A 50,816-nucleotide genomic window follows, 5' to 3' on the forward strand; every position below is an offset into this window, starting at 1 on the left:
ATATTTTGTACTCTGATTGTTAAGAGTATATCTCAATATGACCTCAGTGAGAATCATTAAATAGTTATGCTCAAGTACTTGTAAAGGATTATGGACTTTTTTTATCATTTCTGGAGGAGTAAATGACTCAAAACTGAAAGAGCACACATACTTGGACTTTTAATAAGATCTTGATAATAGTAAATCAATATAGGGTATGTGCTTATTTTGAGTAAGACATAAATAGTATTGAAAATGTTCATATAAGAAATTCTAGTTGACTTGAGATCGAAACTGAATATATAAATATGAGATATCGGGATGATTTGATTTTAATTCAGGTGAGAGATTGTTAGTAATATGTCGTTAAACCAATCACCTAATTGAGTGATATATCACAATTATATCATAACATTTGATTTTATTTATTTTTATTTTAGTGATAGATATTTGAATTTTCTAAAATGAATTATAATTGTGATATGGACATTAATCAATGATTAAGATTAGTCATAAATCTTTAAAATATTTGTAATTATAGAATTACCACTTAGGCACTTATAGACTTTGAGTTAATAAAAATAATGACTCAAATTAATATTTTTTTTAGAGATTGACTTAACTGGTACATAATAATGAACATATATAGTTACAAACATAATAAAATTATTTGAAAAATAGTTTCATAGTAAAATAATCTTTTCATATGATTAAATTAATTAATCACATGATAATTAGTCATAATCTTTTTAATTATTTCTTTTGTTAATTATATATTATATTTTTATGTTATTTGGTTCACATTCTACTCAATTTATAACGAATTCATAATCTTAATTCCTATATTTCATTTTAAAATATATAATTGTAATGATTGAATTTTTAGTACTTTACTTTTAAAATTATATAATAGAGTAAATTTAATTTCCTACTTAAAAAAATGAATTATCCCCCAAAACAATTTGAGATTAGTATTATTTTTTTAAATATAAAAAATTAATTAAGTAACGATCGTATGACTAAATTTGTAAATATACGTTTACATTGGAAAATAAAATATAGCTGGAAGTTGCAGCGAAAATTACAAAGAATCACCGTCGTTACAGTTCTAACCCTAATTTCCTCCACCCTTGTCTTCTTGTTTCCATTTTCTGCCTTCCCTTCTCTCTGTTTCAATCAGCAGACGATCACCCTCCTCCCATTTTCATCTTACAACTTCTTCACTAACTCCAGTTGCCGACTTATTATCCGACCTTATCTTCGTCGGCCCGGTAGCCACTCAGTCGCTCTCCGTCAACCCGCAGCTTGCAACAATCTGCTCGGATCTTGTCTTTTTAGCGAGCAGGTGGGGCAGCTACAGCCCTTCTCCTTATCCTCTCTTTCTATTTGTGTGCTTCGGTTTTCTAAGAAGTTGGCTTCTTTGTTTTTTCCCTAAGGGTTGTTGAGTGATGGTGTAATAGATTCCTTTGCGTTCTTCAATCTTGGGTGAAAGTGTGATTTGATGGGTTATGCTGTAGATATGTTGATTGCTATTTTTTTTCATTCGGCGTTCGAATTCTGAGGAATAGTATACCTTATTTTTTATAAGTAGATTGCTTTTCATTTTCCTCCATTTTAGCCTTTCCTTTGCGCCTATTTGTATGTTTTAGTCCCCGTTCTAGATTTTTGTTGGTTGTCCTCAATGCAATGATCTTCCTGATCTTGAATTTCGGTTTTGAATCCTCAGGTTTTGCGACTTAAAATACGAATTATATCTTTTTTTAAAAAAACCAGAATATTACTGGGAAAAGCTTCGGCTAAAGGGTTAGAAGGGAGTTGGGCAGTCATTTTGGGTAAATATGATGTGATCTAGGATGCAGTTTATATTGGTTTGTTTAACAAATCTATAATGTAATTAGCCTATATTGGATTGCAATTCATTTCGGCTTTTGGTTCATAATGATGACATGTTTCTCATTTTGTATATTTTAATATGTTGAAGAAAGGAAGTATTATGAACAAGGGACCAAGGAGTGCCACTCATGTAGAAAAGGCAAGCTACACATAGTTGGAAGACAAAATAACGTGTGGTTTCCAATATTCTCTTCATCTAGGAGAATATAACCTTTGAACAAATAGATATTTTAAGGACTGGAACTAATAATCTCTAATGTTATCTAAAAGAGAGCAAATTCTTTAAAAGAACTCTTCTGTTCCTTTCGTTGCAAATAAAACATATTGTAGCCAATAAAACGAAGGAAAGTAGATTCTTCTTGGATTTTTTGATAAGGAGGTCCTCCAAGCCCAAATCTAATTTGAAACTATACCACTAATGATCTAAAACAAGGTGAGGAGGTTCAAGACAAACTCCCATAACTTTCTAACATTCAGATACTTGAGGAGGAAATGGTTGGGAGATTCATACTCTTGGAGACATATGACAGCTATTGACCCAAATTTAGTTTCTTCCTAATTGGATCATAAAAGGAGAGGAAAGATTCTGGTCAACTGGTGTTGTTTATGGAAGAGGGCAGAGGAGAACTACAATCATATTCTTCCTTGGTGCCTAGTTGCATATAGCTTATGGCTGTGGCTTATGGAATGATTAGTTTTAAGTGGGTGATGGTAGGTACTATTAGGGATGAATTATGGATATGTAAAGCAGTGGCTGCACGAAAAAGCAGTTGGAGTTAATCCTCTTGGAATATTTTAGATTACTGGAAAGGAAAAGAATAGGAGTCTTTGAGGGGTTAGAAGAGAGTATAGATAGAATCAGAGAGAGATGGTTTCAGACCCTTGGTATTTTGGTTATGGGTCAATTAGTGCTTTGAATGGAAACTTTAGGAGAACTAATTGATGTACTTATGGAATTGTGAATAATTTTGTACATAGGCAGCATCCTTTTGGTGCCTATACTTAATGATACTTTTTATGTTCGTTAATTTTTTAAAAAAGGCCATATAAGGGTCTATCACCACAGCAACAATCTTCCCAGAAGCTCGAGGAGGTAGGGTACCAATCTTTTTTCTGAAAGAAAAAATATCATCTATTCACAAGCATCAAAATATTACAATCTGTATACAAAAGTTAGATGTTAAGGAAAATACCATTAAGGTCCTCCAGATCCTAACAAGAATAAAAAGGAGGACCCTTAATAAAAAAACTTAGGGTTTAGAGCTAAATGCCTTTGAATTTATCAAAATTAGAGACAGCCCCCTCAAAAGCTCTCCTATTTTCTTCTTTCTAGATAACCAAAAACGTAGCCAAGGGAATAAGACTGAAGACCTCTTATCCTTAAAGGCTCCTTGCCATGCCCTGCTCTCATCTCTTACTGAACCATCACCCAATTGATGCCCAACGGACCATAGGCTAAGATCCACAAACAATAGGCAAATGGAAACCACAACATGATATGATTACATGAATTCTGCATCTCCCTTGCACAGGTAGCATCCACTTACCAATATTCTTCTCCTCCTAATCAATTCATCCAAAGTTAAGATACACTCTTTAGTAGCCTTCCAAGCAAAAAAGCTTCCAGATCAGCTTTGCAGGCAACTCCATAGTAGTTTCCTTCCTCTTAGGCAGATGCAAGTAGAAGGCCTTAACTGTAAAGTGCTCCCTTAGAGTTAAGCCTCCAAATAGGATAGTGTTCGTCTCCATTAGGAGTACATTGGTAGAACCATCATAAGAGATTTGTATAGATTGTTCATTGAAACCTCCACAATTCACAAGGCATCTCTCCCAAACCCTAGAAGGACTCCTGGACCTTGGTCTCCATATGTTGAGTTATAGCAAAAGTTTGCTGAAATTTGGTTTTGACTGCCTCACCATCTAACCTTTCATTATGCCAAAATTTCACTCTCTTATTAGACCCAATCCTTCACTTAATGCCTTTCAAGAACTCCTCTCTCCTTGATGATTTAGGCTTCATTGACTGCCTTGTTAACTTAGGCTTCATTTTTGATATACTAACTGATTTGTAAATCTTTTGTATATCGGTGGTTCCCCCTTGGCACCGTTAATCAATACAAATCTTAAACTTTTATTTCAAAAAAAAAGAACTCCTCTCTCCTTGTACAAATCTTCTTCTACAACCCAATACCATGTGACCAAGAAAGAATCTTTGTATACCAATCCATGTCCTCTATGCCCAATTTAGCACTTACTATGCTCTTCCAAAAACTATCACACTCTAGCATAAACCTCCACAACTGTATTCCTTGAAGCGCCTTATTAACCTCAACCAAATATCTCAAACCCAATCTACCATGTTGAATCGGTTGTTTCATTGCATCCATGCCACAAAATTGTATATCCTCTTCTCCTCAGAATCACCCAATAAGAACCTGATTGGATGGATTCCAGCTTTTTGGCAACACTAGTAGACATTGTCAACAAAGACATTTAGTAAACAAGGATATTGGCCATAGTGCTTTTGATGATATTAAGCTTTTCGTGCTTTGGTAGAAGATTTCTCTTTAGATAGGCGGGACTGAAACCTCACTATCACAGAGTCCCACATTGAAACATCCTTGCACTTTGGCGCAAATAATGTTGCTTTGTCCAATTGAGAATTTGGGGAGGAAAGACGCAGATATCACACCTAAGGTTTCTTAGACATCATTTAATAATCCGTAAGCATCATATTGTATCTCACAACCAAAAAATTGTGAAACTCTCAAAATATTATTGAATACTTGAATGCTCGAATAAATAAAATTATAAGCTATTTATCATAATATCGAAGCAACTTTTTACAAATAAAATTAAAATAAGAAATAGTAAATTAGTAGAATTCAGAATACTAATCATAATAAGAATAAGAAACTAATACTAATAACTTTTTTCTGAAATAACAAAAAGGTTAATACTAATGATTTTAGGAATAATAATCCTATTAAAAATAGGAAAATACTAATAAGAATAAAAATCATAAGTTACTAAAATTATAATAATGCTCCTCAGTAATATAGACTCCTAGAAAAGTATAGTAGTTTTACATTTAATATAATTACAATTTCTAACCTATTTAGGCAATCTAATGCTTGCCCATTCTGCATCAGGTATCCCCAACTATTTAATGAAAGTTCAGCATACTTGTATCCCAAAATTCTAGCTGAAATTTTAGTTTCACTAACATCTCCAAAATTCACCAGTTCAGCTTGGCTAGATTAATATTATGCCCAGAAACTGCCTAAAGTTTAGAAGAAAACACCTAATATTGAGAATAGACCTGACACATGGCTCACAAAATAACAGTGTGTCATCAGCAAAAAAATATATGTGTCATCTCTTCTGCTCCCACTCTGTCTCCCACCTTTAACTCCTAAAGATTTGAAGATCTCTAGCCATTGAGACCACCACCAACCTTAAAGTGAACAAAATCAGCCACTAGGCTCAAACAAGGAAGAGCTAGAAACCCTTTTTGTTCCTGTCCTCCAATCTCTCCTAGATAGCTTATATTTGGCACTAATAACCTTACTCAAGAGCCACTCATTGCGGTGCATGAATTTTCACAACCATTTGGCTTATCAGCATTGGTTCAAATCTTTAAGTGCTAGTCCCTCTTTGAAAGGGGCCTCTTGATTAGTCTTACTATGAACACATGCTATATATGACATATGCTGCAACTTTTAGGGGTTGTGTTACGATATATAATATATCTCCCATATAATCTTTTTCTATTATAGAACTTGATTTAGTTAATTTCCTTTTGGTAGTTCTTTTACCTTACTGTGAACACTTGCTACATATAACATATGCTGCAACTTTTAGGGGTTGTATTACGATATATAATATATCTCCCATATAATCTTTTTCTAGTGTAGAACTTCTTTATATAGTTCATTTCCTATTCATAGTTCTTTTACCTTGGCTTCCCTTCTCGGATCACCATTTTGCGCTGTCGTTTTTATCTCAAAAAAAACAGTTCTTTCACCTTGGCACCAGGATTCCCATAGATACCTATTTGTGCTTTCTTTCTAATATATAATAAAGATAAACTATTTTCTGCAACATTTTTGATTGAATGTAGCATCTGTTGGCTATTAAATGTTAGATATTGCGTCTGCTTGAGGCATACTTTCAAGTAATAACAACAAACTTCTTGGTTTTTTTTTTTCAGGAAAAAAAAAGCTTTGTTTGTTTTGGGGCATTCCATGTAATTTTGTTGTCCTATAGCCTTTGGGAATTTCTTGTTTGTTGAGATGGACGATAACAACTCAGCACCTGGGTCTCCAAAAGAAAATCCAGACCAGAGGTCTGAGATAAACCCACCTCCAAATGATGATAATTCACTTGAAATGATAGTTCGAAGGTTCCAGGACTCAATTTCCACAGGTAAGAAACACAAGTTTTGGGAAACCCAACCTGTAGGGCAGTTCAAGGATATTGGGGACACAAGCTTGCCTGAGGGTCCAATTGAGCCACCATTACCATTATCTGAGGTAAAACAAGAGCCCTATAACTTGCCAAGTCCTTATGAATGGACTACCTGTGATATGGATTCAGAAGAGACCTGCAATGAGGTTTATAACCTCCTGAAAAATAACTATGTTGAGGATGATGAGAACATGTTTAGGTTCAATTATTCTAAGGAGTTCCTTGGGTGGGCTTTGCGCCCTCCAGGTTATTATCGAAGTTGGCACATTGGTGTTCGTGTTAAATCTTCAAAGAAGCTTGTTGCTTTCATTACTGGTGTTCCTGCAAGAATTAGGGTGCGTGATGAAATTGTCAAAATGGCGGAGATCAATTTCTTGTGTGTTCATAAGAAGCTTAGATCAAAGAGACTTGCACCAGTCATGATTAAGGAAGTTACTAGGAGGGTTCACTTGGAGAATATTTGGCAAGCAGCTTACACAGCAGGAGTGGTTCTTCCGACACCGATTACTACTTGCCAGTACTGGCATAGGTCTTTGAATCCAAAGAAGCTTATTGATGTTGGGTTTTCAAGACTTGGTGCAAGGATGACTATGAGTAGAACTATTAAACTGTACAAGCTACCAGATACACCAGCCACACCTGGATTCAGAAAAATGGAGCTTCGGGATGTCCCTGCTGTAACTCGCTTGCTCAAAAATTATTTGGGCCAGTTTGTTGTTGCACCAGATTTTGATGAGGATGATGTGGAGCACTGGCTTCTTCCAAAAGAGAACGTGGTGGATAGTTTCTTGGTTGAGAGCCCAGAGACTCATGAGATAACTGATTTCTGCAGCTTCTACACTCTGCCTTCTTCAATACTTGGCAACCCGAACTATTCAATTCTGAAAGCTGCTTATTCATATTATAATATTGCCACTAAGACTCCATTGCTTCAGCTGATGAACGATACACTTATTGTTGCTAAACAAAGGGATTTTGATGTTTTCAATGCTCTTGATGTTATGCATAACGAGACGTTCCTGAAAGAACTGAAATTTGGACCAGGTGATGGGCAGCTTCACTATTATCTCTATAATTATCGGATACAGCGTGCCCTAAGACCGTCACAACTTGGACTTGTGCTCTTGTAATATGTGTTCTGGTGTCGGGTCTATCGTTTCATCTGCTATGCTGGTGATTGACTAGACAGACATGTTTTATTTTTCTTGCATCAGAAGCAGTCGAGGCTCAGATTTCATGTGTTTTGAAACTAAATATCCTCTGGATAAAAGGTCCGTCAATGGATGTTTTGTTGGTCTGAATTTCTATTAATGCTGTGAATTGATTGTTTTCTTGCATATTTATTGCTTGAATTTTATGTCTGAAGTGGCTCGGATGTAAACATTTGCTAATGATGTTGCATACTTTATCAGGAATTTGGTCTTGTTCATTCAACTGAATTGTTCATCTTTGCTTGTGTCTAAAGAAAAAGCATTCTGGCCTTCTTTGGGTTTCAGCTGATCTTTATTTGCTTTATCTGCCCTCTCTAATTTAATATATTTCTTTCACTTGAAGAAGAAATTGGAATATGTAAATTCCATATTTTATTATCAAGAGGCTCATATTATTATGGATGAAAAGGAGATATTTCAGGGTGGATTTTATTAAATTCGGTCTCAGATCTGGCTCTGAGAAGCAGATTGAAAGTTCAGTGTTCTAAATTGGCTTGAGTTTTTATTTTTTCAAACTATATCGAGTTTGTTATAAATCCACCTTAGTTGTACATCAACTATTATTTTTACTTCTTATATATATATGTTTATATATATAAACCTCATTATTATGTATGTACATATTATATCTAGTAATTCAGAAGACACCTGAAGCCACATGCTAATTCCACGAGACATCTAATATTTGAGACAATAAAACTAAAATTTTTAAACTCTTCTTCTTCTGCTATCAATTAAACTGTCATAATATCAAAGACCATTACGTTTCTTTTTATTATTTTATCATTATTATTATCTTGTTACAAATCAATCAATAATTATGTTAATAAGTAATAAGAGACATCTCACAATCTTTTTTCCCATTATTATTTTATCCTGTTTGATTTTAGCATGTAATGATTCTTCTTGGAATAAAATTTAGAATTACTATTTCTTTATCTTAATAGTACCAAAAATATACAAGATCATCTTAGAATTTTTAATCTAACGTCAATTATTTCAGTTGACTTCTGATTTTACTTTATTTTTATTAATTTATGTTTACGCGTGACTTTTAAGTTACGTAAGACGTTTTAGATTTATTTTTATTTTGATAAATTTAATTTTAAGAAAACAAAAACCTAATTTATGTAGTTGAGTATTACTTGTTTTAATTGATTGATAACATTAGCTATTACTTAATTTGATGTCCAGGAAGCCAGGAACAATATGAATTTGGGAGAATTAAGTTGAGAGTGCTCGAATTCATATAAATTTCACACCAAAAGTGCATTTGACGTGGTACCAAAGTTACTTTTATTATATACAAATATGAGCTTAAGAGAACTAAAGTGAGAGTGTTAGAATTTATATAAATTCCACACGAAAGTCGAATTTAACATAAAATTAAAGTTGTTTTTACTACATAATAAACCAACATGATAGAGAGTCCCGTGTGGCTGTGTAATCCCAACATACAATCAACACCTATATAAATTACAACTCGGCGAAATGGTTAGTAGATAAATCTGATATCAATAATGAGTTTAGGAGAAATTACACTACAAAAGCTAACTCTTAGTACAAGAGAGTTCAAACTGATATAAACCTTACGACAAAGTCTGTGTACTTTCAATGTAGGATTAAAGTTACTTTTATCACATAACAAAGAACTAGTGGCATATAACATTAATACTACATGAAAATTGAGTTAATTGAGTGCTAATTGGTACTAATATTCTCGTAACCATTTGATGTTCTATAAAATAAAATTGGGTAAGCAAGTGACATTAAATATTATCTAGTATGTAGTAGCCTAATAAATTATATATTAATCTAGTGTTCAGATAGCTAAAAATATTTAATGTCTACTAACTACTTAATATAGTGATATATATCGTCTAATAGATAATAGTTAGATAACATTATGTATGATATGACTTGAGACACTCATACAACATTATGTGCTATTTGAGTTCTTAGATAATCGAGCGTTAGAAAGTGCTTCAATAATATATTAGTGTTTGGACACTAAAGTTCAAAATGATAATCTCCTACATAGTTAGTGGCAACCTAAGCACGATAAAATAATGAATTTCATTATATTAAATTATAATTTATTTACCCACTTACTTAAGATTAGGAAAACATATTTTAAAAAAAACATATATATATATATATGACCGTTTGTTTGAATAAAAATTAACGTGAATATATTTTACAATTGTTTTTCAAAGAACTTATATTATAATTTTTTGAAAATCAACAGTATGGTATATTTTTATTTAAAATTCTTCAATTTAATTACATAATAATTTTTTTACTTGCATTGTCACTTAAAAAAAAATGCAAAACTAAAACTTACCACCAGTTGAATTATTGGAAAAATATAAAATATAACAAAGATTAAATTGGAACATAATAAATTATTTTGGATTGTTTATATTAAATTATTATTTAAAAAAAAAAAAAAAAAAAACCCTTGGATTGTTGGAGGCACGGAAAGAGTGCAGTTTGATTGAAAGGGCAATTTCGGAAGACGAGAGAGGAATAGATTCCGCAGTTCCTGGACCTGCTCGTAGTTTTTGCCTCTCCCTCTCTCTGTACATAGGGCAAAGCTGTCAACAGGGAGCAGTGACAGAGCTTAAACAGGGTTTTAAACACCTAAGTAGAAGTCACTAAAATGGGAGTAGAGCCACCTTTGCGCCACAACACAGATGCTCCAATCGTACTCGGCCTACAACCGGCTGCTCTTATCGACAATGTGGCTCCCGTTGATTGCGCCTTGCTCGATCAAATCCCCGGCGAGAGAGGTGGCTCTATTCCGGTACTAGTCTGTCTTACTTCACTATGTTATTCAATATATGTTTGGCTTTTGTCTACCTTTGACAGATAATTGAAATAAGATTTGATGTTATGGATATGAGCGCGTGTTTCTAGGCTCTTGGTTCTTTTGTCAGCGATTTCTGGTTTCCTGAAAAAGCCACGGGGGTTGAAGTGGATTGCACTCGAATCCCAATGTTTTAAACTCTTTCTCTATTTATTATTCCTTTTTCACGGAGCACCAGATGTCAAATTCAAATTTAGAAAATTTCCTCCATTGGTATTGGAGTCGAGTCAAGTTACCACAGAAATCAAATCTCAACCGTTCAATTAATTTAATGAATTAACAATTCAGGTTTTGTTTTGAACCAGAGTACGGTAGAGTTTTTTGTTTTTGTTTTTTTACTTTGTTTTCTCTCAGGATGTCTTGGTGTGGCAACTGAAGGTGTTTTTGGCTGAGACTAAAATAAACATTTACATGAACCACTGATTCTTTTGCTATGAGGATTCTAGTCTTTCTGGGTTCACTCCTATCTTTTACTTGTATGTAGATTTGTACCCAGAAAAAAGGATTTCTAGGTCTTAAAGTATTTATAATGCTGCAGGTTCAAATGGATGAGCTAGAGTATATTCTGAACGAGATTAAAATCCATAACCTCAAAACTCCTGGTGATCCATATCCCATGAAGACAATGGCCGGAGGAAGTGTTGCCAATACTATTCGAGGACTTAGTACTGGATTTGGGGTGTCTTCTGGGATAATTGGAGCCTATGGTGATGATGAGCAAGGTCACCTATTTGTAAAGAACATGAGCTTCAGTGGAGTCGACCTCTCAAGACTGAGAATGAAGAAGGGGTCCACGGCTCAGGTATTACAAGCTTTATTAACTTTGCCCATCTTGTATCCCTTTTCTTTTTTGTTCTCAATGCTGAATAATTATGCTCTGCAGTGTGTTTGCCTGGTTGATGCCTCAGGCAATCGCACAATGCGTCCCTGTCTCTCCAGTGCTGTGAAAGTTCAGGTGCTTGCTTCTCTCTGGATCCGAAGTTCTTACATATTTTTTATTTTTAACTTCATGTGCTTTTCTTCTGATAGTGAGCTCACAACAATTCTCATTAAATTTTTGTCTTCCAGGCAGATGATCTAACCAGAGAGGATTTTAAGGGCTCTAAGGTCAGCGTCTCTCGCAATAATTAATCAAAGATTTGGTGCTTCCATTGTAGTTTTGCAATGCATATAATTAACTTCTTCCTGTTACTCAATGCTACTACTTATCATTTGAGTTAAAGTAGTCATGAACTAATTAGGCTTTATGGTTTTATTTAAAAAAAAAGGTTTAATGTTTCTTTTGCACGGTATAGAAATTTATGCTAAAGACATGAATCTGCACTTTTAAAAGGTACATCCCCAATATTGGACACTGATGGGATGCTAGATGGGGACTGTGTTATCAGTGTCTGATCATGTTATATTTCATTTGTCCAGTGGCTGGTGTTAAGATATGGAATTTTCAATTTAGAAGTTATTCAAGCTGCCATTTTGATTGCCAAACAAGAGGGTCTTTCTGTCTCCTTGGATTTAGCCAGTTTTGAGGTATGATATACCGAACTTCAGATCCTTCTTGGTCTCAGGAGTTTGTGGTTTTTGTGTTTCTTTCTCATTGTTTATTTGCTTTGACTTACCTTTCTAATGGCTCTCTTGAGGTAGCTTCATATTAGTATAGAATGAAAACATTAGTGCAGGTATTATATTGAACCTAGTCAAGTACTGGAATATGTTTCAGTTTCTGATTGATATCTAAGTACTCCTTCCCCGCCACTCACTTTTGTGATGGTAGAACTTTTGAGATCAATGTCTTTCTTACACTAGTCTCTTTAACATTGACCAGATGGTTCGGAATTATAGATCACCTCTTCTGCAGCTATTGGAGTCCAGGGATATAGACCTTTGCTTTGCTAATGAGGATGAAGCAATAGAGCTACTAAGGTGGTTTCATTTGGTTGGTCTTAACATTCTTAGTGAAAGGAAACAGTCCTCTTGATTCATCAGTTGGAAACCATTTAATTTTCGTGTATCAATAGTTCTGTTTCAATGATTGCAGGGGTGAAGACAAGGCTGATCCTGAGGCTGCGGTTGAGTTCATGGCCACGTATTGCAAATGGGCAGTCGTAACACTAGGGTCCAATGGATGTATTGCCAAACACGGAAAGGAGGTTCGCAATGTATTCTTTCAAAATGAATATGAGAACGTTGAGGGTCCAAATAAAAAATAATTCTAACAGTGGTAAAAATTCATTGCAACTATCCCAGGTGGTAAGAGTGGCAGCCATAGGAGAGGCCAGAGCAACAGATGCAACCGGAGCTGGGGACCTGTTTGCCAGTGGGTTTCTATATGGATTAGTAAAGGGATTGAGCCTGGAGCAATGCTGCAAAGCAGGGTCATGTAGTGGTGGGTCAGTAATTCGGGCTCTTGGGGGTGAGGTGACTCCAGAGAACTGGCAATGGCTGTATAAGCAGATGCAGATGAAAGGTCTTCCACTTCCTGACATCCGAAACTGATGTTCTGCGAAAGTGCCGAAACCAATTGGCTTCTCTAATTATTGCTACTGTCTATTAAAATTTTCTGACAGCAATTGGCAGCTGTTGTTGGATTTTTGGGGCTAGTTTCACGTCATAGTTGTCTGAGAACACAGAATCATTGAGATGATGATAGATTCATTTAAACGCGGAACACAGAGAGACTTGCAATTCATTTTGTCAGGAATTAATTTAGATCCTAATCTCATCGGGTAAAAATGGGATGCTGTATCGTATTAAATGTGATTTATAGAACCTTATTATATTGGAAAGAGATAACGTTATAGGAATTAATTTCTAATTTTTGTTATAAAGTATGATTCTTAGAAAAATTGCATAAATAAAAAAAAATATACAGATTTAACATAGTACGACAAATCTATTTATATGTACAGGTAAAATCGAGAAAAAAAAATCTTATTATGATAATTTGAAAATTAAATTATGATAATCTTTAAAAAAATTCAGTATATACATAAAATATATTTAAAAATAAATACAAAATATTTTTGCAGAATGTTTATAAAATATTTTTTTAAATATCTCTTATAATATAAATAAAATATCTTTACAATTAAATCACATTAACATAAATTCATAAACTTTACGTAACTGTTAAAAAATTAAATTATTTTATTATTGAATTATAAATTATTAGAGAATACGTGATATTTGTTTTTTTTTTTTTTAAATAACAAAACAAAACATAATGTACCAAATTATAATAGAATTGAAAATAGTACATCATTTGCTGATGCTTATATTATAAGTGTTAAAAAATATTATTAAAATATCTATATATTATATTGTATAGTAACATTTATATCATACAATCTAAAACTATGTATTCTTATCTATGTATATGTTTTACAATGTATATTCATATATTATTCAAATAACATTTATTTAAGAGCTAATATCGGGAAAAAAAAAAAAAAGTTGAGAACAACAACAATTTTTTAAAAACATGTATTTTTTTACCTTCTGCATTAATAAACATATTAAAAATATATTTCAATTTTAATTTTGATTAGAAACATTTTTAATTTTTTTTCCAGTTAACACAGCAAAAAATGCAGCTAAACACCCAAAACTAACTAAAAAGCATTAAAATAAACTAAGACTTGGGGACTTGAAATGAGGAGATTTTCTAAAATCTTTCGTTTGACTTACTTGGGCAGCACATGTTTCTGGGAAAACCTCCAACATCACAACCCATTTAAGTCTGGAAATAGACCAAGACGAGCAGTCATTGCAGCTGTTCAAACAAGTTAAAAAGACTTGACGAAATCCTCATTAGGGCATTCTGAAAATGGTGCTAATCATTGTTATCTTGTAGAGTTGGGAATGAAAAAACAAACCAGAAACTATAAAACATCTCTCTTAAGTAGGTTGGTCCGAACCAAGATTTGCAAAGGCATGAAATGATTGCCACAAACCAGTAGTGAACATAAATATCTCGTTGAAATACCGTATCTGCAGGATAAATATAAAGATTTAGATTAGCAAACACGTGCATTTTAGTCTTTGAACCAATGAGGTAAAGATAAATTGCATAACAAGTACAAATAATTGCACATAAATGTCTTCATTGTGTCAAGCCAGTAATTCTCCAAACACATTCTAGAGAAACCCCGTTCTGAGGACAATGGAAAGCTGCCCCACTGGTTCTCAGGCCTTCACATTTCCATGGGCGCTGCACCCTGATCAGAACCAACACGCTCATCACCAGCAGCACCTTCTCCAGCAGCACCTTGGTCAGCACCTTGGTCAGCACCAGCATCAGGCTCTGAGACAGGACCCTCTTGCTCTGTTACTATCTCAAACGAATCAATCATCTTCTGTACTGTCTCCTGGTCCAAGATATGGAACGGCTCCCCAACACCAACTATAGCAACCGTGCATATGGAACTTTTTAGTGTTTCTCCTTGCAAGGTTTCCCGTATAGACATGAGTGCATCCTTGATTAGATCTTCTCGTGAGGACTTCATGAAGTTCTCAAACCTACGCTCCAAGTATGTTTTAGCAGCTTGAGAACGGGAGCCAATGGCAAAAGCCTGATATTCAAAGTAGTTTCCACTTGGGCAGTTGTAGTATAGATGAGCTCCCGATTCATCCAATCCACCAACAAGCAGACCAACACCATACGGCCGTTTCCATGACCGCTGCGTGCAGACCTGCCACCCCAATATATGCAACTCCCATTTAATCAGAGATAAACATGGCAATAACGAGAAAATCATGTTAATGCATGAGAAGGAATGCTCGGAAAAAAAAAAAGGGAAAAAGCATGTTCTACATGGTTATGAAAACCGCCATGTCCAGTTCCAGATAAGAAGTCCACCTCCTGCACAAGGGGATGTGCTTGCAAGTGCATGGATTCTAGGAGAGTCTATCAACTTGGAAAATGAATTTCAATAAAAAATATAAAACACAGAAAATAAGATGCAGAGACTTAGAAGCCATCGATGCCTACCCACTGAGAGGGGATGCCCGTGCAAGTGCAAGGACTGGAAGAGTATCATCACTTTAGAAAATGAATTTGAAAAAAGAAATAAATGAATAAAAGAAATACAATGCAAAACACTAAAAAGCCACCAATGGTACATTTTTTTTTTTTTTTTTTTTTTTGAGAAACAACATGTACACACAGTTATAACTAAATAATCTGCAGTAACTTTTCATTAAAAACACAATGACTTACATTAACAAAGTATATAGAGCTAAGGATTTAATTGCCAACAGATGATGTTCCACAGAACTGAACAACAATTATACAGTACACTTAGATTCTTTGAACTGCCAATATTCAACTTATACTGATAGTGAAGCTGAGATACCAAACTGAGCACTGTTCGACATAGAGATAGGAATTCCCCCAAAACTCAGTTCTTTAAATGAACAAAAACCAGAAATCATGTATTCTTTAAGCTTAAATCATTTTTTACCTCCTACTTATTTCATTTGTAAAGAAAATGCCAGTAGGTTTTACAGACTAGTGATAAATGATGCACCAACCTGCAGATTTGATAGGAGTGTAAATTCCACATGTTCAAATCATGCACTAAATATTATAATAACATGCATAAATGATTTGGCAACAATCATTATCACTTTGATCAAACTCCAAAAAAAGAAAATAACTGCAAAGAAACAACTCTATAGCATGCTGCTGTCGTAGTTCACAAAGAGTGAAGAAAGTATAAACATATATTGGTATTTGGGCGGCATCCCATGGAGTGCCCTTCAATAAATTTCATCTTTTTTCTTTTCTTTTTTCTAAGTAGAAAAAAGAAAGCCTATGACATACGTATAAAATATCATGTGATGACAGAAGTGACTCATACTTGAACTGGAAGAGAACACAATGAACCTAAGAAATCACTCCAGCATTACCAGTTTTTTTTTTCATTTATAGAAGTACATTACAAAAGCAGGTTCCTATACCCTCTCAACCCAGAGATATCAAAATTAAAAACTTACTCACCATCTCCAATATTTATACTCTTTTGTAACTTTCAGGTACAATTGTCAGAATACAGACCCACACTGTTATGCATACCTCCTAGGTCTGAGGGGGCACATCAATTAATGTTTACACAATGATTTTTTTCTTACTCAGAAGACAAAACTCCATGTCAATAGTCCTCATCCTCCCCGTGAACAACATGGCAACAACAGAATCAGCCAATCAATTGAACATGTAAAATATTGGTGCTCTTAAGGTCCTTCAACCACAAATATAGAACATATTGTCTCCCATAGATGCACCAGCATGGGATTTGAAATGTTTTCACGTCCTCTCATTAGTTAAACTGTGTCTTCATGAGCCCAAACCAGAAACTAGTCTAGCTCTAACATCCTTATAAGTCAGACCCTGACCAAATCTATTCCAATTCAAAAAAAAATGTGCATCTAATGTGGAATCAGGTATTAACACGAACTGATACAATTATAAAACCATCCTTTCCCTCATAGTATTTCAAATCTGGGACGTGAGACATTAAACTCGGATTTACAAATTTTGAATGATTCAGATTACATTTGAGATTCCTAAGCTACAAATTAAGGAAAATGATAAAACTTTCAATCCAATGAACTCATACTTATAAACTTCCTAGCTCTTTTACACTTGTGGTTTTCAGCATGATTAAGAAATATCAAATCACAAGCCTCAAGTTTTTCCAATTAAACAGAGCAACCAAAAAGCTTTAGCATGAGTAGTCCTTGCACTTAAGAAAAAGAGGGGAAAAGGGAAAAATGATAACCTACTGAATACTTTACATATTTGGACTATAAAAAGTATATAAGTGGAAGACATAATCAACTAGAGGAGCAAAACAACACATTTCCAGGCACATTGCCATCCCCAATGTTCATATTAGCAAACATCACGCTATCCCCAAAGTATGTTTCAATTAAGAACTGAACCTGGTTTATTCGAAAAAGAAAAAATCCCTATCAACCTTACTAACCAAGAGCTTTCAACACTCGTAACTTTAGCAACTCTCCAGCCTTTAACCCACACACCCAAATGGACCTAAAACCCTAAGCTCTCTGATTCTACCTACCAATATTCCTAGAAAACACTCAAAAAAAAAAAATTGATAACAAGGAAATGAAATTAGGGTTATGGAAAGCAAAGTACCTGAGCTTTGTCTGCAAGGTGAACGACAAGGCGGCCAACTGGTAAAGGCGATTCGTAGGTGAAAGAATGGTTGATGCACTCGGATCTCATATAGCGGGAGAGAACACGGCCGTCGGCGGTGAGGCCGGCGATAGCCACGCCGATGTGGTCGTCGACCTTGAAGATCTTCTTCTGGTGAGATGAAAGCTCCGAATTAGCCTTGTTAACGCAGCCCAAAACCACGTGCGTCCTCGATCGGAGCCCGATCGCAGCCGACCCTTGCTTCACCGCTTCCATGGCGTACTCAACCTGGTAGAGCCTCCCCGTAGGGCTCCATGTGGTGACGTCCGTATCGTACTGGTTCCTGAACATGTTCCTTAGTATTCTAAGACGTCGTTTATAGCTCGCTTCCTACAAGCAAGAAACTGACGAACAGTGTGTGCACTTGCGAGGGGAGAGAGAGGATTTATGGGAGCTTTCTTTTGCTTCAAGCCATGATTATTTCAGAGTGAAGATGGGAAGAAAGGAAGGGTTTTCTCGGGTTTTTAGGCTCATGTTGTAAAGCGGCCCACTGTATTTGTTAATGGGCTTTAGGCCCATGTCATATTTTTCCACTCGTTCATCTTCTTCTCAACTTAATTAATTAATTTATTTTTCAGTTGCTTTTTCATGCAACTGATTTTTTTTTTTTTTTTTTTGTAAAAGTGACTAATACTAAATTAATGTTAAATAATTGTTAAAAATTTAATTTTGTTATAATTGTCTAGATAATAAATTTATAAATTAAAAAATATTTAATACTTTATTGATAGAAAGAACATAAATTTTACAACACTCACGGGATAAAATTTCACACTTTAAATCCGTTATGCATTAACTTGTTGAAACTACTAATTCTCACTTAATTTTTTTTATCTCATGTCCTAAATATTTTTTTTTTCTCACACTTGTCCTAAACCCATTTATATAAATGGAAAGGTTATCGTTTTGCCTTCACTTTTTTTATTATCATCGTTCATTTTTTTTTTATTATTATTGTTATCATTTCACATTTGTCTCTTTTTATTATTGCCGCTTCACCTTCACCTCTTTATTATAAATTAATTAAAATTTTAATTTCAAACATTAATTAAATCAACTTTAATTATCCAACAGTAATTAATATATTAATTTTTGCTTCTTTTGTTATTACGTATTCAAAAAAATGTGTATTAATTTATGTCTATTAAATATCACTAATATCATTAGTGAATTTGTCACGTAACAATGAGTTGGATAGTTATTTTTAGTTAATTATATTTTTATGTTAAATATTATATGACATGTACATATAAAAATAATTTAATTTTAATTATTTTTCATAAAAATTAAGGAAAATATATATATATATAAAACAAGCAAGTTGTAAGCCTTAAACTAGTCAATTATATCCAAATGAATCAATCACACACTCAAATCTTAGTTATGACACTAAGCTAATGTATAAAAAATACACCTAAATACACTAGAAGGTATTATCCTACATCTTTCTAGCCTATACTATTTTGAGGAGTTAAAACTTTGAAATTTAACTAGTGTAATTTTTTAAGTTTAATTTCACTTCTTATAAGATTAGTAGTAACTTCTCTTTGGTTTATATTGACTTGAAGAAAATTGTGAAATTGAATGAAATTAGAATTAAAAATAATGTGTAAAATGTGTAATTTTATTTTTCTAAGCAAGCAATATTATTGCTATAGATCATAACCATCAATATTTCTATAATGAAACAAAAAAAAAAAGTTAAATAAATAATTTTGAATGTTAAAAAGAACATAATAAACTTTAAAGAAAATATTAAGCCTAAGTTATGAAACACGTGATAGGCATGCAAAATATTGATGTAATTAAGCCAAGTAAAGTATCTAGATATTTTAATTTGATAGTTTTAAATAATAACACTGTCCAAAATTAGATTCAGACTTTATTTTAGACTTGAGTTTCAGAAAAATGTTAAGTTTAAATTAAATTTAAAAAACATCGACTATTAACCAAGCCTAAACGACCTTAAACTTATCCAAAAATTTAAACTCATTTAACTCACATTAGTACTCGACGAAACTCCTATAACTTCTTAGTTGATCCACAAATGTTAAGATTGAGTTAGTAAAATAATAAAGTTACAAAACTCCTACTTAATGTGTAACGATCCCGAAAATTTAAAATGAAATATGTGTATTAAAAATGTCAAATGCGGAAGCGTAATAAAAATTTTGATTAACATCCCTTATACTAAAACAAAAAATGTGCTCAAAATATAAAAGAACAAACTAACTAAAATAGAAACTCGAAAATAAGAACTATAAATATAACTACGGAGTCCTTAGGCGTCCCCTTCGCCGTCTTCCTGCGGAACGGGCTCGGGAACAATGTCTTCCTGATCTGAAATGGTTAAATAAGGAGTGAGCTACACCAACCCAGTAAAGACATCACACTATCTCACTGCCACGGAGGTAAAGGTGGGTAGAAAATACAAAAAGACCAATGGAACATAATTTATAACAAATTCTTTTATCAGTAATAAAATTCTTTACTGTCCACTTACCTCGGTGAGATCCATAAAACAACATATGAAAGTAATAACATTATCATCATCATGAAATCGTATGAACTGTATAACATAATACTTATCACACCTTTTCATTTCAATCATTAAACAACATATTTTCCTCATTTACCAGCCTACTAGTATCCATGGGGATCCATAAGGGTCCCGCTACCCGTGAACCCCTAACATTTATAACCTAATTCCAGGGCCGTCCCCATACCTCGTCCGGCATGAGTGCCAAAACCATGAACCTCAATACACTGTCCGGTATGAGGGTGAAACGGGCCGTCCCCATACCCCGTCCGGTATGGGCGCCAAAACACATAAGGTCTCCATACCCCGTCCGGTATGAGAGACAATGTTCCTGGTAGGGTTCCCTACGGACCCGGTCCGTCCACCATCTCCCAGGATATCTAGTCAGGCTGTCCACATTATTTACCATCAATTCACATAATCTTTTTGATATTTTTCCTGGTTTCAATCAACCAAACACACACAACATGTAAACCAGTAATGGACACCAACAAGACAACACAGTATCGGGTTAAGCATAATACCGACCATAATAAGGAAACCATGATTCATGCATACGGGACAATAATATAATTACATCAAACATCATACTGCATTTAATACTGAAAATTAAATCAAACAATAACAGACCAACCCAGTATCAGACTCGGGCTCCATTGGCAACCTTAATCAATTATACATTTATAGAGTCACACAGTACAGTTTAATTATTTATTTAGCTTTAATACCGTGATAGGAAATAGGGTGAGGGGTCCTTACCTGTTTCGGGGTCTGAATACGGCTCTACAGTGCGCCTACAGGCTGTCCCTAATTTTTTCTAAATTTTTTCCGGGAAACTGAAACGCACTACTGGTACTTGCACGTGCCCCAAAAAATTTCAAATTAGACCTAGGGCCTCTTTCGGCCAATATCGCAATTCCGGCACGGTGGCTCCGCCGTGCTCCGGCGACAAGCGGCGGCGATTCGCCTCGGGTTGGCCGTTTTCGGCCGAATTCGGTCACGCTTGCATCGGTCCCCGTGATAGAACAACCCTAGGGCCCTCGGTGGGCCGAAAAATTACGAAAAACTGAAACTTACCAGCGGCGGTGCTCTCAGGTGCGGCGACTCCTCCAGCGTGAGTCGCGTTTTGATGTTTGGCTCCGATCAACCTGTAGAGAAAAGAACGGTGATCACAGTGGTATAAAATTTGCATCAAACGGAGGTCAGGAAGGGCCTCATCGGAGGCAAAAATCGAAGAGGGGCGTGGCGGCGCCGTTGGATTTCGGCTGGGTTTTCCGGCCGTTTGGCCGGTGGTTTGGCTCCACTTTGGCCATAAGCGGACTCAGCGTCGAAAAACGAGCAAGGGGGAGAAAAATTACCTTGATCAGCGGTCGGAAACTTCCCCGGTGCGACGGTGGGTGGCGGCGGCCGGCTCCTCCGGCGTCTGGTTCTTCTTCTCCGGCGAGCACTGGCGGCTAGGGTTCCTTTGGTCAGGTGTGGGTGGGGGTATTTATACCTTTTGCCTTTTAATCTTGACCGTCCATCAAGATTGAATATGAACCGTCCGATCGCGATTTAATTGTGATTAAATCTGGGCCGTTCATCGCGATGCAATTTGGGCCGTTCATGCGCATGGATATGGGCCGTTCGTGCGCACGTTTGATCTGGGCCGTCTGTGTGCGCAGGAATGGATCTGGACCGTCCGATCGCGCGCACGCGAATCGCCCACGTGGCCCGTTCCCTGGTCAGCGTTGTCTTGCCACGCGGCGCGTTCTGGTTGGCCGGAGCTGCTGACCGGGCCGCTGACGTGCCTATTGACGTGGTGCTGACGTGGCACAACTTTTCTAAATTACGTTTTGACCCCCGGTTTTCGATTTTCTTTTCAAAAACACCCCCAGAATCCAAAATTTTACCCCTTTTTCTCAAAATCAATTTCAATTAAGTCCAAATAATATTTTTACCCAATTTTATCATTTTTATTATTTATATTTTCATTGAATTAAATTAAACTAAGTTAAATAAAAAATCAAATAAATAAAAAAAGAATAAAAATAAATAAATAAAATTTTTATTTATTTATTTGGGTGTTACATAATGAGTAAAAAAATATCTATTACTCCCTTATGTTCAAGCATTCTCGAGCATAATGTTCTTGTTCTCCATGATTATGATACTTAGGGTGCAATCAGGAGCAAAATGGCTCATCTTAACACATTTATAAAACACCATTACATTTTTATCCTTCATCATTAAAATATTTTTTTTTTCTTGTCACCTTTGAAGTTTATGTTTTTTTTTTTTCAGATTAATTAATCTTTTTTGCCTTTTTTTTATTCATCTCATTTTTTAAGGTTTCAAAACTTTTAAGAACTTTTATATGCCCTTTAATCTGGTTTTTTCTAATTCAAAGTGACATGAAACATGATTAAGTTTTGATACTTCCACTATGAGTCAAATATATCTCTTATGTTACTTTAGTTTTCAAGAAAAAATCTAACTACAACCTGATTTTGTTATCACTAATTAAGATATAGATAGTTTTTTTTAAAAAAATTCTTTTATTATATCCGATGTTATTTTCAGTTAATGTCTCGTAGAATTATGATCTTTTATTGTTCTCACATCTTAATTAGCAAATAAATCCACATCTCATGAATAATGGTAAGTTGCTCATAGTTATATATGAAGTCATCCACCATGGAGCTTAATATGTATGAGTTATGGTATGCTTTTTGTTTCTGCATTTGGTAAGACTCTTAAGCTCATCAATGCTAAGATGTATTAGATTCACCAAGGACAAATAACCATGCAAACTATCTCAAGAGTCTTTTACTCTTCCACGTTATGGTTACCATATATTATACTTATAATGCTAAAAAAAAAGAGGATTTTTGATACTTTTGTAAAGGTTAGAATACAAAATACTCCTAAACTATATAAAAATATCCAAAATTCCCATTGAAGTTTTTTTTTTTTTCAAAATTTCCCTGAACTTCGAAAAAAGTGATATAATTTTTGCTCTTTGTTAAGTTTCTCTAATGACATTTAGGCTAGCTAGTGAAACATGTGATATGGACAACTATGTTACACCATTTTTAAATTTATTAATGTTGCATCCGCTATTGACACCCACATTGGAGCCATATTAGATTTTTTACCACATTTATCCCACACCACATCAAATTATTTTTTGTTTTACCATTTTTCTTCTTTATCGATATTATCTACAAGTAGAAACATCACCCCCACTGTGCCATGTCCAAAATTTCACCACCATGGAATTAAAGTTGTTGCAATGAAAATTGTACTTTGAAATTGAATCAGGGGATAACAAATTGTGATCATTACCGGACTTTTATAGATGATAGGATAGAAGGTTTTATTGTTTTGATTGAGAAGTCACCGTGGAATGACAATTCCTCAATTACAACAGTCAAGATGCCATCCTAGTCAATATCATAAACATGTTGGCTAAGTTGTTGATTCCAAGTTTGCAGATGGACAAGAAAAAATTTTATATTAGTTTGCACTTATTTTTCATTTATGTTTTTACGAGGGTAAGCAATAAGTTCATTTAGGAAACCTTGGTGGAATATTGAATACTGTAGGCTTAGATACGAGAGTGTTTTTCTTTAAGTTGGAGACGAAGTACTTGTTTTCATCGACAAAGACGGTGTAACCAAGGAAGTTGAGGGAGAAGAAAGAAAGACAGTGGAGATGGATGACAAAGGAAAAAAAGGATTAATGATGGTAGAAAAGAGAGTGATAGTGAGCATTAGAGTAATGAAAGTAATGAAGAAGAAGATCCAAAAATAGTGCAAAGACATCATCGTTTTGTATTAATCAACAGGTGGAGGAGGATGAGCTTTGTATTGTTATCGTTTTTCATCTATGGAATTATGAAAATCCTTAAATTCTTAAAGTAAAACTTGGTGGCTCCTCAATCAAGCTTTACGGGTGTTGACATGGACAAAAATCTAATGTAGCTTCCATGTGGGTGTCGACATGGCTGCTATATTAACAAATTTAAAAATAATGTGATGTGATTTGTCCATATCATGTGTTTCACCAGCGAGTCCAAACATTGTTAAAGAAACTTAATAAAGAAAAGAAATTTTATTAAACTTCAAAGAAAACTTTAAACAAAAAGTACCTTCAGAGAATTTTAAATTTTTTTTGTATAATTTAGGGGATATTTTGGTATTTTAACCCTTCTATAAAACATTTGTAAAATAGTTATTAGTATTTTAAAAAGCATCCCTTAGAGCAACAAAATGTCACAATTCATGTGGGGTGCTTTATACAAATGTTGGTAAAACTTTGTAAGGAGGCTCTTAGTTTTAGAGACACTTCATAAGCATCTATTATGGTTAAAAAAAATAAGATTAATTGCAAATAGATATGTTTAATAGAAATGTTATACTTATGACCAATCACATGTGGTAATATACATATTTTTAAATTCATATTATCATATATTTATATTAATTTATAATTATTTATTCAAGGACGACAATTTTGGTAAGTTTTGCTATTGAGATTTAGTACGTCATTTAGATTTTTCTTTAATCTCTCATTGTCTCGTGATATAGAAAAATATCATAAATGAATAAATAATTTAGATAATGAGATTTTTAACATCTATTTTTTTAAAAAAAATTTGTTAATATAGGTCCTGAATCAAGAAAGAAGATTTGCATATCCAAGAATAGCTAGATAGCAATTGATTCAAGGCACAAATAAGTTTTCAAGCTTCTCATTCTTTTCTTTATTCATTTAGTAAAGCAAAAAAAATTATGTAAAAAAATACAAGATCTACCAATCTCTCTTGATGGTATGCGTGTTGTAATAAGTATGTTAGTACATTATTATTGTTTTTGTTTACCATTCATTGAAGTCTTTATTGATTCCATAGATAATAGTGACGAAGGTTGCTAATTGAAGGTAACTACTTCCTTTTTTTTTTTGTAGTCATTGGTTCTGAAGGTGGATAATCATCGTTGCACTATACTATATATTGCAATCTCTACAATTTTATGAGGGAGAAATCAATAAAGCTTGAAAGGGAGGTGACAAGAAATAGAGCAAGAGAATAAGAGAAATAAAAACCTTGGTATTTGGGTATCTTCGACAAAAAAAGGTAGAGTTTTATTTTTCTTTGACCAAAAAGAAAAAAAATATATATATGATGACTAGTAATTTTAAACAATTTTGTTCAATAAATAAAATATAAAAAGAAGTTATGGTTTTACTTTGAAAGGTTGAACACGCCACCTCTTCACTTTTAAAAGTAAAAGTTATAAAAGTTGATGGATTTACTTTGGACTATGGGTTTATTTATCAAGTGTTATTAGTAACGTGATCTGCAACTTGATTAAGTAAAAGGTAATATTGCTTAATCTTACCCTTTTATTTCTTTGCTCCTTCAAGGCTAGTGTTTATTGATAAAATTTAATTCATTCTGAATTTTAGGTTAACAAATTACATTCTATCATACTAAAAGTTGTATAACTATTTTGTAGATGACAGAATGGAGATTTTGATGAACTTTATTGGCCACACAAGATTTTGATCAAAAGGTAAACCTTCGCATCCTCAATTAGGTAATAGCTAAGATAAATTATTTCCTCTATTCTCTTATTCGCTTTTTAGTTTTTGCTATCATATCATAATTTTTAGAAAATAATTTTTTTTTTGTAATTTATGTTCGATTGTAAATTTTTTTTTAATTTTAGTAACAGTAACAGATTAAATTTGAGACAAATTTTACAAAATATATATATCCGATTCAAACTTGAATGTAGAAAATCCAAACTTATCTCGAATTTAGAATCGATTTATGAAATTATCATTATATATATCACTTATGATGTTTCTGATAACACTTTTTATCCAACTCGCTCCACTCTTGAACTATGCACACAAATTTTTCAAACCCGCTTTAATATGTTGAAAATAAATATCCAATCCGATTCAAACCAATCCATTTTTGTTTTAATTAAAAAAAAAGGCAAATAAATTTTAAGAGATCGATTTGAATCTACTAGGTCATTAAATTTTTCTATCTCTTCGATTTATTTATCTTATCTTAACGATTAATATGATATATCATATTCTCCTCATACATAATACAATCATTATATTGTACATTTAATAAAACAAAAGTTTCATTTTGAAAATTGAGGCATTAATAACTAGGAAAAAATAAAAAAATTTGGTTTGGTTTTTATTTTGAAAATTGTAAACAAATTTTATAAATTCAAAATATTTTTCGAACCAAATATTTACAAATAATTGTTTATAATTAAGAAAATTTTAAGATAAAATATTGTATAGAAGAATATCAATTTTTAATTTTGCCTTTTGGTCCGGATTTTTATTTTAAGAGTTTGATTTGCTCATAGATATTTATAATTTTTAGATTTATATATTTTTTTTGGTTTTTTAGGTAGATAATGCTTTACCTTATTTTATGAGTCTGATTTTCTTAATCCTCTTTTTGTGCAGGATATTATTGTACCTTAAAAATTTTAATATATTTGATTTTTTTTTTGTTCAATATATATTGTTTAAATAATTATTTACTAAAAATATTTGGTATTTTATAAAAAGTATTATCATTTAAAAAATATAAGTATTATTTGGTAAAAAATAATTTTTTATATTTAAATTTTTATAAAAGTTAAAATTATATTATAAACTTGTTAAAAGTAATTTTAATTTTAATTTTTATTAAAAATATTTTAAAACAAAAAGAAAAATTAAAAGTAAATGTCCGGTCAAACGCACACTAAATTGATGACTAACTTCCATGAGAAGTTGCACTTAAAAGAAGTGCCTCAAATTTAAAACAAAAAATTTTATATGTTAATTTTTAGTTCATTGAATCACAACGGTTCCTACTCGACTCAGTTCGCTCTCTTCTCTTTGCTCAGTTTTTCTCCCGTCCGTTTCTTGATTAAGCTGGTTTTCAGATGGATAATTCGCCGGTCTTGTTTAATTTCTCTCAGATTATTGTTGTTGCGGTGGAAGAAAGAGCACTTTAATTTGAAATCTTCTTATTCTCGTTTATTAATTATGTAGAATTCAAATTCCTCTTTGATTTTACTAAGCTTCTCTTCATTTCGTGAATGTCGTGATGATCATTTGCACAGATATGAATCCGCCAAACATGGAAGCAGAAAAATACGATGAAGTCGCTGCTGATCCTCTCTCATTTGCTAGAAGGTGCCTTTTGTTTTTGTTTTTGTTTTTGTTTTTGTTTTCCCCTGTATACATGTTTTATTTTTGGATGCTCGCATGGTTGACGAGAGATGCCAGAAAGAAGATAAAACAATCTTCGTTTACTGGTGTTTTTAACGTGAATTGGCTTGGTAATTCATTGAAGTTAGTGATATTACTTGTTTGTTCTTTTTGATGTCTGATACAGTTATCAAGTGGAGGCACTTGAAAAGGCAATCAAGCAGAACACAATAGTGTTCTTGGAAACCGGTTCCGGCAAGACCATGATTTCCATCATGCTTCTACGCAGTTATGCACATCTCTTCCGCAAGCCTTCTCGAAATTTTGCAGTCTTCCTAGTTCCCCAAGTTGTTTTAGTCACTCAAGTACTTCTCATTTACCCAATCTTTCTGTCTGAGGATCTGTATAAAAATTTGCATGTGGTTGTTTGATAAGTTTTTAAAATTTTACTCTTTGTTCAAATTTATGTCATTTCTATATAACCATTTGTTCACTAGGAAGATTGGTCGCATTATTTTGAAGTCCAGAAATTTTGGACTGAAAATTTACTTTGTGTAAAGCACTTCTTTTTCAAATTTTTAGCATACAATTATTTTGACAAATTCTTTCAATCGGATGTTGAAAAAAAAAATGAACAAAGTTATAGGGTATGGCATGATAGTTGAAGCTAGAGCTTAAGATGAGGCTTTTTTCTTTCTTTTTTTTCATGCTATATATATATATATATGTTTCTCTTTGTTCCATTTGTATGGCTTTAAAACGAACCCAAAAATGTTTGAAAAAATTTATTTCTTTTGGTTTTTTGTTGTTTTTAGCAAGCAGGAGCTGTAGAAATGCACACCGACCTGAAAGTCGGTAAGTACTGGGGAGATATGGGAGTGGACTTCTGGGATGCTGCAATGTGGAAGCAACAAATAAACAAACATGAGGTATGATTTTGTTGAATATAATATGAGATAGGATTTACAAAATATTTAATTCAATCATTGACAGACCATCCATACTTGCTCCATTTAGGCTGTCGTTTGAGTAAGATGTCACTTTCCTGACTGCAAGTTTATGGCTTGTGTAGTTGATAAGATTGTTTCGAAGGTGAATATGATTCTTTATGCTCTGCTATCTTTGGCTCCTGGGTCATTACCAGTTGAACTAGTAGTTTCGGTTGTTAAATCTCATGCAAGTTAGGTTGTGGTTGTATTGGCTGCAAGTGGAATGTTATCAGAAGCTTCAGGACATGCTTGATTTCGAAATATATGAAAGACCTAAATAATTTTGTTCTTGAAAATAATTGATATGGATCATGATTTGTTTGGATTAAAATGACATTATTTGGGGTATATAGCTCTTTTAGAAACTATCTAGAGTAGAATCAAGATTTTATTTCTTATTCATTTAGAAATTTTATGTGTATCTTTATTGTTTTCCTATTCGAGGATCCTAGTCGCATTAGACTATGTAGGCACTCTATAGTTACTTATGAATAACACTAGTGATTTCCTCTCATCGAATTGAGTACCTAATATTCATGTGATTATAGTTGTGAAAACCTTGTGTCACTTTGATTTTGATTGAATTTATCTTATTTTCTTTAATTTTTCCATGTCCCTAAACCCTGTCCCATTGTGCTACATTGTAGATATAATAAAATAACTCCAAGAAACCAGCTTCTTGAGCTTTGAAGATATTGTCAGATACAATAATAAAGTATTGATATTTTCGTTTTGTCTCCTGCAACAACTTTATGAATAGTTTCAAACTGTTTATTTATTTCTAACTGCTAGTACAAGTAAGAGAACCAATATCTTGTTAAAATTAACTTTAATTTTCATTTAATGCCTTTAAACTAAAACTAATCAAAATTTCAGTTACTTGATTGTAGATAATTGGTTCAATAATAGTTATAAAATGTCATGGACAGTGGTGGATGTATTGAGTAGGATGTTGACTAGAGAGTTGAAAAGAGGGATCTTGAAGGGCTTTATGGTAGAGAAATAGGGTAGAGGTTCCCCATGTCCAATTTATTAATGATACAATTCTATTTTTGCAATATAATGAAAAGTTCATCCGTAGTGCGCTCACACTCATTGAAGTGTTTGAGCAAATTTCCAAATTAAGAATAAACTTGACAAAGAGTGGGACCATTGGGATTAATCTGGAGGAGGGAATGATGGAGTAGTTAATATAGTTATAGGAGGGTGATCGCTCTAGAGGAAAGCGTAGTCCTTATTTAAGCCTGTCTCTCTGGTATATCTATGTATCTTTCGTCTCTATTGAGGACACCGATGAGAGTAGCAGAGATAATTCAGGGGTATATGCATCGTTCTTTGTAGGCAGGACAAAAGGAGGAGAATCGAGACCACCTAGCGAGATAAGAGATTTGTTGTCCAAATGTCTAAGAGGCTAGGATGTTGAGAATCTGAGATCAAAAAATATATCTTTATTGACTAAATGACTTTGCCACTTCCCATGGGAACCAAACTCTCTGTGGCACAAAGTAATCAACAACATTTATAAGGGTTATTGGAACTTTCACTTCACTCATTAACATCCGATAGCAAGACTCCTGATATCGTATCCTTATTAGACTTGTTAGAGCTTATTCATTCATTGCCTCAAACAAACACTAGAATTTGGGTTTTTGAACGAACTAGGCTATATACATGTAATTCTTTCTTTGATTCCATTCCTGATAACCCCTTTAGCCGATTTCACATTGCCAGTGTATTCTAGAAAGCTCTGATTCCATAAAAAATTAAGGTGCCTTTATGAACTGTTATTCACCTGAAGCTCAACATATATGGTATGATTCAAGTTTGTCGACCATACCAAGCCTTATCTCAACACATCTGCTTCATGTGCTTCACAGGGAGAAGAATCTGCTCACCTATTGTTATATAATGCCACAACATGGAAGTTTTGACAAAATTGGTTGATTTTTTCAGTTTGAAATGGGTTACTCCATGAAATGTGAAGAGCCTTCTTTGTTCTTCTATTCATAGTGATGGGTGTGAATGAGGCAAAACCTCTTTGGCAAGGGATATTATTTGCTGGACTTGGTGTTTATGGATAAATTGAAACTGCTGGAGTGTTACTGACTACCACACATTATTTTATGAGCTGCGTGAAATAGCTGCTTTCTTCATAATCCTCTGGGTAAAGCACATAGGCTCATAACACTAGTATCTTTTCACTCCATTGCAACTGGAAAGCTATTATAAATAGCTTACAGGGTGGAATCACTTTGCGTTCATTTTTCTTTTGGTTAGGAGGACCCTTATCCTCCAGTTTTGCAATTTTATTATTTTTCTCTCTCTAATAAATCTTCTTGTTTTATCTAAAAAACATTTTTTTCTATAAAAAGAAGACTATAAAATCTAGTAGCTACCACCAAAGAGAATAAATAATAATGAATCAATAATTTTTTGTTAGGGTTCTTTTTGTAGAATAACAGATCATGAGTAGGAAACTTGAGAAAATTCATGAAGAAATTTTTTTTTAAGATCTAGGGTCTAAATAATTAAATCAATAACTCAATATTTAAATAATAATCATGAATGCTCCATCTAATAATAAGGTTAGATACTTATTAGGTAATAAAAATACAAAAAAATAGAAATTTTTAAGTTTATCTAGCAATTCTGTTAAAATAAGAAAATAAACTAATTAATTAGAATAACATATAGTAGAAACTAACAAAACATGATCCAAACTAAATGGGAAATAGTAAACTTATTCCATGTAAATGCTAGTTCCTAAATAATCTAAGTACCTTAATAATACATAAATATTACGATTGTATAAATATATTTTATTATAGAAATGTCCTTTTAGGATTTTTCTTTTCTGCATCAATCTTACTCCCTATGTTTGTTCGTCTGATTATTGTTCTGTCTAACATATCTTATTACATATAATTCTTCCTACAATTCTTCATATTGATTTCTAATTTTCTCTGGTGTATCTTTATTTTTCTTTTTCTTTTTTACCTAGATTTTATCTGTTGCTAAACTATCTGTATGACAAGTTAGATTAACAGCTACTCATCCTGAATCACATAGCATTCCAAATCTTTAAATAATTGAATTTGAATTATTTATACGAAGAACTTAATAGATAATTTTATGAATTAGATTATAAAGATCCAATCCAATCAATTCTCAGAAGATTTCTGTTAATTAAGTAAAATATAGTATGATGATGTTACTACCTGAATCTAATCACTTAAATTTATTTACATCATGAATTTTCATAATAAAAGATAAAAGGAAATCTCCAACAACTTTCTTCGTTTGGTCTAATCCTTGTATCATTTTCTTGGTTGTTCCACAAGCACTAAATGCTGATCTTGTGCAGTAATGTTTATAAAATGTAATAATTTCGTAGTTGATTTTTGCAGGTCCTTGTGATGACTCCTGCAATTCTGCTGAACTGCTTGAGACATGCATTTTTTAAATTAAGCATGATAAAGGTTTTAATAATTGATGAATGCCATCATGCCCGTGGGAATCACCCTTATGCTTCTATAATGAGAGTGAGTTTATTCTGTTCTACTTCATGATCTGCTTTGCAATTGATATTTTATGAAGATCAGATGTGCCTGGCTGTGTGATTTGCTGGAAATAATTCTTTTTCATATGTTTTGCAGTTCGTGCACATAGTCCCATCTTTAATATCTTCTCATTTCAACATAGAACTTAAAACAAACAAAACGAATCCAAAGCAAGGATAAGAAAAGAGTTTAGCAAAGGGAGATACCAAGTCTTTCAGTATAATTGAATTGTAGAGTTCAAAACAATGATATATGTTTCTATTAGCATTGTGCTCATGAGCCAAGAAACAAGTGTTGACGGGCGAGCTTGTTAGCTTCTTCTCTGTCATGAAGACCCATGCCCATATCAGTGAATCTTTTCACTAATTGAAAATAAACTTATGCGTTTAAATTGACAAAATGCATAAACAAGTGGAATGTTGATCCATTGGTAGGAGTTGTATTTTCTTTTCCTTTTTTTCTTTTGCAATTACTGAAGATGCTCTCCAATCTAATTCATGTCTGATCTCATTAAATCTGATGGATATCTGATCAAATAGATTATTGCATATATTCAACACTTATATTTAGATACACACAGATAAATGCTCTTTGCACCAAACTCACAATAAGATGCTGAATTTTATTAAAATGAAAGAGGGGCCTATTTCTGTGCTTTTTTTCTTCTGTTGGAAGTGTCAGTGCAGATGCAGGCTTCTCTTCAATAATAAAAAAAATGAACCATAATAGTTTGGAGAACTACATGATGATCTGTTATTTAAGATTTTTTTGCAAAAATCAAGATGAATCTTTGTCCGAGAAATGATACTTTTTGGTAATTTGGCTTACTTAAGTATTTATGGCTCAGAACAGTCTTATGTCCAAGTATGGATACTTCTTTTCTATATGACACTTCATCATAAAACTATTTGTACGAATATTTCATTCTTTTTTTTTATTCAACGTTTACATTTTCAGGAGTTTTATCACTCCCAGTTGAAATCTCGAATATGTAATTTACCTCGGATTTTTGGGATGACTGCTTCCCCTATTAAGACAAAAGGTTTTTGTCGTAATTACTATTTTTTATATGATTTTTTTGCTATTTGTTATCTGAATCTCCTGTCATTTTTTATCTAGGTGCAAAATCATCAGGCGACTATTGGCAGAAGATTCATGAGTTGGAGACCCTCATGAATTCAAAGGTTGCTTCTGTATTTTGATTTTGAACTTTGAATTGTTTTCCCGCATATTAAATGTTTACTTACTGAAATGAGGGGCCTTTTTCTAGCATTTGTTATTTGATTATAACATTTGTTATCTGATTATAATCTTGAGTTAATTCCTAATAAGCCTCTTTTGAAGGGAAGAGGGATGAATAGTTTCGTAGCAATATAACGAATGGTATTTATGTGATTATGATGTTCTTTGTCAATATTCTTCTATTTGAACTTTTTTTATGCAATAACGTGATAATATTATAGATTTAATGTAATATTTTTCTTTGTTGCTTAATGCCATCATTTACTTGGTATCATTGTTCTTTTTTTTTTTTTTTTGTAATTGAAGGTGTATACGTGCAGCAGCGAATCTGTGCTTACTGAGTTTATACCATTTTCAACTCCTAAGTTAAGGTCTTACCAGCAAGTGCATATTCCATATGCTTTATATAACTGCCTGGTGGATCAGTTGAATGTATTAACAGCAAAGGTGTGTAGGCTGTCTGGAAATATGAGATTTAGAGAATATATTTTTCGGCCCTTTCCATCTTGTTCTTCTTATTGCTGGTGTCCTGGGAAATAGAATGTACTAACCACATGCACCACTTTTCAGCATCAACAATTACTGGGAAAATTAGGATTCAGTAACTCTCTGATGGACTCTATAGAGAAGAAGATATCCAAGATAAATTCTACTTTACTCTACTGTTTGACTGAACTTGGTGCTTGGCTGGCCATGAAGGTACTTGTTCAATAACTTCAGTTTGATCGGTATCAGATTTATTTTCTCTTGGAAAATACATAGGTGATTGTTTGTTACTGTGACAGGCTGCACAGTCCTTGTCCTCTAATGCAAGTGACATTTTATCTTGGGGGAAGATGGATATATCTGGTGACAAATTTGTTAGAAAATTCTGTCAGGATGTGTTCGAAGCATTTTTAGCTTACATAACATCTGGTACTTATTTCTTTTTTTTTTCCTCTTTTGAGAGGACTGACTAAGGTTGAAACATATATTTCATTTTATATATTTGTCCTCCTTTTTCACCTTGCTTTTAGATCCAAAGTGGACGATCGGGGATGATGTTAAAGCTCATGTGGATGCAGGACTCTTGACTAACAAAATTGCCTGCCTCATTGATTGTCTTCTTGAATACAGGTGATTATATTTGATTCCTGATTTTTCCCTGTGAGATGTACCTTGTGTGTCTAATTTTCTCTGGCAACTTGACAAGGCAGTGAACAGCTGCCACTGCTATACAAAAGATTGGTCAAGATGTTTTAGTAAGCGTGGATAAGTTGTTTCTAAATTTCTTGGATTCCATTGAAGCCACACTTGTTCAGTCTGGCCTTATGTGTATATGAAATTCTTATGTCTGTTTTAGAATAAAAATCTAAAGAATTTTCAATATTATATTTTCTAAAGTTTAAGGTATATCTATGTAATTTTTCCAAGGAAGAGCAAATACCAAGAATAGAACATTTTGCAAATAGTAAACCTATACATTAAGATTTGTTTTGTTTTCAACTTGGGATACATCCAGATGTTAGGTTATATATTTTGTAATTAAGCTTTTAATTAAATTCCATTTAGGATTTTTCTTGTCAATAAGCTATTCAATTGAATTTATTAGATGAGCTCCACTAATCAAATAGCTTTGAAGACAATTTGAAGATAAAAAGTGAGTGTGCATAATTTACTTTTCTACTGATGGTGCTTATAGCTTTAATAAGTTGTGGAGACATTTTATATGTCAAATTAAAAATGAACAAGAGATAATAAATCTCTGATGTTTAACTTCAAATCAAGCAAGAAATCAGTTCAAGCATATGATTGTTTTCCAAAGTGTTCCATACTTAGACATTATTTAGGAGTTGGACTCTGCAAGTTGTTGTGAGCCAATAAGATTGAATGTTATCGGATGGTTGTATATAAGATAGTACCATGCATGTTTTAACATTCTCAAAGTAATGCTTGCAAGACTATCAGCTTTTGGCTTTCACAGTTTGTTTGACGCATACGTTTCTGTAGAGCCATAAGGGCCAATCTCTATTTTTTGAATTTATTTTGTGCATAACTGAAGCTGAATGTTCTATTATTTCCTTTTGTCATACATCTCTAGAGCTTTGATTCATTTTTTGTTATCTGAACCAGTGCTCTGAAAGATATAAGATGTATAGTTTTTGTCGAAAGGGTAATCACAGCCATCGTGTTGGATTCTCTCTTGACTGGGGTGCTTTCGAGACATACTAACTGGAGGACTAAGTACATAGCAGGAAATAACTCTGGGTTGCAAAGTCAAACCAGGAAAACTCAAAATGAAATAGTAGAAGAATTCCGTAAAGGCATGGTATGCTTAAACACAGTTTAATTCTTACAGTAATGTGTTTGTTGTCAACTACCACTTTTGAATGTGAGCTGACATGTTTGCAGGTCAACATCATTATTGCCACATCAATTCTTGAAGAAGGTTTAGATGTTCAGAATTGCAATCTGGTGATTAGATTTGACCCTTCAGCCACAGTTTGCAGTTTCATACAGTCCCGAGGACGTGCCAGAATGCAGAATTCAGATTATATATTAATGGTCAAGAGGTAATATATAGTTTGTTTTGTCTTCATTTATCCAAAAAAATATATGAATATAATCATTTGCACTATTTATGAATGCTAGGGTCTGGAAAAGATAACCTTTAATTAATATAAATGTTGAAAAAATGAAGGCTTTCTTATTATTCAAATAAGCTGTACACAAAAGAGGTACCTATTAGGAAATTTGATCCTATTACCATTTCCTAAAATCAGTTAATTAGAGAAAACTTAGGGACATGATTTTCTAGCTGTAAAAATAATGAGAAGATATCGTACATATCTAGAAATAAATGAACATACTCCCATTACTATGCCCTCCAGAAAAAGTTCTCTCAAGTTGGTGAATAGATGTTTTCTGGTTCCAGCTTGCTTGTGATTTCTTGAAACCTCGAAGCAGGTGCCCAGGAATTTGGATTCAGACTCCTTGCAGATTTTCATGTCAAAAAGAATTTCCGAAAAGATCCATAATTTCACTCATTATCATATCCAGAATTTATCTAGGAAGGCATCAGGGATCCATTAGGCCCAGATGTCTTTTTTATCACCATTTCAAGAAAATTAACACCTCTCTTCTTCTTTTGAAAAAGGAATCTCAAAGGCATATACATCAGTAGCTTTAAAACAAAGGAACTCCAAACCATCAAGCTCTGGCCACCCTTGCGTGGGTTCCTGATAAAGATCTCCATAAAAGTCTTTTGAATGCTGTCTCATGTTGTAGAGGTTGTCAATCTCCCTGTTTATCTACTCCCAATGTTAGAAATAACATTGTGCATGCAGTGTGATGAAGCAAACCTGTGAAAGAAGTTTATATTTCTTTTATCCTCGCTGATCCAAATCCTCATAGACCTTTGTCTTCAAGCAACTTCATCCATTACCAACAGATTTGCCAATTCAATCTAAAAGATACTTCTTGTTCTCTTCTACTTCTCAAGATCTAAAATGCCTTATCAACTTCAACAATACTAGTCAAGTGAATTTTAGCCATTCAGTTGTTTCTTTTTCCTCCAACCATACCACGGTATTCTTACTCTAAGTTTGACTTTCATATAGATGCAGACAACTAATTTAGCAACCTTGAAGTTACCTGTCCATTCTAGCATTATGTTATTCCACCAATTCCTAATGAGCTCTTCAAAACCCATGATCTTCAACCATATGTTCTGGAATCTAAAAGGAGTCATCCCCATTTGATTTTATTGAAATCTAAATAGATAGAAGAATATTCAGATGTTACTCTGAGAAGCAAAGACTCAGCAATTCCTGGAGCAACCTTATTGACATATTCATCATGTCTGATGGGATGAGGAACCTAAGCTACCCCAAGTCCACCTATCTCCTATAAAGAGGAAAATCAATCAAATTCAAACTTCTGAAAAATACCATGAAGTTTGATCCCATCTTCGAGAAACGAAAGGAACTACGTTATCCCCCACAATCCTGGGAAATTCTAATTCTGGTTCACCCTGGTAAGATCCTTCCAAAGAAGCCTTCTATCTTGGCCTTTGCCTTGCCATATAATCTCGTAAAAATCCAATGCTTATTGGGACATTTAGATTTAATTTACAGTTAACTGATACAACATCTGAAGCTTTTAGTGAACTAAATTAGACTCTCTTTCCAAAGGACTAGGATACTTCTCGCACTTTCTACTCAAGAGAGGTCGTATCAAATCACATCCTGCTGCTCATAATCCTTTGGCTACATAATCATTCATGTTTCTAACTTTAGTTTCTTGCATAGGAAATATGTCAACCCTTTTTTGTGACCCCTTTAGCAGTATTATGGATACCTCTCCCATTCCAAGATATAATCCTGCTAAACATTTTAAACATGCCTTCCCTTTCTCGTTTGGACCCTTCTCGCTCTTTCCATAATTTATCAAGCACTTTAATCATTTTGATTCCCTGTTCTTCTCTTTCCTCCTTTCTTTCTTCACCCTTTTGTTTACTTTATCTGTTATGCCGTTTTCTTCTAACCTTTTGAAGAAATCCTTGATTTGCTTCTCCAACCCAACAAAACTCACTTCAGGTAATTTACTAACTCTTATTAAGATAGTTCGAAAGTAAAGATGGCATCTCAAAGCAGCAAGTGTTTTACTAGCTCCTGAGTCTACAACCCAGCAACTATGAAGATGTGAGTCTGAGGCACTAAAAGCATAAGAGACAGAGCACTTAAATGATTGAGCCAATGAGCATACATAATTGCGTTTAACAAGACAATTAATCAGATTTCTGAGTTTTTCAATTTCCTATTCCTTGAGTTCTCAAGAAACTTTGTTGTAGGATTGAATTTTCGTTGACAAGATTTCTCATTTGTGAGGTATACTTTGCTTTTTGGTTGTCCCTTGAACTTACCATTTTGGTTAAAAACAAGATTTTTTACGGAGTTTAAAACAATTCTCCCTTGTGTCATGGGGCTTTTACAATATGTACACCAAAAGTTTTCCTAGTTAAAGTTCCTTACACTATAATTTCTATAATCAATTTGTCCCAGATTACTCGAGTCCATCATCCTGAATTTTGTAGATCATGGCTGAGCCATATATTATTTGGGAACTAAGGATAACTGTCCTTCAGCTCTCCTCAACACAGATTATTCCAAGTGTCTCATTCAGAGAGGATAATGACTTCTTTTCCATTAGATGAACACAGATCTAATCAAATTCTGCACTAAGACTTGCAAGAAATGTGAAGATTCTCCTCTTTTGATCAAGCTCCCTTCCGATAAATACACTGTTAGTCTTGGTTTGTAGGTACGAGCAGAATCTTGCATCTTAGAGTATGTCCGGGAAATGGATTTCCTAATCACTTGAGTGGTTGAGAGAAACATGCAATTCCCACTAATTTCAGGTTGCAGTGAATTCCAAAACCAAGACATATCAGTGTATCTTCCTCTTCCAATGTATTAACTTCAGATCTTATCATTTCAAATTGATACCAAGTAGTTGGCTTAATTTTCCTCTTCCCTTTGTAACTTTCTCACAATCTCTTATAGTTGGAGATAGTTTTCTCTATTCAGTCAATGCGTAGAGTTCCCTCATTGATTGATTTGATACAGATTCAATACTGGTAAGAAAGGGGTTTGATGAATTATCAGGGAAATGTCACATTTTTCAGGGGAAAGAAGGAAGAGGAAGAAGGATTTTTTTGACCATGGAGGGCAATAATCAGCTATGAAGAGTGACAGATATTACTGTTTCAGCAATGAAGACTGTAAAAAAACAGAGAGCAGGCTGCTGTAGTTCCATGTAGAAAACAAAACCTTTCTTATTGTTCATATTAGTGGTATATAATTAATACTGTATTCACGAAACTGTCACAAATTAGGAAAATTGACACTAAAGTCAATTTCCAACATCTGGGGATATATAAGAATTAGAAATCAACAAATCCAAATAATAATGAGAAAAAATTTGGGCTGAACCTGGTTTTCTAGTCGTAAAAATAATTATAAGGCATTGTTGGTTTCAACAAATAAATAAATAGATTTTCAACAATAAACTACTAAGGAAATTATTTCAATCTTGTGTTTAACATCTTAATTTAATTCTCTCTCTCTGTACGTTGCAGTGGTGATTCCTCGACAATTGCTCGATTGGAGAACTATCTCTCAAGTGGAGATATAATGCGAAAAGAGTCTCTAGGGCATGCTTCCGTTCCATGTGCTCCTCTTGATGCTTTGCCCAACAAAGAGTTTTATAGTGTTGCAAGCACTGGTGCAATTGTAACTCGTAGTTCAAGTGTTAGTTTGATATACTTCTATTGCTCGCGACTTCCTTCTGATGGGTTAGTATATATTAGTTCTAATCCTACATCCTCTTGATATATTATGGTCACTTTTCATTAGCTTAGAAAGCTTTCTCTTGTTTATAATGCCCTCATATTCCTGCATTGGTTTATTTTTTAAAGATACTTTAAACCAGCTCCAAGATGTGACATATGTGAAGAAAAAGGGATTTGCACCCTGTATCTTCCTAAGAGCTGTCCGATACAAACTGTCAGTGTGCAAGGGAATACAAACACTTTAAAGCAAACTGCCTGCTTAGAAGCGGTCAAGAAGCTTCATGAAGTTGGTGCTCTGACTGATAATCTTGTTCCTGACATTGTTGTCGAGGAAGAAGCTGCTGCAGAAGAACTTGGTACTTTTAGAAAAATCTTTATTTTCTAAGTTCTGAATAAAAGAGGTCCATGTACTGGCTAGCTTCACTTTAATGTTGAAGTAATGATCTTTAAAGTTTCTCTTTTTAGTAATGCTCAAATGTAATTTTCCAATGCATAGGAAAGAAAATCCACAATGAAGAACAGCCTATTTATTTCCCACCTGAGCTGGTTAGTCCAGGCCCTGAACATTCCGAGATGATCTACCATTGCTACGTAATTGAATTAAACCAGAACTTCAATGCTGACATTCTTACCCAAGATATTTTACTTGGCACAAGGACTGAGCTTTCACCTGATATTAGAAGCATGGGTTTTGATTTGGATGTTGATGGCAGCATATTATCTGTGGCCTTAAAATATTTAGGGGTCATAAATCTTTCCAGAGAACAGGTATTGTTTTTTTTCTTTTCCTTTTCAATTTATTGTCATGGCTAAATTATGCAACATAAAATAAATTATCTTAACTTTTTGCTTGTATATTACTGTGTTTCAAGGTTCTTCTGTGCAAGAGGTTTCAGATTACTATTTTCAAAGTTCTTATGAAGTATACTACGGATAAAATCGTTGAAGTTTTAGACAGAGTACAGTCAACAAACAAACTCGAAATTGATTATCTTATTCTCCCATCAAACGACTTGCATCAGGAGCCACTGATCAATTGGAACCTGATTAGATCCGTGTTGTCTTCTTCTCATCACTGTTGCCTAAACCCTGCTGTGAAGGGTGGTGCTCATTTACATACAAAGAATGGTTTGGCATGTACTTGCACAATCAAGAATTCTCTGGTCTATACACCACACAATGGCCGTTTCTATTGCATCACTGATATTCTAGATGATCTGAATGCATATTCCCTTATGAACCCAGGGGATGGGAATGTTATTTCTTACAAACACTATTTTGAAAGGAGGTATTTTCATGTGATAATCTGTCAATTACAAATAAAACTGTCTTCTATAGCACATTAAAAGGGTACATGTCATATTTATGTTTCTCAAAATTGTCAGGATCTCATATATTGCAGGCATGGCATCCAGATATCTTTTGTTCACGAACCACTTCTCGAGGGGAGGCATATGTTTAACCTACAGAATTACCTTATTGGATTCAGAAAACAAAAGGAGAAATGTCTTGGTATGGAGTATTTCCATAAGAAGTTTCTATGTCAAGCAACAATTATTTTCACATAATCATGTCTTTAACAAGCAAAAAACAAATATCCTTGTCATTTTTTTTCATAAAAATGAAAATCCTTATACTTTTCTACTTTGCTGGATTTCATGCTATCTGAACTAGTAAACTATAGGTGAAATTACCCTTTTAGGATGTTGTGTGTTATTATCTATCTTTTGCACTCACTGTTGTTAATGTTGCTTGTTCCTTTTTTTTTTCCTCTTGTTTTATACTTTTTACTTCCAATTCTTTGCTAAGATGATCAACTAGACATGCCAAACTGTAGAAATTTAAGTGAAATATTTACTTTATTTTGCATTATATTTTTTGTATTACAAATGACTTATATATACAAAAAAACTTCTAAATACAAATAAGAAAATTTCTCTTATAGAATTACAATATTATGAGAGAAATCAATGGCACAACTATATAGGAAAAACTATCACATTTATTTAGACAACAAAATATTCGTGCTCCCCCTCAAGTTGGTGTAAAGATATCGCACATGTCTAACTTGTATATCAAATTCTGAAGAGTTTTGTTGTAAAGTCCTTTGGTGAAGATGTTTGCCACCTGATTGCTAGAAAACACATGATATAAGCATAAAGAGCCATCAATCACTTTGTCTTTTACGGACGGTCAATCTCAATATGTTTCGTCCGATCATGTTGAATTGGATTTTGAGCAATACTAATACCTGCTTTATTGTCACAAAACAATGGTAAACTTTCATCTTTAAACAATTTTAATTCTTTCATTAGTTTTTGCACCCATAATAATTAACATATCTCTTGAGTCATTGTTCCGTATTCTACTTCAGCACTAAAACGTACAATTACACTCTACTTTTTATTTTTTCATGTAACCAAATTACCTCTAACGAGTGTGTAGTAACTGGTGGTTGACCTTCTATTATTCGAAGCTCCAACCCAATCGGCATTTGTAAATTTTTCTATTTTAAGGTGGTCATTTATGAAGAAGAGTAAATATTTTCCTGGTGCAGATTTCAGATATCGTAGTATTCAAAAAATAGGATGTAAATAAGTCTCGCGAGAATCGTTCATGTATTGACTCACCAGATTAACTACATATGCTATATCTGGTCTGATATGTAAGAGATAAATAAGTCTTTCAACTAATCTCTAATACATTCTTATGTCAACTGATGTACCATTGCGTGCTTGTAATTAGCTTGCAATCCATCATACTATTCTCTTCTAGTAAGTTTAGGATATAATTTTTTTGAAAAATGAAGATTCCTTCATTAGATCTAGCAACCTCAATTCGTAAGAAGTACAGTAATTTTTTTAGATTCTTAATTTCAAATTCTTGATAAAGAAATCTCTTTAATCGAGTCATTTCCTTTATATCATCTTGAGTCACCACAATATCATCTACATAAATAATAAAAAGAACGATCATTCCCTCACAATGCTTAATGAACAGGGTATGATCAACATTGTTTTGTTGATATCCAAAAGAAATCATACATCTTCTGAACCTTTCAAATCATACTCTTGGAGACTATTTCAGTCCGTACAAGGTCTTTTTTAATTTGCAAACCTTCCCTTGTGTTCTTTCACCTTCAAAACCAGGTGGAATTTTGATGTATACTTCCTCCTTTAAGTCCCCACAGAAAAAGATATTTTTTACATCAAATTAGTGTAAGTCCTAATCAAAATTAGCAGTGCAGGATTGTAATATTTTGATTGTGTTCATTTTTGCGACAGGTACAAAGGTTTCCTAGTAATCAACTCCATAGGTATAAGTAAATCTTTTATTCACTAGTTAAACTTTGTATCTTTCAATTAACCCATCTGCTTTATGTTTTATAGTGAACACTCACTTATAACCAATCATTTTCTTTTCGTGTGGGGTTGAAACAAGCTCTCATTTTTCATTTTTTTCCAATACTTTCATTTATTCAATCATCGTTTCTTTCTATTTGGGATCTCTTAGAGTTTCTCTCCAATCCTGTGGAATGGATATAAAGGAAACAAACAAAATAAAGACTCTATAGGAGGGAGATAGGGAGTTATACGAAACAAAATTAGACATAGGATGCTTAGTGCAAGTTTGGGTTCTTTTTCTAAGAGTAATGAATTTATCAGATAATTCATAAGATAAAGATGACTCGCCAGTATCTTTAGGAATTAAAAAAGATTCTTAATTTGAAATATATTGCATGATGGTTTTTCCTGTCTTATCTCTTCTTGAATATCTTTTCAAATCCAGTTTATCTAGTCGTACAACATTTTTTTCTTAAATAAGATCTTCTGATATAGAATTCTCCCCCTTAATATGACTATTAAAAGTAACCGAATAGGGTATCACCTCTTCCATTTCACTCTCTCCCTGAAGAGGTGTTGGAGTGGAGCTGAACTATGTTTTAGATTCTCTAAAAGTAATATCTATAGTCATAAAGTATTTTGTAAACGGTGGATGATAACACTTGTAACCCTTTTGAGTATGAGAATATCTAACAAATATACACCTGAGAGCTTTAGGTTCCAGTTTACTCACATTTTTAAGATGGACAAAGCAAACATATTCAAACACTTTTGGGGAAACAGTATAGAAATTTGTACTTTGTAAAACTTTCAAAAGAATTCTAAAATTAAGAACCCACAAAAACATTCTATTAATAAGGTAAACAGGTGAGGGAACTGTTTTTTAATATATTCATGATAAACATTAGTGACCGAGTTACCTCCAATACGTGTCTATTTGTTCTTTCAGTAATTCCATTCTGTTCACTAGTGTAGGCACAACTTGTCTTGTAAATTATCTCATGAGACTCCAAATAGGCACGGAATTCACCATCCATATATTCTGTACAGGTTTCTGTTTATAAAATCTTAACTTGAGTATCAAACTGTATACATATTATTTTGTGAAATGATCGAAAGTATGAGAACACATCACTTTTGGCTTTCAATAGATAAATCAATGTTAATCTAGTATATCAGTCAATGAAAGTAACAAACCATCTACAAGAAAATAAGGATGTATTTTGAATGGGTCCGCAAATATCAGAGTGAATTGTCACAAAAAGAGTAAGATTTCTATGGTTATTCACATTATATCAACTCCATTTATATTTAGGTAGCTCACATGCATCACAAAATAAGAAATCTATAAAAAAATTTTTAAATAATGTGGGATATAATTTTTCTAGAATAAAAAAAGAAGAACGTCCCAACCGTCTATGCAATTTTAAGATTTTACTATTGACATCACTATTTCTGAAGGCAACTTGATTACTAATCACGCTTCAACTTATATTCAAGACATAAATCATCCTGCAGTTTATTAATGTCAATCGTTTTTTCTGTTTGAAGATCTTAAAGAATACAATGGTTAGGAAAAAATTTAATTTTACAGTTAAAATCTCTAGTAAGGACACTAACAGATAAGAGATTGTTAGAAAATTAGGCACATTAATGGAGTTTGTTCTAGATATAGGAGTGTATGATCTATCTGCGACACGTATATTCTCATGTTGAATACATGAAAATAAAGTTAGGAAGTTTTTAAAATAGTTTATCATATGTCAGTTAGTTTCAGAGTTTATAATCTAAGCATGAAAATTGAAAATAGTAAGAAGAGGAGCAATACCTGAATTTACCATTTTTTGAAGTACTAATAGTGGATAAAGGATTACCTGAACTTTGGAACAACCAATATTTTTAATCCGGAAACTAGAGCCAAGGCCGGATCTGAGAACAAAAAATAGAACCGAGTCTGGTCACGATTTGCTGGGAGGATGCGCAACCAGAGAGAGCAGATTGCAAGAACCAGAGGAGGAGGAAGGGCGTGCAGCTCTGCACAAACAACAGTAGGAATCCGATTTGAAAAGCTGCAAAAAAAGAGCGCGGCCGCGTGAAAACAAATCTGTAAGGCAGGAACCTTACGCGAGTGACCCTGCACGAATCAGAGCAGATGGGTCTAGCAAGACCGAATCTGTGATGCGTGAAGAAGCGGCACAAGGCGCAAACAGAAGGGTCGGGTCGTGCGTCCGTGAAGGGACTCGGTGCTGCGTGCGAGGGAGCCGGATGCCGTACGCAGAGGAGCAGCGCAAACCAGAGACGCCGGGTGTGTGCTACGGAATAAGACACCGTGCGCAGCGTGAACCAGCATGTTGGATCAGGTTGCGTGAACCAGAGAAGGGAGCAGTGGGATCCAAAGGCCGTGCGCAAGGAAGCAGCGTGAACGGATGGGTACGACCTTAGCAGAGGGATTGGGTAGGGTGGAGATGATCACTGGAATAGGGCAGCAGGCTGCCGGTGGTGCTAGGACTCCATTTGGTTAAATGGTGAAAATATTTTAGAGTTTGAAAGAAACTCTAAAATTGAAAAAGTCTTAAAATACCCTTTTGTTGCTTTGATACCATGTAGAAATTTAGGTAAAATATTTACTTTATTTTGTACTATATTTTTTATGTTACAAATGACTCATATATATATAAGAACTTTTAATTACAAATAAAAAAATTTTTCTTATAGGAATTATAATATTATAAGAGAAATTAATGGCAGCGCTATATAGGAAAAATATCATAAACGACAAAATATTCGTATCAATACAAATGCAAGTATTGAATGCCCTTGATCTTTCCCCTTATTTTGGATTAGTGAAAGCCAGTGTAATAGCTGATAAGTGTTTACATGGTGAGAAAAAGGTTGATAGTGAAATGTGAGTTTGGAGCAGTCAAGCAGGAGTTGATTATTCATAAAACTAAAAAATAGATATGTTTAGCCTGATATAGTTAGAGTGGTAACTTCGAATATGGGGTTATAACTTATAGTTGAGTGGTTACTTCATTGTACTTGCTGAACTCATGCTCTTTGACTGCAGAACCTAGTAGGTATGTTGAATTGCCTGCCGAACTCTGTTACATCATCATGTCTCCAATATCAGTTAGAACAGTTTATTCTTTTACTTTCATTCCGTCAATCATGCATCGGCTTAAATCTTTGCTCATTGCGGTCAACTTGAGGAAGATTCATTCAGATAATTGGATGCAAAACGTTGATATTCCAACGATGAAGGTAATGATATTTAATTTTGCTGCTTAACTACTCATTTTCATGGATATCTAATTGTGTCATGTGTTTCCAGAGGATTGTGCTCTGTGTGAATGTTTTCCCTTGAATATAAATGTTTCCAAATATTTCCTTATTATTGTTATTATTAGAACTAAGAATATTATGTACCAGATAGGTAGTCCCTAGTCACAACAAATACTTGCATGGGGAGCGAACTTATTTTTCAATCCTCAAGGTGGAAAATTAGTAGCTGAAATATAAGGAAAAGGATGTTATATGTGAACATTTGATCATAATGTCTGTTGCCTGTATAAAATTTATTTAGAGAAGATCATAGTCTGGACTTAAAGCAGCACAGAAAAATTTCTAGAACAGTAGGAAAAAAAAAATTTAATCCAAAAACCACAAACACAGTGATATTAGGCCTCAATTCATTCAGAGAATAGTTAAGTTTTATCTGTTAGCTTTTTGTAAAATAATGAAAAAAAGAAAGCACCACTTGATTTATTGGGTGTTTACTGAATCTATATGAATAAAATTGTAAAATAGGAAAACCTTAATAGAATATGGCTACTAACTAAATAAGAAATTTATAAAAATCCTAATAGGTTATGTAAACAACCTATAGAACAATAGAAAAAACCAGAAGAAAAAGATACTTCAATCCATAATCATGGGAATCGGCAACAACCACAATTGTGGGGTTGTGGCAAATACATAAAGAGGAGAATATTTAAGTTCTGTTTATAACTAATAGTGAAGTAATGATGGAGCGCATCATAAGGCGTTTGCACCAGCTAATATGAATAGAATATTAGTTCAAAAAACAATATGAAATAGAATACTTAAATCAGGGAACTTCGATAGAATAAGGGTTCTAACTAAATGAAAAAAAAAATTCTTAATAGATCATAACAACTATATAAGTCCTACTAAAACATAGTACTTCTATCAGTTAGACTAGTAAAAACTATGCTAGGTGGTCTTGCATATGGAGTTATAAGGAAAATCAATTTTTTCCTTAGCATACTAAATCACTGAACTTTTTGCTCATTTACGGAACATTGCAGATTCTATCCTTTGCTTTCTTATCATCGAGCATGTTCTTGTCCACATGTGATTCCTCTCTTTCAAAGTTGGAAGCAGTGCCAGCAGTATTCTCATACAACTACAGTTCAACAACGTTAATTTCCTTTTTTTTCTTCTAGTGTTCTCGAAGATAGTTGTTTAACACCACCAGTTCCTGTCTGCGTACATATCGCATGTCATTTGATGAGTTGCTTTTATTTGATTTCTCCAGGAGAAATTTGATCACCATTCTCTACAATTAACATTGGCTTGTCTCTTTTCGAATTTGTACTGACTCATCTGGCATTTTAGGTTTTGGAAGCAATTACGACAAAAGAATGCCAAGAGAAATTTCATTTGGAATCTCTGGAGACTCTTGGTGATTCCTTTCTGAAGTATGCTGCTACTCAACAACTTTTCAAGGCATATCAAAATAATCATGAAGGTCTTCTCAGTGTCAAAAGAGAAAGAATAATTTCAAATGCTTCACTTTGTAAACTAGGATGTGATCGCAAACTTCCGGTATTTTGCAACTTCTCTGATCTTTTTTTCTGTAAATTTTAATAACTTTTTCAACTTTTCTGTTTTCATTTTATGTCCTTTACATTTTGGATAAAATCAATTTCGCAGAAGATTATCATAGCCATGCAATTCCTACTGATTTGACGAGTGCCTTATGATCTCTTTCTTCATCTTTTATTATCTGTTGCTTCTGTTTTTGTTTCTTTTGTGCATGGGAAGTGCCTCATTTGTTAGCTAGCATCTATGCCTTTGCATGTTAACAAGATTGTGTTTCAGAATTTATTATGTTTGGCATCTTTCCTTTTGCTCTAACTAACTGAGATTGCTGTACAATGGGAAAAGAAGAAAAATTTCTGTCTTCTTGCTGCCTGGAGCATTGCAGCAATTAGTGTTTATAAGGAAGAGAACCCTATGTTTAAGTTGTGCTTATTGGTGGATAAAGTCTATTTTCATTGAATCTTCTAGTTTCTTTATGAATTCCTGTTAAAATTTTTTATTGAAATATTTTTTACATCATATGTATAGATATATGTATATATATATTTGCAAGAGCAACACAGATAAACCATTGGCCCTGATATGGCTCTAGAAGAGCCTCAAAATATTTTAATCTTTCATATTTTCTAATAGTAATTTTTATGTTATATTGACAATCGATAACTTAAAATTTTCAAATTGCAGGGATTTATCCATACTGAGATATTTGATCCCGGAAAATGGATGGTTCCTGGAGAAAATTCAGAAAGTTATGATCTCACTGAAGAGTGCTTCTCTAAATCAGTTAAGATGTATGTGAAGGGGAACAGAAACGTTAAAATTAAGAGAATTGCTGATGTTGTTGAGGCTCTAATTGGTGCCTATCTTAGTTCAGGAGGTGAATTCGCAGCCTTACTGTTTATGAATTGGGTTGGTATTGAGGTCAACTTTGCGAACGTACCATATGAAAGGAACTTCTTAGCATGTGTGGGTAAATATATTAATGTTCGTCATCTAGAGTCCTTATTGAATTATTCATTCAAAGATCCTTCTCTGTTAATGGAAGCACTGACCCATGGCTCATACATGCTTCCTGAGATTTGCCAGTGTTATCAGGTAATTCCACTGAAACCATAGTAAAAATATCTTTTAATTGCTGGTATAATAACTTCATTCTACGCCTACTGATTTTTGTGTCCCTTTTTATATGGTTTCTAAGTGAAATTAATGATGTTAGATTTTGATAGAAGTTGTATGTCATTTAGTTCTTACTCGGATATATTCACATTTTGTGCAGCGGCTGGAATTTCTTGGTGACGCGGTGTTAGATTATCTTGTCACCGCGCACTTATACAAGAAATATCCTGGGATATCACCAGGATTGTTAACTGACATGAGGTCTGCATCTACAAACAATGGTTGTTACGCCAGATGTGCAGTGAAAGCTGGACTCCATAAGCATATTTGTCATCTTTCACACGACCTCCACAAACAAATAGCAACAATCGTTTACAATTTGGAGAATTTGTCTTCACATTCAGATACAACTTTTGGATGGGATTCTGAGGAATGTTTCCCTAAGGTTAGTTACTGGTTTGATATTAGTTACCTCTTGGTTAACATAAAGATAAGTCATCCAATTTCATTGATCTGTCACAGGTGCTTGGGGACGTGATAGAGTCGCTTGCAGGTGCAATTTTTGTTGATTCAGGATACAATATGGATGTTGCCTTCAAAAGTATAAGACCACTTTTGGAACCCATGATTACTCCCGAGAAAATTAAGTTTCATCCTGTTAGAGAGTTGACGGAACTGTGCCAAAAACAGCATTTCGAAATGAAAAAATTGGTTAGCTCGCGGAAGGACAATATGGCTTCTGTCACAGTGCATGTAGAAGCTAATGGGGTGCAATTCATTCATACTTCTACGGCTGGGGATCAATGGTTGGCTAAAAGATTAGCTAGCAAACAAGTTTTGAAGGCTCTTAAGGAAAGGATTATGGAGACTGAATAAATTTATAATATAGTTTATATATTGACTAAAGCAAGGAATCTCCTTGTTTTGGCCTCATGGGTTTTTATGATGTGAGCTATTTAAACGTGTTTTGGAAATGGTTTCTGACATAAACAACTTTAATTTGAAAAGTAAATTGAATAAAACTTGTTATAGAATTTATTTTTAATGTAAATATGAATTATGATATAAAATTAATAGTAAATTTTAAAATGATTAAAAAATTAATTATTTAAATAATATTAATTTCTTTTTAGTAACTTAAATTGTTTTAAATTATATTTACTTATTTATTTGTCTATTTCTCAAGTATAAATACCAATATGAAATTATTATTATTTAGTTTTAAAATAGATATTATTTAGATAGTTTATAATAAATATAAACTTATTATGAATACATCAATGTTATATATATATATATATATATATATATATTTTTAAATACTAATTTATTAATTAATAAAATATACATAAATATATTTATTAAAAATATTATTTATTTCATATAACACAAATCATTAATCAAAAGCATATTTATCAAAAAACTAAAAACAGCTCTTACTTTTTGTTAAAAATACTTCCTCTTTTTTAAGTATTTGTCAAATTTTTGGCTTTCAATAACAGGGACATAAAGCATGTTTCAACAATCTAGTCCTTCAAAGAGAAAAGATCATTCTTAAGTTGTTTGCTTCCAACTTATTCATATATAAATTATTAATCAATCTTAATATATTTTGTTCAAACATAAAATATAAAAGTAAATGTGAATAGTTGTCTTAAAATAAAAAAATAAAAAGTTACTTTTAGAATTAGTTTTTTTTTTTTTTAGTTCTAATATCAAATAAAGTGAGGTTAAAAATTATATGCATTTATTTATAGGCACGAGCATACAATGAATTTAAAATATATATAGTAATCAAACAACTATAGAATTAATACTAATAATGTAAGAATTAACTTTTTGATACACAAACTTTTTAATTTTTTTAAAAACATTAAATATAATCCGCGTTAAAATCTTAAAACGATAAAAATTAAATTTGTTTAAAAAAAAAAATTCCTTTTTGCTTAAAAATAGTCCCTTATCTCATAAATCTCTCTCTCTCTCTC

General features: G+C 33.3%; 4 protein-coding genes across 9 annotated transcripts; 3 read left to right on the forward strand and 1 right to left on the reverse strand.

Moving 5' to 3' along the window:
• The first annotated feature begins 1,042 nt into the window (after positions 1-1,042).
• On the forward strand, positions 1,043-7,776 carry NMT1 (myristoyl-CoA:protein N-myristoyltransferase). The gene is made up of 2 exons (XM_022045145.2): positions 1,043-1,324; positions 6,086-7,776. Exon 2 carries the CDS (start codon positions 6,168-6,170, stop codon positions 7,470-7,472), a length of 1,305 nt encoding a protein of 434 aa, XP_021900837.1. The 5' UTR covers positions 1,043-1,324; positions 6,086-6,167; the 3' UTR covers positions 7,473-7,776.
• A 2,297-nt stretch (positions 7,777-10,073) lies between these two features.
• Positions 10,074-13,227, forward strand: LOC110816798 (pfkB-like carbohydrate kinase family protein). 2 transcript variants are annotated; one of them, XM_022045125.2, is made up of 8 exons: positions 10,074-10,359; positions 10,961-11,224; positions 11,306-11,377; positions 11,491-11,529; positions 11,842-11,949; positions 12,245-12,342; positions 12,458-12,569; positions 12,667-13,227. In XM_022045125.2, the coding sequence occupies exons 1-8, from the start codon at positions 10,216-10,218 to the stop codon at positions 12,913-12,915; spliced, it is 1,086 nt and encodes a 361-aa protein (XP_021900817.1). In that variant the 5' UTR covers positions 10,074-10,215; the 3' UTR covers positions 12,916-13,227. The 2 variants fall into 2 exon arrangements, with proteins under 2 accessions (XP_021900817.1, XP_088075201.1); XM_088219075.1 differs by lacking the exon at positions 10,074-10,359 and adding an exon at positions 10,744-10,877.
• A 1,134-nt stretch (positions 13,228-14,361) lies between these two features.
• Positions 14,362-18,066, reverse strand: LOC110816807 (proteasome subunit alpha type-1-B-like). Its single transcript, XM_022045138.2, has 2 exons — positions 17,582-18,066; positions 14,362-15,110 (listed from the first exon to the last, which is right to left on the reverse strand). The coding sequence occupies exons 1-2, from the start codon at positions 17,930-17,932 to the stop codon at positions 14,613-14,615; spliced, it is 849 nt and encodes a 282-aa protein (XP_021900830.1). The 5' UTR covers positions 17,933-18,066; the 3' UTR covers positions 14,362-14,612.
• Positions 18,067-26,988: 8,922 nt separating this feature from the next.
• Positions 26,989-49,866, forward strand: DCL2 (dicer-like 2). Of its 5 annotated transcripts, XM_088219090.1 has the most exons (23): positions 26,989-27,070; positions 27,314-27,386; positions 27,589-27,766; positions 28,217-28,330; positions 31,798-31,932; positions 32,908-32,992; positions 33,070-33,134; positions 33,499-33,639; positions 33,763-33,891; positions 33,978-34,107; positions 34,209-34,308; positions 35,305-35,500; positions 35,584-35,744; positions 39,311-39,526; positions 39,650-39,879; positions 40,020-40,291; positions 40,396-40,811; positions 40,926-41,035; positions 45,935-46,128; positions 47,506-47,715; positions 48,397-48,807; positions 48,989-49,273; positions 49,351-49,866. In XM_088219090.1, exons 2-23 carry the CDS (start codon positions 27,316-27,318, stop codon positions 49,702-49,704), a joined length of 4,203 nt encoding a protein of 1,400 aa, XP_088075216.1. In that variant the 5' UTR covers positions 26,989-27,070; positions 27,314-27,315; the 3' UTR covers positions 49,705-49,866. The 5 variants fall into 5 exon arrangements, with proteins under 5 accessions (XP_088075216.1, XP_088075209.1, XP_088075218.1 ...); XM_088219083.1 differs by having other exon boundaries at positions 26,996-27,386; XM_088219092.1 differs by lacking the exons at positions 26,989-27,070; positions 27,314-27,386; positions 27,589-27,766 and having other exon boundaries at positions 31,785-31,932.
• Positions 49,867-50,816: the final 950 nt, after the last annotated feature.

The sequence above is a fragment of the Carica papaya genome, chromosome 1, assembly GCF_054855325.1.
Source record: "Carica papaya isolate Zhongbai chromosome 1, ASM5485532v1, whole genome shotgun sequence".
NCBI lineage: Eukaryota > Viridiplantae > Streptophyta > Magnoliopsida > Brassicales > Caricaceae > Carica > Carica papaya.

Coding starts and splice junctions, on each gene's coding strand:
- DCL2 (XM_088219083.1), top strand. CDS start 27,298: ATGATCATTTGCACAGATATGAATCCGCCAAACATGGAAGCAGAAAAA. Junction 27,387..27,588: donor CCTCTCTCATTTGCTAGAAG/GTGCCTTTTGTT, acceptor TGTCTGATACAG/TTATCAAGTGGAGGCACTTG. Junction 48,808..48,988: donor AGATTTGCCAGTGTTATCAG/GTAATTCCACTG, acceptor CATTTTGTGCAG/CGGCTGGAATTTCTTGGTGA.
- NMT1 (XM_022045145.2), top strand. CDS start 6,168: ATGGACGATAACAACTCAGCACCTGGGTCTCCAAAAGAAAATCCAGAC.
- LOC110816807 (XM_022045138.2), bottom strand. CDS start 17,932: ATGTTCAGGAACCAGTACGATACGGACGTCACCACATGGAGCCCTACG. Junction 15,111..17,581: donor ACCTTGCAGACAAAGCTCAG/GTACTTTGCTTT, acceptor TTGGGGTGGCAG/GTCTGCACGCAGCGGTCATG.
- LOC110816798 (XM_022045125.2), top strand. CDS start 10,216: ATGGGAGTAGAGCCACCTTTGCGCCACAACACAGATGCTCCAATCGTA. Junction 11,530..11,841: donor AGGATTTTAAGGGCTCTAAG/GTCAGCGTCTCT, acceptor TCATTTGTCCAG/TGGCTGGTGTTAAGATATGG. Junction 12,343..12,457: donor GAAGCAATAGAGCTACTAAG/GTGGTTTCATTT, acceptor CAATGATTGCAG/GGGTGAAGACAAGGCTGATC.